At 35.5% G+C, this 72,089-nt stretch overlaps 3 protein-coding genes, 1 long non-coding RNA gene and 2 pseudogenes across 6 annotated transcripts; 4 read left to right on the top strand and 2 right to left on the bottom strand.

The window, feature by feature from the left end:
- Positions 1 to 12,876: 12,876 nt before the first annotated feature.
- LOC143554942 (uncharacterized) lies at positions 12,877 to 27,079 on the top strand (annotated as a pseudogene). The gene is made up of 7 exons (XR_013139111.1): positions 12,877 to 12,900; positions 21,447 to 21,599; positions 23,828 to 24,373; positions 25,189 to 25,329; positions 25,564 to 25,654; positions 25,731 to 25,799; positions 26,823 to 27,079. The product of XR_013139111.1 is annotated as an uncharacterized LOC143554942 (transcript).
- Positions 27,080 to 29,034: 1,955 nt separating this feature from the next.
- LOC143554941 (calmodulin-7) lies at positions 29,035 to 32,485 on the top strand. The gene is made up of 2 exons (XM_077044599.1): positions 29,035 to 29,140; positions 32,052 to 32,485. Exons 1-2 carry the CDS (start codon positions 29,065 to 29,067, stop codon positions 32,423 to 32,425), a joined length of 450 nt encoding a protein of 149 aa, XP_076900714.1. The 5' UTR covers positions 29,035 to 29,064; the 3' UTR covers positions 32,426 to 32,485.
- A 1,160-nt stretch (positions 32,486 to 33,645) lies between these two features.
- On the bottom strand, positions 33,646 to 39,625 carry LOC143554940 (transcription initiation factor IIB-2-like). The gene is made up of 7 exons (XM_077044598.1): positions 39,212 to 39,625; positions 37,512 to 37,536; positions 37,237 to 37,366; positions 36,212 to 36,342; positions 36,026 to 36,114; positions 35,018 to 35,094; positions 33,646 to 34,173 (listed from the first exon to the last, which is right to left on the bottom strand). Exons 1-7 carry the CDS (start codon positions 39,562 to 39,564, stop codon positions 34,040 to 34,042), a joined length of 939 nt encoding a protein of 312 aa, XP_076900713.1. The 5' UTR covers positions 39,565 to 39,625; the 3' UTR covers positions 33,646 to 34,039.
- Positions 39,626 to 41,803: 2,178 nt separating this feature from the next.
- LOC143554926 (uncharacterized) lies at positions 41,804 to 42,992 on the top strand. Its single transcript, XR_013139107.1, has 3 exons — positions 41,804 to 41,877; positions 42,227 to 42,309; positions 42,902 to 42,992. It is a non-coding gene; the product is annotated as an uncharacterized LOC143554926 (long non-coding RNA).
- A 2,292-nt stretch (positions 42,993 to 45,284) lies between these two features.
- Positions 45,285 to 47,313, top strand: LOC143554953 (tRNA-uridine aminocarboxypropyltransferase A pseudogene; annotated as a pseudogene). Its single transcript, XR_013139113.1, has 2 exons — positions 45,285 to 45,599; positions 46,862 to 47,313. The product of XR_013139113.1 is annotated as a tRNA-uridine aminocarboxypropyltransferase A pseudogene (transcript).
- Positions 47,314 to 47,791: 478 nt separating this feature from the next.
- Positions 47,792 to 51,053, bottom strand: LOC143554925 (protein N-terminal glutamine amidohydrolase-like). The gene is made up of 6 exons (XM_077044588.1): positions 50,951 to 51,053; positions 50,636 to 50,735; positions 49,649 to 49,726; positions 48,887 to 49,017; positions 48,692 to 48,816; positions 47,792 to 48,098 (listed from the first exon to the last, which is right to left on the bottom strand). The coding sequence occupies exons 1-6, from the start codon at positions 51,019 to 51,021 to the stop codon at positions 47,938 to 47,940; spliced, it is 666 nt and encodes a 221-aa protein (XP_076900703.1). The 5' UTR covers positions 51,022 to 51,053; the 3' UTR covers positions 47,792 to 47,937.
- Between the last annotated feature and the right edge of the window lie 21,036 nt (positions 51,054 to 72,089).

Raw genomic sequence — 72,089 nt, 5'->3', positions numbered from 1 at the left:
TAGCAATTAATTTTGGAGTAATTAATCACTTAATAACGTATAAAAAATTGTCATGTTCATATTGTGAAGTGTATTGATTATATGTGTGTATATATAACATACATCTCTTTAGCGTTACCATCAACAAATACATTTCTTCTAATCGTATTAGCTATGGCAAAGCTTAGTTTAGTTCACATCATCTTCATCCTTTTGAGCATCTCAGGTATGATCATTTAAGATATTAAATCACTTATTATTACATAAATCATTGTCCAAACTGGGTTCTATGTGCAACTAGACATCAAACCAAAGTTTTTCAGTTTCGTTTTTACCGATATAACTTATATTGTCGAATTGAAAATATAGGAGCGGTGATGGCAACTAAGGTGGAAGAAGCTGCTAGCGAAGCTCGTGTGCATCCATCCGGAACGTGTGCTAAGTCATTGGGGCTTTGTACAGATTGTTATACGACTTGTTGTAATGACAGATGCAAAAGGGAATATTATGGAGTAGGGACTTGTGTAGCTGACGGAGTACGCTATGCAATTTGTATATGTTCATATCCATGTTGATGGATGTTAAAGTTCTAATATAATATATTGTCCTCATTTTGTTTCAGATTATAATCCTTGATTAAAATGGATTGAAAAGTGACTATGTTGAGGTCTCAAGACCATTAATTTAATTAGTTAAGTAATCATTATGTTTGGTTCATGTGAATTTAAAGAGTGACCATGTCACGTGTTTAGTAACAAATGCTACATTAATAATGCGGGGACTTAAGAAATAGACTAATTTGACTTGATTTTTTTTAAAAAAGATCTATGTTTCTTAACTGATGAAGGATATGAGTATATTTAGAACTCGAAACAATGTTTTATGAAATGTTACCTACATTATATTTTATCATATTGTATCGTTTCCTATAGTATCAAACCATGTAGTTTCATATAATATACTAGTTTGAGGCCCGTGTATCACACATGTAATTGTTGAAAATTTTAAACTTTGATCATTAAGTGAAATACAGTCAACAAATTAATCATATATTGTTAATACAATTACAATTAAATTAAAATTACAGAAATTACATAACTAAGATTACACAAATTTGTTACAAATATGTTAAAACTTTCTTTTACACTATATTTGTGATTGTATTAGCAGGTATACATTGTTTATCAAAAATCAAATTTTTAGTCCATATCTACTTGTAACTCCAAATAAAGTAACATATAGACCTGCTTATAACTCTTGATATAGCTATATATAGTTGTCCGTTTGACAAAAAAGGTTCTCCAAGTACATACCAACTCTAGATAAATGATAATATATATCCATGATACTAATAAAAAATATTCATACATATAAAATATCATAGTTTTTAATCAATCTTACTAATCTATTAAAGCAAAACAATTTTGCCACATGTCCTTCTATTAGGGTGTCCTCCTAGGCCTTCATGTCATCTCATTTCCATTCTAAGACTCTCCAATATTGTGCCATGTGTCATCTCACACACTATTTAAACCTTAGAATTTTACACCATCATTTTAATCATTTTAATTTCTCTCTCTCTCTCTCTCTCTCAAAATAAACCACATACACCATTTACTATTTACCATGTCCTCTCTTATTCATTCCACTGCCGACTCCATCTTTGGTATCCCACATGTTGCTACCGGGGTCTTTATGGAAACCCTAGGTGGCGGTGGTCGTCCGGTTGTTTTTTCCAGCTAACCTACTGCTGTCGGGTTCTATTTGGTAACCGTAAGTGGCGATGGTGATCCAGTGGTGTTTTCCGGCGAGTGTACGCAACCGCCCTACAGTTTTCGGGTTCTATCTAGAAATCCTAGGTTGTGGTGGTTGTCTGGTTGTGTTTTCCGGCTAGCCTACTGTGCCGGGTTCTATTTGGAAACTCTGGGTGCCAGTGGTGGTCCGGCGGTGTTTTCCGGCGTTGTTTTTCGGCGGTGAAGAATAAACCAAATGTATGGTTACAATTTTGTTTTTTTAATTAATGATAAATCCAAGATTAAGAGTCCATCCACTGTTGTTCATTGTTGATGGTGTTTGGTTTGGCTTTGTTGTAGGTGAATATTGGGTTGTCCGGCAAGGTAATATCTTTTTTCGGTAAGGTTTTCCGATATGGTTTTATATTTATTTTAATTGTTATTTCTAAAACGATTACAATTTCGAATTTTAAATTCCAAATTTAAGTTAAATTCGAAATTTGTAAATGGTAAGTTAATATTCCAAAACGTCTAAACTTACCATTATTCACCTACTATTTTTTTAAAAACGATTTGATTTAAAAAGTTTAAATTTCCAAATTTAAATTAAAGTTGATTTTTTTTATTTAATTGCTGGTCAAACGTTTAAGTTGGTAAGTTAAACGATTTGATTTAAAAATTTTAAATTTCCAAACGATTTGATTTAAAAAGTTTAAATTTCCAAATTTAAATTAAAGTTGATTTTTTTATTTAATTGCTGGTCAAACGTTTAAGTTGGTAAGTTAAACGATTTAATTTAAAAAGTTTAAATTTCCAAACGATTTGATTTAAAAAGTTTAAATTTTCAAATTTAAATTAAAGTTGATTTTTTTATTTAATTGCTGGTCAAACGTTTAAGTTGGTAAGTTAAACGATTTGATTAAAAAGTTTAAATTTCCAAATATAATTTATTTCTTCCAAATATAATTTATTCTAAAATTTAATAAAAATATTAATGTACATAACTGATTCCATTATTAGTTGATCTTTTGACTATAATTCGAAATTCAAATTCAAATTATTATTTACTATATTTAAAGGTTTGACTTAATTAACTATAATTAAGAAAATAATTTATGATTTTATATAATATTAAATAAAATTATATAACAGTATATAATCATAAAGTTTCTAAATATTTATTAATAATTTGAATTATAAATTTAGTAAATTTACTAAATCATAATACTGATTTTTAAAATTAAACAAAAAGTATAATATTGATTTTCCAAATATAATTTATTCTAGAAGTTTCTAAAAATTTTAATCTACATTAATTTAATCCGTTGTTATTTCATAATTTTATAATTTAATAATAATAATAATACTTGACATTTTTGCTTAAATTTGAATTTTATTAGTTGACCTTTTAACTATAATTTGAAATTCAAGTTCAAATTATTACTTACTATATTAAAAGGTTTGACTAAATTAACTATAATTAGTTAATTTTCGGGTCAACCCGCGAGGTTTATATTTTTTGGTTAAGGGTTTGACAACCTAGGTTTAACGGCTCGGTTCTTGATTTAGCTTTGTTATTTATTGTGCTTTTTATTCATGATAATCATAAGTAGGGGTGTTGACGGTTCCGTTTCAAACCGTGAAACCACACAAAACGGGCTTCGGTTCGGTTTCGCGGTTGTTTTTTGTTTTTAACTTTCAGTAGGTTGATTTAAAAATTTTCAAACAGTAACAAACGGTTTGGTTCACGGTTTATACCAGAAACCGTTCGTATAAAATCGGATAGAACCGTAAGATTTGGCAATATATTCAAGTTTTTGTTATATATTTTATAATACAGATATTTAGTTATCTATATTTTATATTTGGTTCAATTAATATACATATGGGCCTGGTCTATTTTTAGCTTTAACAGTTTATAGTAGCAGCCCCATAAATCCACAATCTAAGTGGATTTTATTTGTTTAATTGAACTGTGATAGTTTTCAGCCAACTCATATGTCCCTAAATGATTTTGCTACTTGTCTTCAAAAGTTTCATGAAGCATTGCATTAACTTAAGATTATGTAGTTATATTATTAAGACTGGCGTTGTTTAATTTGTTTCATGAGACAGCTGTTTTCACATTTTATTTCTTGTATTTGAATAATGAGATACATGTAATTATAAACAGGTAATATGCTTATAGAACAAGGTTGTACAATGCATTTTAAAAATTGTTTTATTTTATCTTTTGTGGGTTCTAATAAATAAGTTCTTTAATTTTCATAAAAATCTATGAGAGAAATTTTGATGTGGTTCTCAGGTTCTTCTTTATTTGAAATATATATTAATTTGACATTCGTTTTTTTATGAAAATCAACGAACTTTGTTAATTTGATGTTCATGAGGAGGAGTTCGGAGATACATGGCAGCCATTGCACTAATATGTGATGAATCAAAGGTTCCGTGATTCTTGCCTCATCGAATATGGTTTTGTTAATTCATTGCCTTGTCATCTCTTTTAACGCGGTGTTTACGTTTCTAGGGCTACTAATTTGCAATTTGAGATGATATTTCGCGGCAAGGAAGCTGATGCCGCCACTGTTATGGTAAGTTTTTCCTGATTTTGTTTAGGTTTTTTTTATTTGATTGTTGACAAGTTTGTTTGCACATGTGTTGATGGATGTGAAGTAAATTTGGGCTCAGTTATGGTTACTGATTTTGATTATTACGAGTTTTTACTGATTTTCACATGTGTTGATGGATATGAAATAAATTAGTGCTCGGTTATGGTAATTGATTTCAATTATTGTGAGTTTTTGTTGAAGGCTTTTTAACTCGATTGTTGATAAGTTTGTTTATACGTGTGTTTATTGATGTGAAGTAAGTTAGTGCTCAGTTATGGCTACTGATCATAGGAAATGCAATATCTTCACATGATAGGAAATGCAATTTTTTAGTGTAGTTGTCTAATTCGAGTAATGATAAGCTTTTAAAAAAGTCTTTTTTTTTTGTGTGTGTAATGTGTTTCTATGATGCTATGATGGAAGAAATGTATTCTGGATTAATATTAGTATTTCTTCTTGCAAAAATATTGGATTTTTGTGATTTTCTATCTTCAACTGCTAAACAGGAAATATCACGCAACATATAGGTTGAAAGTGAAGGCTGCTAGAGAGTATATATGACATAACTGCAAGGTATTTTTACAAAAAGTTGTAATATGGAATTGATATGTGCTAGAAATATGGGTGGTTTGATGGTTTATATTTGTTTGCAGGTAGACGATTTCGGTTCATCAAGGCAGGTTTGTTATGCTGAATAATAATTTTATTTTTGGTTTCAGTTTTGTGAATACATGTACAATGGTTTTAACTTTTAAGGTTTATTCAAAAGTTTGTTGCGCGCTTCATGTACATGTGGGTCAAAATTGGTCTTATATAGGGTTTTGTATTATGTGATATCTAAAATCAATTCTAGCATGTTTACTAATTAGAGTTCAATTACTTAAAATGCACAATTAGGTTGAATTTTGACATGCAACAATTAGCTTCTACCAACCTCCGGCAAACGAGTCGCAAACAGGTATGTTGGTTAATGGGTCAAAAATAGTAAATAATATATGGATAATAGTTGTGCCGGAACCATTGAAGTGATTAATTTGGTTCACACACATTTTTTGTGTATTTTATTGTAATGGTCATGACTCATGCGTATGAGAAAAACTTTTGTTATGTTTAATTATATTGTTGCTCGCACTTAAGTTTTTCATTCTTATTTTAATTAAAAATGTAACATCCTAATTTCGGTTTTATTAATAGAATAAATATCGTCTATTTTATAGTGGGTCGTTATCGGTTTAGAGAAATAGAATACGAGTTGGGCTAGTGTTGGGTTAAATGGATATGGATTATGGACTTGAATTATGAAAGAAAGAGGAAAGGACCATGGGCCTAAGCCCATGATCCATAATTATATAAACCATTAATCCATTAGTTAATTCATTCTCACATATTCCATATACCATCCAAAACACACACTTAAGATTCTCTCTAGTTCTCTCCCTCTCTAAACCGATATCAAGAAGGAAACCGAGAACCGACCCGAGGTAATGATAGTATTTTATTGTATGAGCTTAACCCGTCAGATATAGTTGCGAAACGACGAGCCGACACCGTTTAACCGTTTAAATCACGGGATCCGGGTGGAATCGGGTATAAACCGAACCTATGATGAGCGTAGGGATCACCCTAGCTCAGTTCTGGATCGAACGGGGCGAAAAACGAGTTAAAACTCGTTTTTCGGTGAGTTCGCGTTTTTCCGGCGGCTTTCCGTCAATGGCGGCGCCGGAAAAGTTAATACGAGGTTACGGGTGTCAGGGAATGTTCTGACATCCCCTGACCTAACCCTAGTTCGCTAGGGAGTAATTGACGAATTAGAAGCGATTCGCTAGCTGATTCGTCTAAGGGAATATAACGAACTAGCTTTGATTCGTGTACTAATTCGTTAAGGAAAGACTGACGAACTAGCTTCAGTTCGTTAAGTCCGATTCGTATGTCGACCAGTTCGTTATAAGGTTTAATTCGTTATGAGGACTGGTTCGCTATGAGGGTCCAATTCGCTAAACAGGCCAATTCGTTATGAAGTAACGAATTAGCCAGTTCGTTATGAAGGACAGAAGTAACGAATGAACACCAATTCGCTAAAGAGCATCTTAACGAATCAGAACTTTGAAAGAATGACAGAGCAGTCCCTGGACTTAGAAGAGAATGATTTAATTACAATTAGGCCCTTGAACTTTTAAGTAGCAAATTAATTAACGATTCAAAATGTTAATGGAAAATGTGTTACGACAGTTAATGGAAATAAAAATTTTCCAAGCCAGGGGCTCTGCCCCTTGGACCCCGCTAGGGGCTGCCGCCCCTAGAACCCCGCTGCCAGTTTGGCTAACATTTCTGTTGCACGTATTGTCAACATTTAATTAACGTGTTATAGGTTAACTAAAATTCAACCAAAAAAAAAGTTTAATATGGGGTGGATCCCACCCACCATTTGATGGTGCCCCGTTGCATTAAACAACGCGGTGTTGATTACGTTAACAAGAGCAGTCCCTGGACTTAGAATAGAATGATTTAATTACAATTAGGCCCTTGAACTTTTAAGTAGCAAATTAATTAACGATTCAAAATGTTAATGGAAAATGTGTTACGACAGTTAATGGAAATAAAAATTTTCCAAGCCAGGGGCTCTGCCCCTTGGACCCCGCTAGGGGCTGCCGCCCCTAGAACCCCGCTGCCAGGGGCGCTGCCCCCGGACCCCCGTTCGTTGAGGGTAATGATTAAACTAGAAAGGCGATATGTGTAGTGATAGTTTACTGAAACGTATAATTATTATACAGTTAGTCGTGCACAGCTCAAGAAGGGGATAACCGTAAACGGTGAACGCAACCGCATTGAGGTGAGTTTCTAGCCCCACTTCCTTGTTATGTTTTCGGGGCTGTGTGCATACTCGATGTGATAGTTAATACACTTATCATAAGTGGTAAGTGTATGTCTTGTATGATGATTGTTTGACGGTGCGTGAACGATCTTCGGATATTGCATGTACCGTCAGGTGGTAGTTAAGATATGATTGATAAGTATGATGAAAGATAGGATGTATGTAGGAATATATGATGTATGAATAATGTATGTATGTTATGATTATGGTACATGAACGCTCTTCGGAGATTGCACGTGTTGTCAAAGAAAGTATGTATGGACAGGTACGGTACAGTTACACGAAACAAAGGGACCAGACCCTAATAATATCTGTGATGGTAGGGACCAGACCCTTATAATATCTGTGATGTTAGGGACCAGACCCTTATAATATCTGTGATGTTAGAGACCAGACCCTTATAATATCTGTGAGGTTATAGGGCGAAAGGCTCTTTAAAACGTATGATTATGTATGTAAAGGAAGTATGAAGGTAAGAATGAAAGTATATACATTTACGTGTATGTAAGAAAGTTAAGAGGTTAAGTATGAAATGTAAGAAGGTATTGTATGATTATGTGATTAACTAGAACTCATTCAGCGTAGCTGACTTTTAGTATACACGCAGGTGAGTAGGATGAAGCAGCTCGCTTGAGGAGACACGTGGCACTGAATAAGGGGCTGGCATCGGAAGACTCAAGACGTTTAAGTTTAATGTTTTGTTTATTTTGAAAGACGAGATGTTGTTTTAAGACAAGTGGTGTTTTGTTATGAAATATTTTATGAAAGCTTTTATATTCCGCGAATGTTTTAATTAACTATGATATTTAGAACTGCGTTTATGAGTAAATCCAACACGAAAGTAGGGCTACCGGTAACGGGGCATTACAAAAAAAAAATTATTTTAATTCAAAAAATTTTGAAGTTGAGGACTTAGGGCTTTGTCTTTTGGTTGAAGAGTAACTAAACGGAGGCTAAAGGAAATTGGAAAAACTTAGCAAATGGATGAGTGGCGGTTAGGAATTTCATGTAGAAAATCTGCTAAATGCTTTTTATTAGCAAACTCATGTATATGTAAATTATTTAAGTATATTAATTATTGTTTTGTAAAATGTTTTACAAATAACTTTTTCGACTTGCGTGTCACATGACGAAACTACTATATAATAAATAAAATGTTTCATATGTATTAAACATTGTACAATTTATAAAATGGATAAGCAACTTTTAACCTATATATCATTTTCATAAAGTCAAAATTTGTATATTTCAAGACTTTGCATTAAAGTGGTATCAAAGTCTCTATCCAAGAGACTTAACATTTTCTTCTCTTTTCAGTCTTGTAAAATAACTTCTTTGACTTTATATATAAAGGACAGAAGATATGTAAGAATCTCTCCTTTTTACTTTTTAAAATTTGAGATAATTATCAACTATTGAGACAAATACATATTTTCAAACTTTTTCATCAAACAACTATGCAACACTCTTACCAAGACAGATACTTTTTCATCAATGTACTGTTTCCCTTCATTCACATTAGATGCATAATAATTATTGATTAGTAATACTTATACTTTAAAAACATCAATATAAATAGGTTAATGGTGGAAGAGAGTGTCGTCCAATAGGAGCTTATGAGCTTGAAAAAGGTGATGAAGAATTAGGAGCTGAAGAATTAGGATTAAAAAGTTGCTATACTACTTCAAATTATTGAATATACTGTGGTCTTATCTTGATAGGGACTCTGATATTTCAAATATAATATCAAATTTTGTATAATGTAATAGGTTTTTTAAGTTTTTTTTATATCTTTTATCTTTTATGTCATATTTAGTTTACCAGGCTACATATTATTTATTTGATTTATTAAATTTCATTGATTATATTTATTAGTATGGTTTAGAAACAAAATTTTTAACATGTGTCACATGGGCATATATATATATAATAAATGAAAACGAGTTCTTATACGACACACGTGTCACCCCCACATTCATTTGGGACACGTGTCAGCCCCACATTTTGTTTGATATTGTGTTCATCCCACAGCCGGCCACGTCTCCCCTTACATTGTACCCGGTTTTTTCATTATTTTCCACCTTTAATCCTCCTAACCCTAACATCATTTCTCTTCTCCTCCTCTCTCCTTTTCTCTTTCTCCACCGTCGTTTCTCCCTTTCTCTCTTCTCCATAGTCGTTTAAATTTATATATTTTTAACACAATATATTTTTAATTGAACTTTATGGTTGGAAATTAGTAAATGAAAACTAGAACCTATATCTCTTAACACAATATATTTTTGTCACACCCCGACTTAGGGCCTAGGCGTGTGACCACAAGTTGAAACCTGTTTTGTAAATATATCAGAGTATTGGGTTGATTTTAGCGGAAGACTTTAGGTTTGAATATAATATTAATTTACATTGAAAAATTACTCGGGAATTAAATACCCGAGTATTAGTTTACAAAAGATAAGTTTCATATTACAAGGATTTAGTTTATCAAAACGGAGCCATCTTGTACGCGATACTATCTTCATAAGACTCCAATCCTTGCTATTGCTACTTATGCTTAATTACCTGCAATGGGTTGGAAAAATACGTCAGCTATATGCTGGTGAACACGTATGACTCAATAAAACATTTTGAATGACGATTACAATACAAACGTAGTTTTCTTGACAATATCAGCGGAAGCATTTCTACTTCCGGTATATGTACCACTGCCCTACACACACAACGGTATTCTCCGAGCCAAACGGCCCTGACTAGAGAACTGGTCATGACCGTTTAAGCTCGCGGCTTCATTGCATTTGATTGATAGATTGAGCTTTAACAGTTATGTTTGGATCGATACACATGCGTATTTGGTCTGAGTTGATTTTATTCTCTACTTTGTATTATAGCGTTTTAGAGATTTCATTATCTCATGTAGACATTGATTGACTCGTTAAGACAAACACTCGTTCGTCTTATTGAGTATAAACAAGTTTTGACTGATTGAAAAGGTTAACGTATTCACCTGTACCGTCGGTGTTGAAAACCTTGACTGATTGATTGATGATTGAGAATGATACTTAACCTATACACGAATAGGTTCATATGAATGCTTTGAATGATGTTAAGCTATGATTGTAAGCTTAACCTTGAAATCGTTTATCTTAGATTGTGAATGAAAATAGTTGTTTTTATGTGACGTTTGATACAGCATGCTTTGGCCTAATAGGTTCTATCACGTTGGTAAGTTTCTCCAGGTAAGTAAAAGGGTCCCTCGGTTGATTGGGATTTATGCGAATTACTTTTCCTTAGGCAAGAAACTTACTACTAGTGATATCCCTCTTCCAGTTACTACATGCCCGTCAAAATATATCTTTTGTTTAACATTACTTCATCATGAAGTAACGTTCATGAAAACATGATTGTGAATGATTTGTAAAATACGATCAAGGTTAAAGGCCATAGCCTCGATTGATAGTCCAAGCCATAATTCAAATAACTTAAACGTAATCCCTACCTTATCGTGGATACTTAGATTGATAATAAGAAAAAGGCAGGATCTTGATCTACTCGCTTATGTGATTGCTAGTTGATTATAACTTCGTTTCTTGCACGAACATCGAAAAAAAGCAGCACGTCGACTTGTTAGGGCAACGGGGCACGCTTTCCAATGCTATGTGTGTAAAGGAAGGTGCGTTTGGGATGAAATGAGCTCAAACCCGTCACCCCCCTTTTATAGCTGAAATTTGACCCCATCGCGATACACGGTGGGTCCCTTGTGGCCCGTCGCGTATCGCGACGCCGCCTTATGCGGTGGTGACACGTGGCCTGTCATATTGCGCCACGTGTCGACACGGTGTTCAACACGTGTCCACTGACTCAGCAACCCCATCGCGCTACACGATGGGTTACATGTTACCCCGTCGCGTACCGCGACGGGACAAGATTTTCAAAATTTACCTTTTGGTCCCTGAACTTTCTAAGTTAGTACATTTAAGCTCATATTAAAGAGGGTAAAAGATGCGGTGTTACAATTTTTAATTGAATTTTATGGTTATATGTGAAATTGATTTTTATAAATTTTACACATTTTATTATATATTGTTATTAATATGTTTACGAAAAGACATTTTCTCAACCCGTGTAGCACACGGCATATAAGCTAGTACATACGTATATATAGAATTTAGAGTTAGGAAACTATGTGAGCATATTTAGAGAACTGTGTAACCTAAATCATAGATCCTAGAAAACAATCTGGTATTTTGAAAACTACAATCTCAACCACTGATACCTAGATTCAAGGGCCTAAATTTATTCTTACTCTTTCTACTGTTCTAGAAAACTATTTATTTTACTATGACAACCCCCCCCCCCCCATCCATCCATCCATCCATCCATATGTGTGTTTTGGAAAAAATCCCCAAAATGTATCATTCAATATTAAGAAGATGTCCCACTGACTAAAAAGTTCCAAGAATGTCCATAAATTTTTCGTCAAGATGACTCTATTTGGTATAAGAAGGGGCGTTTCTGATTGTATATCACTATTTTGTTAAAAAAAGGCGTCCTACTCTGCTTGGTTTAGAAAAAGGGTGTTCCGACTTGATTAGTTAGAAAAAGGTTTGGTCCGACTGTATTACACCGCCTATCGACGAATCTTGGTTAAAAAGAGCGATACGACTAAGTCGGTAGCGCTAATCGAAATCATGTTTCAACTTAAAATCTGAATTCGATTTCATCAAATTTTAGCAATCATCTAATTTATTCCTTCAAACTTTTACATTTTGATATTGCAGGAAGTGTGGTTGGAGATTGAAACCGGAAGAGTGTGTGTTTCAATCTCTTACAAACACATTTTTGTAATACGTGTTTGTCAAACTCAAAATTTTGAAGTGAAATTTAGTTAGTTTATAGGATTTTTAGTTAGAGAAGGAGATGGACCGAAATGAATTCTTGAAGTGAAATTGTTTTTGGTGGATTTAATCATATATTATTTAGTTGTAGTTGGTGGATATGGTCGTTGATTGATGGATTAAGGGATGAATTACTATTATTATTAAAGGGCATAATGATAATTTCAGCTTATTGTTAAATGACATGATGGTAATTTTACAAAATTAACACACGATCAAAATGACAGAAGGGCGCAAAAAAACCATCTGAAAAGGTACAAGGGCATATATCAATCATAAAGAATATTGATGATATAGATATAGAATTCCAATATGTAAGGTCTATGAGTCATCTCAGAAAAAATCTGCGTAATAAAGCATCAATACGGATTCATCATTAAATGGATCTGCTCATCGAACAAAAAAGAAAGAGCTTCGAGCCAATAAAGACTAAGAATATTGACTCAAAAACTAATAGCTCCGTTGTAGAATTCAGACCTAACAATTAATTAAGAAGCAATGGGAACGATGGAACCTATGAATTCAAAGGATTTTAGTGAAAAAGAATTCGAATGATTCATTGATCGGGATGACGAAACCGGCCAGAGACCAATTCATGTCGGCCCATATAGCAAAGGGCACAAATCATAATTTTCTCATTAAAAACAAAATAATAATAAAAAAAGGGATCAATTTATGTAGCTTTATACGATATTAAGCTAGTAGACCAGAGAATAGGATCTACTTGGTCGAATAAATTCATTAGAAACAATACAATACAATATAATACAACCCTAACGTCACCCGTCCGACATCCTTCTTCATCACTTCCGGTAAACTATTCTTCTATTTCATTCCAATTCCTTCTCATCACTCACTAGTTGTATTTATACATAATAATACGCTACCAAAATTCACACTGTCTACATAGATAATAGATCTATTGAAAGCTTATTCGATGTTGACTCTCTCAATTTCACTTATTTAATTGCTTCATGAAGAAACACTAAGTGACCCCGACAGATTAAGGATAATCTTAGGGTTAAGTAGATGTTTCCCACGAGGGTTAGGTCCGGCAAAGATGGTTATTCTTCTCAACCTGCAAAACAGACACCGTGAGCTCGTCACTGAGAAGGGGGGAGGGTTCCTCCTTGTGACTACCCTCCGGCGTGAGAATCAGACTAGATTGCTCTGAATATAAGTGTATATTAAGAGAAATAGCTAGAGACGATAAGATAATATCAGATGATCTGTTGTCATACCGTTCCAAGGTGTTGGAGTATTTATAGCCGAAGGTAGGTTTCCAAGCAGGTACAGCCAGCTGTATAATATTCCTTTTCCACCAACTGTGGGCTACGTACGTGCCATGCTGGTGGTTGGTGGGTAGGCAGCGGCTGATAGTGACATGGCCGGCTGTGTACTATTCCTTTTCCACCAACTACAGGCTATGTACGTGCCACGATGAGGGTTGGTGGGTATGCAGCGGCTGATAGTGACATTTTGTACTGGAGCATGCTCCTCCTCGTACTATTGTCGGTGAGCTGTCACCCTGTGATTGGTTCATGGGCTGCTTTGGTCAGATCTTGTCTATTTTGTCCATACCTTGGCATGTATAGTACAAAAGATCTTCCAGAAGCATACGTACTGGCTCTTTTGGGCGGGAATATTCCCGCCTTGCTCATTCCTTCTTCAGGTGACATTGCTGAAGTATTAAGAGTTAGTGCCTTATGCGTGTAGCTTTACTGTTAGTGCGGGTAGCCTTCCTTCTCAGCTTGTACCCATAGCTGCGGGAACAGGCAGGGTACTGTACCAAGGGAGGCTTTCCTGCTGGAATAGCTGGCTTACTGCGTGTAAGGTCTTCATCTCTCTGAGCATGGTGGGTCTTGCGGAACCAGTTGGTCTTTGCGCAGACGTACCCCATCAAGGTGTGTCTTGCGGGTCCAACTGGGCTTTGCGGGGACCTACCTCTTCAAGTCCCCCCAGTCCATTGTTCTTCTCATGAATTAGTGAGGTGAACTTTTGGACTTTAAGCAAGGGGTTTTGAAAGAGGTTTTTGTTTTTTAAGGTTTTCCGTGGGGATTCTTCCCGCGGTTTTCCTAATGTCACTTGCAGAAATTCCTGACTTTTCTGCCTGATATTTGGTTATGATGCGGGTAGGTGTTTAACCTATCCACAAGTCGGGAGCGTTGAGTTTCACTTGTATAGGCTCTCCACGAGGTTTTGGTAGTTTTGGACATAGTGATCAGTTATGTTAAACCACCAATTCCGCCTTGAAGTTTCAAACAAGCTAGTTCTCAACGTTCCCGCTATGCGGAGGTGTTATTTCCCTTTCCGCAAGCACGGCCCATAAGATCCTTCCTGGCTTCAATTCCCTGCAAGTGCTAAGTATGTGAAGGGTTTCGCCTTGACACTGTACCCGCACTTGTCTTATGGTTTTTTACTTCCCAAGGTAAGGGGGTATATTCCCTCTTATTTTTGAGTCTTTTTGAATCTTTTTTGAAATTCGAAGAGTTGGTGAAAGGATAAGAACAGTCCAAACTGTTGAAGGGACGTTAGCGTCTTCCGACGGTTTCTTCTGACAGTTTCAGGACATGCAGGAAGTTATGGCGACGTGACATTATATGGTCATTCCAGACGCTTTTTCAGGCGCGTGGGCGCGAGTTTTCGGGCGCGTGGGCGCGAATTTTACGGCACGCGTCCTTACGGCACGCGTCCTGTCGACAGCTGTTGCCAGCTTGCTTTTCACGTGTCATCTTCTCATTGCTCCTGCGCTTTCCTCTCTCATCCGCATTAAATTCATCGCATTCATTGCGATGAGTATATAAAGGGAGGAGAGGATGCATCTCAACTCACGCTTTCACTTCCTTCATCTTCTAAGCGATTTCCGGCGAATACTCTAACTTTTGTCGAGCATTCTCCTGAAATCGTTCTTCTTTCCATCCCCAACATGTCTTCCCTTCACGATCCAGAAGTCACCGCCGAAGAGTCCGACGTGTATATCGAGAACCCAACGTCCACTTCTGACAATGACGATAAGAGTACTGCTGGCGAGTGCCAGTGTGCTCTTTCCGTCGACCTTTATCAGTACATCGTCAAGAAGTTCATGCTCGAGCCTTTCGAGCCTGAGTTTCCTGAGCCTCACCAGACGGTGTACGATGCCCCCAAAAGCAAGATAGGGGTGTATGCTGCATTCTTCATCTATGGGAATCTCAGGTTCCCATTGACGAAGTTTGTGTACCGTGTTTTGGAGAAACACGGTGTACACTTGACGGAGGTACACCCAATGGCGATCGCCAAGATCCGCCATTTTGAATGGGAGTGCCTCATTCTGGGTGTGGAGCCCCGCGTCGACCGCCTGATGACTTTCTACTCTTGGAGGTGCATCCAAGGCAGGTACACCTTGGTCACTCGGATCAAGGGTTTGAAGATCTGTGCTACCGAGCGCAGTCTTCGGTCTTGGAAGCGGGAGTTCTTCTATATCTCTGCCCGTGTCGTCCCTATTGCGATGACATTCAAGAACGGGAGAGCACTCCCCAACCTTCACGCCTCCAACTACCAGGAGGCGGAATGGTTTACCAAGATCTCCCGGATCCAGACTCCGGTTTACCGATTTGCGGAGTCTGGGATGGTGATGCTCGGTATGAGCCGGGTGTGGAAAGGTGCTGGGGCAGAGGCGCCACAGATTCCCATCGTCCTCGAATACGGTTTAAACTCTATCCCTTACGGTATGCTTCATATTATTTGCTAATTTAGGGTTTTTGCTCTAACCATTTCTTTCTTTTTATTTTCAGAGGGAAACAACTTGCAGTCGCTTCTGCAACCGCGTGAGAGCGGTGGTCCCGCTCGGCTAGATACTCGTGCTCTTGATGAGAACGAGTTGCCCATCCTGGAGCAAACGGCGGATCGGTTTGTGGAGGTCTACCCGCCAGGCCACGAGATTCTGAGCGCCACGCGGCCAGGTAAGGGTTTCTTTAACCCCCACCCTCCCCATGCTCAAACCTCTGCTGGAATTCCTCTAATTTTGTCATCTTCTGATGAGGAATCCGCAGATGGTCCTTTCTTCGTGATGAAGAAGGCTGCTGGCGCGAAGGGCAAGTCGAAGGTTGCCTCCACTGCCGATCAGGGGAACCAGTCTGACTCGGAGACCGAGAGCGAGGAGGCAGTGGGGAACCCTGGTGATGGTGAGACCACTGTTCCGGAGGTTGAGACAGCTGTCACCTCCGGGCAGCCCAGTACGACGACGGTGACCGGCATTAAGAGGCCGGCTCCATCGGGTTCGTCCCCGCCTGTCAGAACCTTCAAGCTCAAGAAAACTCGTAAGTATAAATTATATTCAGCTTAACTGCATATCTTTCCGCCATCATACTTATATATCTTGACTTCGTGCAGGCGTGGATGCAACCGCATTCCAGAGTGGAGCGGGAATGAGCATCTCTGGACCCATGACGGTAGGTTTGGTCAACCTACCCGAGGCGATGACCCAGGCGGCTGCGCCTGTTTGCAGCATTGGTTCAGTTGCTCATCCCGTTGAGGCAACTGTTCCAACTGTAACATCATCTCCGCCGGCTGTCAGTGCCATCTTCACGGAATCCTTCACTGAGCCGGCGGTGGTTTTTCCTGCGGGTTCTTCCGCAGCGACGGGGCCACGGTTGTGAGTTCACCTCCAGTGAGTTCACCTCCGTTGGTTTCTACCGCAGGGGCCTCTACAATGCCTCCTCCGGCGCCGGCGACTACGGCCGGTCCCTCAGGTACGTTCAGGGTTGGGGCTTCTAGCCCATCTTTGCCTCCTTCCCATCTCCTTGACCTTTTGGATGGATATCCTTTGGGTTCAGGTGATGGGTTTGGTGCCTATCGACCTGTTGTCGACCCTACAGGTGCGTGGGGATATTTTGGCCTTATCCATTTTATCATCCTTTTTTTTAACTGTTTTTTTTATTGCAGTTCGTGATTTCAACGAGGTGTACGCTCCTCGGTGGAGTATCCGCCGGGGAACGACCCTCCGGACTGATGCGGATTGTGTCGAATGGGCACGCCACGCCGCCCTAAGTGGTGCGTTGGGGGAAGCCATGTCCAGCTACCAGGAGGGTAGGCTGACGAATGAGCTTCGGATTCTCCTTGCCCGAATGCAGCCGCGCGTCGAGTTGCTTTGTCGTGAAAACGACAAGTTAAAGACGGCGCGTAGCCAGGAAGTGGCTCAGGCGCGGGCTATCCGGGAGGAGAACATGAGACTTGCCGCCATTGCTGCGGAGAAGGAAAAGGCCTTCAAGGCCCTCGAGGTTGAAGTTCAGGCTCGGCTCGAGGCCCGTTCCAAGGCTACCCAAGCTGTTAACGAACAGCTTAGGTTGGCTAAGGAGACTGCACGGAACGTAACCGAAAGGGCCACCAAGGCTGAAGCTGTTGCTGAGCCTCTACGCACTGAAGTTGAAGAACTTAAGGCCAGATTAGAGAAGCTCCAGCAGGCTCATGATGCCTTGGCCATGGAAGACGCCAAGAAGCTCCAAGAGATCTTGGACCAGAGGGGCATGCTTGACCACACTGAGCGTAAGCTGAAGGGCGTTGAAGAGGCTGCAGCTAAAGATGTGTTGCTTGCCAACCTTACTAAAAACGAAGCCGAACGCGCCCGTGATGAAGCTCAAGCTGCCCTCCAGGAGGCTCTGGTCACCAAGGAGTGGCTTCTACGAGAAGCGTTGTCGCAGGCATGCGTAGTTCCGTAGTTTCTTCACGCTTTTCTTTATACTTAGAAAAGTTTTTAATATATTTTTATTTTGTAGGTTGTGCATCGGGTTCTCACGAACACATCCTATGACGATGCTATGAGCGCAGCCCTCAACGCTTCTCATGAGGATGGGGAAAAGGCTGGGTTCCTGCTTGGTCTAGGGTTTGTTGAACAAGGCATCCCGCCTTCCAACTTCCCTCTTTATGACGTGGATACTGAAGCTGCTTATGACCAGGCAGTAAATCAGTATGCTGCCTTCCCGCATCCGGTGGTGGGGAAGGTGAACGAGATTGCTGCTGCTGATGATGGGCTAGCTATTCTCAAGGCTTTCCTTGAACTGCCACACTCAACTGATGGTGCGGGTTCAAGCGGGAGTGGTCCTGAAGCTTGATCATTTAGATCCCTTCCCACTGTTAGAATAGATTTATATTTTTGTATGCGGGTATATGCCCAGCAATTCTTGTAATATTTGAATTTTGATGGAATATAAATTATTTGTTAATGCCTTGCCTTGTAAACCTTATATGTTTTGTTTCACGCATATTTTAGTTTAACTTAGCAATTTCTTGAGTACTTTGGATAAGTTAACCTTTCAACGTGTCAGATAATAGGTTAAAGTTTTGCTTCCTCTTTCGTGATTGTGCGGGTAAGACCGTCACTTTCACTTAGTAGGATGGCTAAACTTTACCTATATCTGACCTGCGTGAAGGTTTTCCTCATCTTTTCCTTAGAAATTTTTACCGTTTTTATGCTTATGTGGGTTTTGCCGCCTTTCACACGCAACGACTTACTTCTTTTCACACTTATTTATGTGGTGAATACCGGCATATCAGTGTAGAAAGTTCATAAGTATAAAGGTAAGGCTATCAACACAATGTGATAAAGGAGAATCATTTCCATTAGAAGTGGCTCTAGGCCTTTTCTTTGCAAGTTTGGAATTGATCTACATGTAACATTTGCGTAATTGAGCTCCATTCCATGTTCTTGGGATGGGGGTGCCATCGAGCCTTTCGAGCCGGTATGCGCCCTTTTCCAAAACTTCTTTGATAATGTATGGTCCTTCCCAGACCGGGGCCAGCTTTCCTGGGCGCTCTTGGTTCGAAGCCTCGTTGTTACGCAATACGTAGTCTCCTATATTGAAGTTGCAGAGTTTTACTCGCGTGTTGTAGTATTTTTGCATTTGTCGCTTGTAATTCTCTTCATGCGCTGCGGCTAAGTCTCTGCGTTCTTCGGTTAGCATAAGGTCTAACCGGCTTTCTGCATCATTGTCTTCTGGCTGAGTCAAGACCCTTGGTGAGGGTAGACCAATTTCGACCGGACCATGACTTCAGTGCCATAAGTGAGGCTGAACGGGGTTTCTCCCGTACTTGCCTTTTTCAGCGTTCTGTTTGCCCAAAGGACGTGTGGAACTTCGTCCACCCAGCCGGATCTGTGTTCCAAGAGTCTTTTCTTTATGCCGTCGACGATGCTCTTATTTGCTCTTTCCACCTCACCATTACCCTGCGGGTGCGCCACCTCACCGTTACCCTGTCTAACGCAGTTGAGGATCGTCCACTGCTCTTCAGTATATTTCCTCTGTTGACTGAAGTGCTGGCTGAACTTGTGTTGGAAGTCCGCCCAATCATAGATGTGGTGGACCGGTAAACGATCAAACCACGCCCTGGCCGCTCCAACCAGCGTCATCTGGAACATATAACACCACGTGGGTTCCGTCCAGTTGTTGACGGTTGCCCCCGCTATGAATCTGTTCAAGTGATCGTCTGGGTCGGATATACCATCATAAGTGCCGATGTTGAACATCTGTTTGGCACTCTTCGGGGCGATTGCTTCCGCAATGTCCCTTGCAAACTTGGACGTTCCCGCATTTGCAACAGTTGGTCTAAAGGTTTTGGAGAAGTCACGTGGGTTCCCCCCCGCGTTCCTTGGTTTGAAGGTTTCTCCAAAATTCCTTCTCGGTTGGAAGTCCGTTTCCTTGCGCTTCCCTTTCGCTCTATGACGAGGGTTTGCGTCACTGTCGGACTCCTCCCAATCATCGTCCAAGTACTCGCACTCATTGCTCATGTTGAGCTGTTGTCGAGTGCTTCCGAATTCGTCAGCCTGTTGGAGTGAACGTAAGCGTTCATCCAACTCAGCTTGGAATTCCTTCTGACGTGCTTCCGCCCACGCTTTAACTTGATCAAGTGTTTGGCGGGGGAGCCTCGTCTGTTGTCTCTCCAACTGGGTATCGGTGAATCCCAGTGAAGGATTGTTTACTGCACTTGCCCCGGCTTGGGTAACCGGGGTAGTGTTCGTAAAAATTGTGTACTCGCCGGTGTTCCCCCCAGTAGCTGGGGTTGTGGTTACCGGAGTTTCTTGGTCACTCGTTGGCCTTGGCATCGGAGTAACCTTAACCATCTTTCCAGAGGTTTTGAAAAAACTGAAAAAGAATTAGTTCTAGCTTTTATGCACGGATGGCGCCAATGAAGAAACACTAAGTGACCCCGGCAGATTAAGGATAATTTTAGGGTTAAGTAGATGTTTCCCACGAGGGTTAGGTCCGGCAAAGATGGTTATTCTTCTCAACCTGCAAAACAGACACCGTGAGCTCGTCACTGAGAAGGGGGGAGGGTTCCTCCTTGTGACCACCCTCCGGCGTGAGAATCAGACTAGATTGCTCTGAATATAAGTGTATATTAAGAGAAATAGCTAGAGACGATAAGATAATATCAGATGATCTGTTGTCATACCGTTCCAAGGTGTTGGAGTATTTATAGCCGAAGGTAGGTTTCCAAGCAGGTACAGCCAGCTGTATAATATTCCTTTTCCACCAACTGTGGGCTTCGTACGTGCCATGCTGGTGGTTGGTGGGTAGGCAGCGGCTGATAGTGACATGGCCGGCTGTGTACTATTCCTTTTCCACCAACTACAGGCTATGTACGTGCCACGATGAGGGTTGGTGGGTAGGCAGCGGCTGATAGTGACATTTTGTACTGGAGCATGCTCCTCCTCGTACTATTGACGGTGAGCTGTCACCCTGTGATTGGTTCATGGGCTGCTTTGGTCAGATCTTGTCTATTTTGTCCATACCTTGGCAGGTATAGTACAAAAGATCTTCCAGAAGCATACGTACTGGCTCTTTTGGGCGGGAATATTCCCGCCTTGCTCATTCCTTCTTCAGGTGACATTGCTGAAGTATTAAGAGTTAGTGCCTTATGCGTGTAGCTTTACTGTTAGTGCGGGTAGCCTTCCTTCTCAGCTTGTACCCATAGCTGCGGGAACAGGCAGGGTACTGTACCAAGGGAGGCTTTCCTGCGGGAACAGCTGGCTTACTGCGTGTAAGGTCTTCATCTCTCTGAGCATGGCGGGTCTTGCGGAACCAGTTGGTCTTTGCGCAGATATACCCCATCAAGGTGTGTCTTGCGGGTCCAACTTGGCTTTGCGGGGACCTACCTCTTCACTTCACTATTTCAATTGTTTACTTTAATTTACGCTGTTGCTGATATGCTTATTCGTGTGTGAATAAATAAATAAATAAATACAGTTAGTTATATTGTTACGGAATTTAGCTACAAGGCTATTTTTTTTTAATTATTCGTACCTATTTTCTGATTCCACCATACATGCTTATGAAATTATGAAATCAAACTATGTGTTGTTATCTGATTTGGTGTTATGTGGTTTTAGATAATAATATGGATTCAGACTCGCGTCCTCCTTCAGATGCTGCTGCTGCTGCTGCTGCTGCTGGAGCTAAAGCGGCATTTCATAAGCCTTCAAATGGTCCCTCTAACAGGAAATATCGCCGTAGGTCGCCAGTAAGCGGTTCTTCATCTGATGGTTAGTTTTTTGACCTTTTCCTTTACCTGTTGTCGTGTTTTTTTTAATTAATTTGTAACAGGAGTGATCACATGGGCAAACTAAGTTTGAAGTAACGGTAGGATATGATGGTTTTATTATTTAGTAAGCAAACTGAAACCGAACAAGCCGTGTTTTATGTTATGTGGAGTGAGTGTTAGTGATAGAATCTAGAAATTGGATTCAAGCAAATAATTCGATGACTGAAACAAAAGACCCAATTCAAGAAGGGTTAGTCTCCGATTACAAAGATAACTGAGATAATTAAAATCATGAACATCTCAAACCTTAAACATCTAAGGTAGAAATAATGTAAACAAAGATAAATAACTGCTTCAGTAATTTAGCTCCACTAGTTTTTCCACTAAACTCGCCTGACTTTGATTTCTGAGAGTTCAGCTCTTGTTTTTGACTTCAACTAATTTAGCCCTTGATTTTCACCCCCTATATTCAGCCCGACCTGACTCACTGGATATTTATCAGTTAGGATTTATAGCAAGTAAGTTTATGATGTCATATGGTAATAGACTTAATGCAATTGATTAAGGGTTTTAAGTTTGAAGTATTCTCTGTTGGTTATTTATTGGTATCACATTCATCTACATAAGTAATATATCTGTAATTGGTTGGAGCCATGCCGAGCCCCCTCTTACTGGTTCATAAAATCCTCAAAATTCAATTGAAAAACTTCAGTACATTTCAATATAGTCTTGTGTTTTAAACCATTTTTACAAACGAAGTTGGTTTATTTAAGGCAAACAGTGGTTTTTGTTTGAGAATCAGTTTATATTCAAAACCCATAATAATAGCATCATGAAGTGACTATTAATTCCAAACAAAATTTGTTTAATACTAGAATAATCAACCTTATATGGATGGATCATTTTTAGTTGTCGACCATGAATTGCGTCTAATAGGTTGACTTGCAAACTACTTACAAAGACTATATCAGGTTATTTACCAAATGAGTTTTATCTTTTCGTTTATAGTTTCATAGTTCGAACTTATACTAGTAATATTAGGAGACTTAAGATCCCGTGATGTAAATTATCATCACTTGGAAGATACTCCTATATGCGGAGAAGAAAACAAGTGTTGATCTTTGTTATTGGTGTTAAGGGGAAATATGGTGAGTAATGTAGTTGGCAATGACCATGGTTTTGTTGAGTGTAAAATGTGAAAGTTGTTAAGTGTGCATGTAATGCAAGGAACTATAAATGAAGAAAAGAGGATTGTGGGGGTGCTTGAGGCCTGGGGTTCGATAAGATTTGAAACTGGACCGAGTAAAAACGTGTGCTGATGGCTTCCAATGAGGTAAATGGACGTGCGATAGCCGATAGGTTCACTGACTTCCAATGATGGTGATTCACATTTGATAGGTTCACTGGAGATGGAACAAATCCTAGGACCTAGATGAGTGAATTGAATGTTGAAGAGAAGTATTGAGACTGTTAAAACTGAGAGTAACATTGAAAACTTCTCGGGTTGACACGCAAAGGCCCTCTGGTGTAGGGTTAAGGACAAGTTCTAAAAGGATTAGTTGTTTCACTTTGTTGTTTGGTCTGGCTTGAGGTTGCACGATGCTAGATGTACACAACATGGGGCGCATGTGGTCGAGATAGTTGTATGGCTTAGAAAATCCAATCCAACATATTTAACTTCCTACTAATACATGCATATGCCATCACAGCAATCTCTGCCATAGATTTGAATAATTGATTGATGCAAAGTTTGCTACACTTTCTATCTTTTTACTATAACCCCTCTCTCTTCCGCTAGTTATGTGTGTTTGGGGGGGTATTGTTTCATTCGTACTCCTCGTGTTATCACTTTTTTGCTGTTTGTATTTTGTAAGAAGGATATGTTATAGGGTGCTTAATTGTTTTAGGCACATAGTAGATACCTGGGCGTAAGTTGGCTTCTGTACTTTCATTTGTTATCGTTTATATAAGGTAAGAAACTTTTAATATGTTGATGTTTTAAAATATTCTTAACATAACTAAATTACGAAGCTTGTCATTAGTAATAGTATCAGTGCTTCTTTAATATTATGATTAATTCGCGTATTGATAAATGCAACCTTTCTCTTCCCTGGCACCACTTGTTATTTTAGACCCGACCTTAACAATATCTGTTATTATTAACTTATTATCTATAAGTACATACTTTTTGTGTTGTTTTACCAGATAGTAACATAATCTGATCTGCAGGGGAGCCTGTTCGTGAGCGTAGCTCTACACCCACTCATAGGAAGGATGACAGGAGGGATATAGATAGGGATCATCACCGAACCCATTACAGCAGAGATAGTGGTTCAAACAGAAATAGTGACCGAAGATCTTATAACGATCGTAGGCATGATGATTATAAAAAACGTGATGATTATAAGTTATCTCCCCGTACAAGAGAGCATTCTAGAAGAGAATTTGAACAAAGCCGATCAAGAGATAATGTTGATAAGTACTCTCGAGATGGTTCTGGACATAGAAGTAGTCGTGATAAATATAAAAAGGACGAAGTCAGGGATGAAAAACGATCCAGTCATCATTATAAAGAGTCTTCTTGGAGGGATTCTAAGGATCTGGATGACCCGAAATACTCACGGTTTGAGAAAGGGAAGTCCTATGATCAGGAGAACCGGGGTATAAAGGATAGATATTTCAAGGAACCAAGACAGCCTGTTGATGATGAAAGTGTTGTAACTGTAAAGAAGTCCAAATTTAGCATGGGTAAAGATACCGAGTACGCCAATGACGGTAGTTCATATTATTTAGAGAATATATCATAATATTAACCAAGTTTTTGTGTTCCATAAAAGTCACTCAAACTTTAGTCTGACTACAAAAACCACTCAAGTTTCAGTGTTGTTCCATTGTTGTGAAATCTTTTTATAAATGTTAATTTTGAGTTACTAGGTAATTATTCGGCTTAAACATATATGAGTAGTTCGCAACAGTGGGACGGGTTTGAAACTCGAGTGATGTTTTTAGTTAGAAAAAAGTATATGAGTAGACGAGTAGTGAATTTATTGGAATAATTAGGGGTGTTTATTGTATCGAATTCGGTTTATTTGAGTTATTAGAATCAGGTCATTCGAATTTAAATTTTTAAAACTAAATTCGAATAAAGTTCGCACAACCTGGTTCGAATAAGCTAGTCGATTTATCTGTTCGAATAACCAAAATAGAAAAATATTAAAATAATCTAAAAATCAAAATTATCAAACATTAAAGTAAGATTAGCGAATTAGCGGTGAGGTTAAACATTAAAAAATAAACTAATCGGTGAATTGACTTAGGCTTTTAGTGGAGTTGTTTTTTTAGCCCATAAAAAACTTTACTGGTCATATAATTTTGAAAACCAATCGAAACCATAAGTATGCTAAACAAAAAAGAATAATAAATATTAAATTCGAATTTGCATTATTCGAATCGAATCGGTTTGAGATGCCTAGATTCACATTCATCGAATAAGGATTTGATTCGATTGATGAACACTCCTAGGAACAATATTGAAACTCTGTTATTACCTTTATTTTTGTTCCTTTTTTATATATGAATACTTGATCTAGCCTCAAAGCCTGTGACTGTAGTGAATGAAGTTCAGTCTTCAAGCTCCAAACAAGGTCAAGATTCTGGTGGTAAAGCAAACACAGAGCAAGGTTTTGTGCAAGATTCTGACATTGATGCTGCAATGAAGGCTGCAGAGTTAGGTATACATTTCAGTTTTGAAAATATAAGAATTGAAATAGTAAAGTTGATAATTAATGTTTATAGTTTATATTAGTTTGCATATTTAAATAACCTCATAACAGATATGAAAGAAAAAGACATGTTATTGAAATACACATAGTAATCGTATGTTTTATAGTTAACGTTTATCTTATTATAAATACGTGTGAATCAATTTCATACTTGTTTGATTCGTTTAATGATTTGTTGGACAGTGAATAGAAATCTGATTGGAACGGGTGTGATGTCAACTGATCAAAAGAAGAAGCTGCTATGGGGAATAAGAAGAGCACACCTACTGAAGAGGTTGGGACTATAATTGTATTTTGTTAAAAAGCATTTGTGGTTTTAACCACTTTCTAATTGTTGTTGGTTAATATAGGTTGCTCATAGGTGGGATACATCCATGTTTTCTGACCGTGAACGACAAGAGAAGTTTAACAAACTCATGGTAAGTCTTTCACCTGTTCTATGATATTTATAAATGGGTTGGTTTCAACCCATTTAATTATAAATGGGCTGAATTTGGGTTGTCTCTAACCCGTGTTGTAGGTAAAACCAAAAAATGAACAAAGACCGACCCAACTTCTTGTAAATATGGTTGGCAATTTTGACGACTTAAAACACCACACAATAATCAGTTTTTGGGTTGTCAAATTTAACTTTTTTTAATAAATGGGACGTGTTCTGGTTGATTAAGTGAGGCGTGTTTAGGTTGACCTGTTTAACTGTTTCTTACGACCCACGAACCCAGTCAACTCGTTTACAACTTGATTACTACCAGGGGTGTGCATGAAACCGTAAAAACCGAACCGAAATAACAAACACAATCATTAACTGATGTTTTGGTTTTATGTTTCTGTAAAAACTGATCTTTTGCCTTGGTTTTGGTTCTGCTTGTTGCCGAAACCAAAAACACCAAACCAAACAGAATTTCTGGATTTTTATTTTGACTTTAAGAATTTAATAAATAGTGTAACCTAAATATATTAGGCTAAATGTATAATAGTCAATTAATTATTAATTAGGCCTGAAGTTTTAGGTCTATTTTTCAGCCCACAACTTTCAAGCCCAAAAGGTAAAACGGAAAAACCAAACCCAAACCGCAATATGAAATCCGAAAAAAGCGTAACTGAACGATGTTAAAAAACTTTGAAGTTTTGGTTTGTTTTTTGTTCGGTTTGAGCCAAAAACCGACCCTAACCGACTCATGCGTACTTAATTACTACCCGTCAACTTGTTTCACATGTTTAGATAAATGAGTTAAACGATTTTAAGTATGCCGTATGCGCATGTTAGGTTTAATGTTTTAACACAAATAAAAAGGCGGGCCTTGCTTTGGTTGAACAATTTAACCTAACACGACACATAAAAAAGGTTAACCCGTTTTACCATCTTTTAAGTGTAAGATGTCTATTGATGATGATAAACTAACATATGTTTTAGAGTCTGAGGTTGGTATGGCCAATTGTAGGGTGTGAAGGCGGAGCCAAAACCGGAGACCCAAGACAGCAGTCTAGCCGAGAAGCAGAAAGAGCTCCAGATCGACTTAGAGAAGCAGTACACAGCGGGGCTTCGTCGAAGAGATGGCCGTACTGTCGGTTTAGGTCTTTGATTTTCAGTAGGTGTTGCTCTTTGTTGTACTCAACTTTCTTTCTTCTATCTTATGCTATTGGAAATGTTTTAACTTCTAAACTTATGATTTCTAATCATATTTCTGTGTTTATAAGCACTAAACCCTAAACCTTAAATTTTTAGTAGACTAGCAACATCCTCATGACATATGATGAATGGCGTGTAATTGGTTATTAGGTACCAGTGTTCGTACTGACGCCCACACTTAGGGATGAGATACTGGTACCCCTACCGATCTAGTCTATGGTATCTGGTAAAACGGTATCGGTAGTTTTAGGTATTAAGTACCAATTAGAATGCGTAGAATTTTTGTTGGTTATTAGGTACCGATGTCCGTACTGACACCCGCATTCCTGTTTGGAATTCACCTCAATGTTTTAATTGTGTTAAGTTTGGTTTCTGTCTTTGTGATTTGATTATTTTGACTAGTTTAATTCTTCATTGAGACATTCAACCCATTTAAGTTTTCAGTTTTTAACATTTTATGCTCCTTAGATTAACTCTCTCTCTTTTTTTTAAAGCCTAAAACCTAAATTGTTAGTAGAAATTAGAAATCAAAACTTTTAACTTGGTGCAAAAGGTCACTCTTTGAAAGAAGGATCATGGTCTCTCCAATGCATTGCCCAGGGAATAGTAGACTTCTTAATCCATAAAAAAGTGATCCTTCCAATCCTTGATGGAAGGCTAGGTGTGATAGATGCATTAAGGGCTAGCATACTTCAGCATCTCCATGGTTAACCATTCCGCATTAGGAGCTAACTGGAAAATTAGTGAAATCATTGGATAGAGGGAACTATTCCATAAGCCATAGACATCTCAAAGTGGGTAGTTTTGCTAACACTGGAAGGGGCAAGTTGGAATATATGAACTCTTTTGTTGGTAACCGTGTAGAAAATAGAGCCGACTGATGGAAAGTGGCAAGCGGTTGCGCATTAAAACCTAGGGTTAATAACGAAGAACACAAGATCGTGAATAAAGGAGTAGAGTCCAGTGTGGCAATGGAAAAGTCCAAAATCGCACAAGACTAATAATAACATGGTAAAGACGAGAAATATCATATCATTTGTAGCAACAATAGCTAATAGCTAAAGTTAGAAAAAACATGAATATGGTTGGTGAAACTATATCAAAGTTATTATCTTAATCACATATTATACAGACAACTGTTTGACTAATATTATTATTATTATTATTATTATTACTTTATTAGTTTTTTTGGTAACAGTATTTTTAAAAAGTAAAATCATATATATCTATAATATATATAAACGAAGATCCAAAAATCCTAGGTGTCGCGATGTGGCCGCTCCCCCTTTTTTTGGAGTCACCAGATTTGCTTGAATTTTAAATGGAGGCTTCTCATGCATTTGACCCGAATTCATGGGTATGGATCTTACCAAACCCATATATTCCTTAAACGGGTTATAACATCTCATTAAATAAAAAATTATTCTCACCAAATTATTGATGTAAAAATCCTATAAAATAGGATATACTAAAAATTAATATCTTATTTATTTTAAAATATATATATATATATATATTATTTAAATTAAAAAAACCAATTTTATAGTAAAAAAAATAAACAAGTCTTGGGTCTCATCAAACCATACGTATATTATTAACTTTCATAAATATTATTTATAATTAAAAAAACCAATTTTATAGTAGAAAAAATAAAACGGTCTTGGGTCTCATCAAAACCATATACCTTTTAAACCGGGTTATAACATCTCATTTATTTGTGAAACAATTTATCATCAAACCATAAGTATATTATTAACTTTGATACAATAAAAAAATATAAATTCAAAAAATAAAAAAAATATTAGAACAAACAATATAAATCAACCCCGTAATACGGGGGGATAAAAACTAGTTTAATTATAAAGGTAGTAGTAATAATTTTATAAAAATATAGAGGGAGGGTAAGGGAGAGCGGTGAAATCGGAGGCAACGAAATTGATAAACGGACCACGGAGTATAATATAATTGATGATAACCCTAAATAATTTATCATCATTTCTCTCTCTTTCATTTCCCCCAATTCCATTCCAATTGAATTGAATTGAATCCTATCAATGGCAGATCAGCTGACGGATGACCAGATCTCTGAGTTCAAGGAAGCCTTCAGCCTCTTCGATAAAGATGGCGACGGTATTTAATCATTTTCTTATACCAATTTCAACACGATCATCTTATTGGAATACACGTTTATTTTTGTGATATATAATATCATTCAGCAATGAATCGCCAGATGTAGCTAACGCTTTTCACCAGCCTAACGGAACGGAACCGAACCGAACCGAACGCAGGCGTGCTCATACTTGATTTGGTTTGGTTATGACTTGGTTTCGTACAAACTTTTCAATTTTAAGAGTCTAAAATGTCTCAACCTCAAAAGTTAACAAGAAAACGGTTAGGGTTTACAATTGAGCTTTCAAGCCAGGAGAATTAAAATACTTATAAAAAATCATAATCATATATATATATACCAAACCGAGCGAGGCTTTGCTAGTTTTCAAACCCAACCCAACCGGACCAATCGGCTCATTTCCAAACCGAGCCAAATCGAACTAACTATTTCCGAGTGAGCGGCGAGCAGTTTGTACAGCCCTAGATATAATTGATACATTTTGTTTGGTGTTTTTTCATCTTTTTAGTTTATAATTCTTAAAATTATAATTGAAATAAACTGTTGAAAGTTTAATATCAAATAAAGAGAATTGGATACTTGTATAACCCTCCCTGATCCTGCAACATTAGTTTGATTTTGTTTCAAGTTAGAAAACTAGGGTATTAAATAGGGTGTTTTGTGAACCTGATCATATGTGTTTACTTTTATTTACACTTTTATTCCATGGGTTATTGGATTTTATTAATCCCAGCTCAGGAAATGTTTACAAGCAGTGCCAGCTTTAAGCGTATTTTCAAAGTTACATGGAAAATATGTATGGGATTGCTGAAAAAAATGCATTCAAAGTTGGGATTAGTCCCGGCCAATAGGTGAAAATTGGGATTATTAAAATCCAATAACTCTTATTCTTATAATGTTTATTTATCAGTTCTATTGTGTCATAACCTTTCAATTGCTATGTGTTAATTTGGATTTTTGTATGAGTATGATTAGACATCATGAAAATCACTTACGTGGAGCACATTGTGTTACAAACGAAAAATCATTCGTGTTAATCGTTCTTAAAATTTTTCTGCATTTTGTTGCAAGTTTTAGACACATTATTAGAGTTAAAACCACATCATGGATTGGAACCCTTTTTTAGTTGTCAATTTTGTTATTCAGGAATGGCTTAGTTGGATAATATGTAATCTGTCATTTACTACTTCCTGTTTGTAATTTTGGTTTTTATGTGAAAATAATATTATTAGTGCTTTTTTGTCTTGCTGTTGTTTTGATTACCTTATTCACAGGTTAGGTTTTGGTTTAAACATTTTCTGCTCGAACCCGTCGGGTCAACCCGTTTAACCCATGTATCTTTTATATAATTTTTAAATGTGTTTTATACATTAAATTAGAGTTAAGTGCCATTTTAGTACCTGTGGTTTGGTCAACTACGCAACTTTAGTACTTTTTTTAAATATTTTCGCAACTGGCTACTCCATGTTTCAAAAACTGGTCATTTTAGTACTTTTTCGTAACCCCATTTAATTTGTCCGTTAAGTCAAGGGCATAATGGTAACTTTAGTTATTTTATTTATTTATTTTTTTTCTTTTAAGCTTCTTGAAAAGCCCTCAAATCTGAAAGCTTTTTGAGATGTTAACACCTACCCAATAAATCTTGAAGCACCCATTTGACAAAAACACCTTTTAAGCTTTCCAAATCATAATATTCATGGTGGAAGAAGGTACAACAGAGCATTCAACCTACAACAAGGTAGAGCTTGTTGAAGCACAAGAAGAAGATGAAAATAGAGGCTCAAACAGAGGTGGCCAAGACCCGACCCACAAACACTCTCCGTCTAAAACCTTCGAACACATTTATCCCCAATTCAATTTCAATTCACTTTCTTGATTCAAATCAAATCTTCAAGAACCCACTTCTAATTTCACCCAAATTCAAATACACATATCTCAATTTCACATGAAACCTTCGAATTGAACTCCAAAATGATCGTTGGAGCAGTAACAGCAATAATAATAATAATAATAATAACACCAGTCGGAGCAGTAACGAGTCTTTATCTCAAGAAAGCCCACAAGATTTGGATTTAGACATCGAACCCACTTTAAATTTCGCCTTAACATCCCAAGAATCAAACTCAATTAAAAACCCATACATTTTCGATTCATTCGATTCCGGCCCGTATAGTTTCGATTCTGACCTGGAATCTCGCAAATTACCTGTTTTGCCACCGAGATCGAAGAAACTTAAGCGGCTGAGAAATAATGAGATTAGGGTTTGAATGATATTAAAGGGGAAGGGAAGAAGCTTAAAAGAAAATAAAGAAAATAACTAAAGTTACCATTATGCCCTTGACTTAACGGACAAATTAAACGGGTTACGAAAAAGTACTAAAATGACCAGTTTTTGAAACATGGAGTAGCTAGTTGCGAAAAATTCAAAAAAAGTACTAAAGTTGCGTAGTTGATCAAACCACATGTACTAAAATGACACTTAACTCCATTAAATTATATTGGTTAGGCAGCTTATGCCTTATGCCAACATTTAAAGTTGAAAAGAGAATTTACATAAGATTTTATACTAATTGTATTATATAGTTATTTTTTGTTGTAAAATGTAAAATTGAATTATTAATATGTGAAAACAATAAAAACTTGAGATTTCAGGGTCAAAGTTGTCGTGTTCAAGTCAACCCACTCGTGAATATGCGTGTAGTGGTTGAATTTACGTGACTGACACAATTTTCGGGTTTATGTTGATTGGGCCCGCTAACCCTCAGCTGCTTTACTTTCCATGTAAAAATATTAAAACTAGTTTGGAGCCGGAAATCTACTCTCCTGAAACTCTATCAGTAACTTTTGCTATTAGTGAGATTGTCTATTATGTGAAAATATAATTGTTATTGCTAAACAGCGTATATAATATAGGTTGCATCACGACAAAGGAGCTTGGAACCGTGATGAGATCCCTCGGGCAAAATCCAACAGAGGCCGAACTCCAGGACATGATAAACGAGGTTGATGCAGATGGCAATGGGACAATCGATTTTCCTGAGTTTCTAAACCTAATGGCCCGAAAAATGAAGGATACCGACTCAGAGGAAGAACTTAAGGAAGCATTTCGGGTGTTCGACAAGGATCAAAACGGCTTCATATCTGCTGCCGAGCTTCGTCATGTGATGACAAATCTCGGGGAGAAACTTACGGATGAAGAAGTTGATGAGATGATCCGAGAGGCGGATGTCGATGGTGATGGCCAAATCAACTATGAGGAGTTTGTTAAGGTTATGATGGCTAAGTAATAATAAGTTTGTGGTTATTAATATTACTCCAGAGGATATTGGTTTGTGGGATCATGTTTAATTATCTATCTTATGACTGTTATAATCGATAAGGATTTGATACGCTTTCTAGGAATAAGAAATAGCCTTAATGTTCGTCCGTATATTTCATATTTGAGTCTTTTAACTTGTTTGAAACATACCTAGTTATAAAATTAAAAAATATATATACATAGTTATTAACATAAACCGGATAAATTTAAGTAAATGTCGTTAATTACAAGCGTGTAAAAAAGTTGTGAATAATTTTTATGCCTACACACATTTGCATCTGAATTGTCTAAAAATTGTTGGGGTGGTGTTTACATGTTCACAAATCTCGTAAGGTTATAATTCGAATGGATACAAACTCAAATATCTGATAATTCGAGGAGGATCACTTGTCCTAGAATGCCAGAACGGATACATTATCGAAAAACTCGAAGCAACTTTTTTAAGGACAGGGCGAGTAACGTATCTTGTTGCTTTAGGGGAGCTACTTCTTTGTCAGATTATTCGTCTTGTTGTGTCTTGTGTATGGTTTCTACCTCGAAATTTTCTCATCGTTCGTCATGTTGAGATTGACAATACGGTTGGTTGGAGTTGGAATTGTTCTTGTGAAATATGATCAAGTACCGATTAATTTTGTGCTTATTGTTGAAAGAATTTTGGGTTTAATTACGGTTTCTTCTGCCAGGGTCCAGGTTGATTGTTGCAAGAGTTTCTACTAGAACTCACTTTTAATTACGGTTTCTTCTGCCAGGGTCCAGGATAACTGAGAAAGCTTTCTTAGTGTAAAGATCGAGCAAATTTATACACATCATGACCAGACGGATAACTAAGAAACTCAATATGACTCTCCTAGGCTTTTATTTATGTCGACATATGATATAAACCAGTAAGACATCCAAGATAAAACCAAGTTCTCGACCCAACCCAGTTGTACCCGAGGCACGAGTACAGACCAAAATTCTGTTTCTCAGAAAGTTTCACCTCTACCCAATCAAAAGCAAGAACATGTTCCTGAAAAACCCTGATTTGTGCACCACATGGCTTTAAAAATAATGGTGTCAATAACATTACTAATGGTGTAAATCATACATCTAACTTATCATTTTATTCAAATTCTCTACGATAATGATATGGAAAGGAGTTTATTATTTCATTATCAAGTTGAGCATTATAATGTAAAAATTTGGATATATCAAATTTTTTGCATGCAATGAAATTAATAACTAAAAATGAACATAATACGTGTACCACCAATACTAGCGATACAAGATGTCAATGAATAATATAAAAAGGTAGCCAACGACCGGCGAAAAATACAGTTACAACACTCTTTTTTTCTCTTTTTTGTAAAGTCTCATTAAAAGAAAATTATAAAATATCAGTTTCGAAACCAGCTTCCACAAGTATATGAGTAATGAATCAATTTAACTTTTCAGGCATTTGAAGGAGAGGGGAGGGGGGGGTGAGGATGGTCATGTTGTCTTGTTCATCAACACCATCACAACACCAAAAAAAATCTTATATAGTTTGAATCCAATGTTGTCAACTTGAAGACCATAAATATGGTTTGTCTGTTTCTGTGTTTCAAGGGCTGCTAAGGTTTTTAATACCATCCTCTTGAGCATACCAAGTTGGTATTATTTTAGTCAAATGGGGATACAGATCCTTGTACGAGTTTCTTATTGTCCCTTCTGCAACTCCAGTTGCGAGTGCCACGTCTGCATCCACATTTAAAGTTCAAAACAAACAAAACTAAATGCTATAACTAACAGTCGGCGGGCGGGACTGTGAACAAGCCAACCCAAGCCAGGTTGGGCTCGGGCTCGAACTTTACATTGATATATAAAGAACAAAAAAAAATTAAAGTAGAGAATTTATGGCATCATATGTATTGTTTGTTTTTTTCAATTTTTTTAAGATCAAGAGGCATATTTTGTTTTTTATACAATATTTTAATGCTATTAAACAACTCAAATCAAGCAAGCCAATTAAGCCCCTTATCGAGCGAGCCACGAGCCAAGCCAACCCTGGCTCAGGCTCGGCTCAATTAGAAACCAAACCGACTCGGATAGGCTCGCTTACAAAAAAGCATTTTCCGAGCAAACCTCAAGCAAGCCCCGAGCTTTTACGAACAGCTCTAACTAGAGGTGGCAAAATTGGTCGGTTGTGCTGGTTCAGTTACGGGTCAAAAAGAGTAACTTTTGTGAAACTAGCCAAATTGAATTAATCAGAAACACGCTTGTGTTCAAACATTTCAAATGTTTCTATATATGATTAGTGTGTTAAATTTGTTTATAAAAGGTGTATTGTTAGAATAGTCACAACAGATAATTTTCCTTTTTATAGTACTCACAATCATAATTTATTTTATCGTTTAATATACAACTTTGATTGCACTCTGAAATTAGTAACTTTGATTGCACTCTCAATGTTTCTCTCCTTACATTTCAAACATTTACGTAATACTATTAACGACGCAACCACGTTCATTTTCATAAACGAACAATCACGAACGTGCCCCATTCGTATTTGTTTATAAAAATGTGATCAGATGTCTGTTACCTTTTAGGGGCTTCTTCTCATCAGAAAGTTGAGTGACTATGTAAATAATAGCTGCAGCAATAGATATCGGGCTTCTCCTGCAAAAAACAAAGTTGCATATACATTTAAACGAAAGCAGTTGAAATGGGTTATACTTGATTTACACTGAGTTAAATTAACAGATATGAGTAAAAAGGAAGCTGGTGAAATGGTTTCAAATTGTCTAAAGTGTATGTAAATGCATACAGTCTTATTTTTGGGATAATCTATAAGTTATTGGGATAAGCTATAAGTTAAGTTGCAATATCGTAACTTATCAACTTGAACCCCTAACAAAATAAGCAATCCCAAACACCTTTTTAACTTTTCAAAAAGTTATTATAAGTTGGCTAAAATAAGCAAATCTCAAACACCCCCTAAATTGCTTTGCAATGGCAAAACTAGATTATTATTGTAATAATTCAGTTTCTGTTATCATGTCTAACAAGTTAATTATTCATACAATAAAATTTTAAAAAAATAAATAAATAAATAAGTATTTGCAACTGTTCCACACGCATTGACATATGACATTACTGCTAAAGACAATAAATTGCAAATTTTCTCAAATGAAAGATTTGACAAAAAATATGCATTCTACTAATGTTAGCAAAAACATACTTTACATGAAAATATTGTTAAGAAAAATAACTAAACACATATTCTACCAATGTGGCTTAAGTTTTAGAGCGTTAAAAATCGAATACAAGTGTGAATCTTGATCTATCATATTAATTAAAAGATAAGTACTAATAGCACTTTATTTATGATATAATTATTTTTATCATTGTCGTTTATTATTCAAATGGGGCAAGTCTTCAGGATAAAGTTTACTTAGAGTGTAAGCTAGCATTTAAATGTTATATATCCTTATATTATAATTAATTGCCCTGCAGGTATCAAGATATATTTAAGGGTCACTAGAGTTGTACATTCTTTTATGCTTATTATGACATATTATAACTATTTATCGCGCATAAAAGGAAATACCTTATATCAAACTCTTCCGCCTTTTTCACAGATTCTTGGGCAGCTTTAACGGTTTGATTAGCCATACCAAGATTAGAACAAAACCGTCTCTGTTTATTTATTAGTCATGCAAATAAACATTTAAACATTAATTATAAGAAAATACTAAACATGATATATTTACTGAACATAACTGAACAAACTGACCATGAAATCACCAGCATGAATAGTCCCCATTTCAACCGACTGACCCATCTCAAGCTCAAGTTGTTTCACAATATATTCTTTCGCACGCCCAATTTCTTTCTTCGTAGCTCCATTCGCAACCGAACAAATTTCTATTTAAACAGAGGTTTTCAAAGAAATGAGATGAATATAGAAGACAGATCTACGCCTGTAGACGAACCGCACATTCAGTACGAACAAACATGAAGACGTGTCTTGTTCGTTCTTTTATTTAAGTTCGTTTAGGCTCATGCATGTTCGTTAGTTTACAGCTTGTTTAAGTTCAATCATTCATGATCTAATAATATAGTGAGACAGATCTAGACCTGTAAACAAACCAAACGTGCAGTGAACACCTTGTGAAACATTTGGAGAGAAGTTTGTTTACTTAATAAATGAATGAACAACAAACGAATTGTTCATTAAGTTAAACAAAGGAGTATGAACACATGCCAGCTCATTTATGCAACTTCGTTTATGGTTTTTCATTTACGTTCATTTATGTTGATTAGTTCTTGTTTGTTTAAGTTTGTCCGTTTAGGTTTGTTAATATATTAAAAATTGTTTAGCCCATTATAACTTAGTTTAGTTTCAATATTTTTTAAGCCAACACATTGTTTTTCCCATTACTTTTAAGTTTTAACTGGTTTTAGCTAAGTTATGTTCGTTAATCCATGTTCAGTTATGTTTGTTCATTTATGTCTGTGAACCATTCATTTTTGCTTTTAACGAAGGAACATGAGCATGCTCATTTTCTTAACAAATGAACACGAACAAAAAAGACATGTTCGTTTATTTGTTCGTGTTCAATTAAAGTTTAACGAACGTGCATGTTCATTTTTTAACGAATGAACATGAATAAGAAAACACTGTTTGTTTAATTCTTCATGCTCGGTCGTTTGTTCAGTTAATGTTAAACGAAAAAACAAGAGCATGCTCCTTTCCGTTCATTTATATGCCTAGACAGATCAGAGCCAACTCATATGTATAATTATTAATGTTCGTACCCTTTACGGTTCGTGGTTTATCTTCTTGTCTACAAGCAATGTAAAGGCAAGCAGCTAAAATGGCATCTTGATTTCTCCCTCTACTCGACTTCTGATCTTCTACCTTCTTGAATATCTCATTAGCACGATCCTATTTTGTAAATATATAAGAAAAAAAGGCAAAAAAAATATACAGTTGAGAAAAAGAACTCAATAACATGTTGGCTAGAATCCTAATAAATAAAACAATGTCACAAAGTTAAGCAAATGTGTCCCTCTATGCAGATAATGCATACCTTTATCGTTGCAACCAGGCCCAACCTGAATAATAAATTACACATATCAGAAACAAATAAAATGCAGTGAATTTAAAAACGCAGAAACAGTTATTAAATAGGTATTGCAGTTGCCATTTCTTCATTGGGAATTGAGGGTTTGAAAAGTGTCATTAAAATTTTTTCTTTAAAAACAAACATAAGCGCATAAGTGAAAAAAATTAGATAATGATTCTTGAAAATCTTATGAATGTCTCTCACTTCAACACCTACAACTCATCACTAACAATTTAATAATATACAAAACTGTTGAGAACCCACTCAACAGGAATTTTGCAACTAGTTCTAATAGGAACCTCTTATCAAATCAGTATAGACAACTATAATAAAACCAACTTACGATCACTTAGAAATTAGACAATGCATCAAGCTGACAAGGTCTTGTCTATTATAGAAATTAAACACCAAAAAAAATAATTACTTTAAAAAAATATTATGACCATCATTTATAGATTGTTTTGTGAAGTAAAAACTTACTAGCAGTAGTTACTACAGGTCAATGCTAATTGGATGGATCTTCAAACTTTAAAACCACACACCAGATTTAGATTCTTTACTTTTAATCTAACAAAGCACCACATTTACAGCCATAGTTGTACAACACACTCGTGAACTCATTTGTTCTAGGTTATGCCACAACATTTGCAGTGAATCATTCAAAAAATCATAGAAAATAGGACAACTAAGGTAAGAGCATATCACAATACAATTTATGCTTTTCAATCTCCATAATCAAATACTCATACTCTGTTTTTAAGGTCATGTGAAAAGAGTTCAAGTTTTGGGATTGACACATTAGTATGTGCATTCAATCCAATGTGTATTGCAGCATGTTTACCAGCAAATTCAGAATACTACTTTCTAATATTAAGTTATTAACAAATCAGTATAGGAAACTATAACAAAACCAAGCTATGATCATTGATCACTTGGGAAATAGGCAGTGCAGACAAGGTCTATCTACTATAAACACTAAAAAAATAATTACCTTAAAAAAATATTGACGGTCATTTGTACATTGTTTTATGATGTAAAACTTACTAGTAGTCATTGATACAGCTCATGTTCTATAAACTACAGTCGTTGATAAATGAATGGGTCTTCAAACTTTAAAACCACTCACCATATATACAGCCATAGTTTTAGAACACACTCGTAAGCTCAATGGTTATAGCACACTACTTGTAACAGGTCACTAACAAAATAAAATTAATAAGAACACCAAATAACGTAATAACATCTCACAATACAATTTATGCTTTCCAATCTCCATAATAAAAAAAAACCCATACTCTGTTTTCAAAGTCATGTGAAGCAAGTTCAAGTTTTGTTAAACCCTAGCAAGATGATACATTAGCATGTGCAATCAATCCAATGCAACTTGCAGTAGCTTTACCAGCAAATTCAGAATCCTACTTTCTACAAATCAACAATATCGTCTACAAACAAAATGAAACCCCAAATCATCATAATCTCCATACATCTACACACAAAAACCCTAATCACAATAATTTCCATTAACATACGAAAACTTTTCACCGATCAGACATACGATCACAATCAGTAAGTCACCAATTCACCATATACATCTATTCAACCAAAACCTAGCAACTCCAATAATTAAATCATCAACAATTGTCATACATACAAACACTTCTCACCGATCAGACATAGTGGCGATGGTCTTAAACGCCAGAATCAAAGACCGATCGGGATTAGATCCACGGTTCTGCCACCGGCCCAACGACGACGACAGGAAATCGCTGGTAACGCCGTTAGGTTTGGAAATCACGGTGGAGAGACCACCGTCGTTGAGGAGGATGTTCGTCGGACCTCCGACACGGACGGGATCGTTATCGCCGGACTCGTTGGCGAAGGTACGCCACTCGGAGGTTTCATCGATTGAGTGGGACTCGAGAACGAGTCCGCACTCGGAGCAGACGGTGTCGCCGGCGGAGTGGTCGAAGACGACCTCCGTGTTGCGCTTGCAGTCGTTGCAGTAGGCATCAGACATTGTTTGTTCTGTTAGGGTTTTGAGAGGTTGGATTGATTATTATGTGAGAGATGAGTTTTTAGGGTTGTTTGTGGATGCCGAATGAGTCGGGATTGGTTTGTTCACACACAAGTGAGCCAGGTAACTTTCTCACCGACTTCCAAATCATATTATACTATTTCTTTTCTAAAAACGGCCTTCTGATTCGGGAAAAACCCTCACGTAATGCCTACATCCGTGACACTCGCCTAAAGACGAAACAATAGGGTGAATTAAAACTCACCTAATCTCCCTACATTACCCGATGTCGTCAAAACTAAAGGGTATAAGCATGAATCAAACATGGGTCGTATGAAATACCAAGTTTTTTCCTTACTACTTCATCACTAACTCATTACCATATTATACTATTTTTAACAACAAAACAGATTGTCAAATTTTTATAAAGTAAATTGTTAAAATCATCACTTAGTGTGATTATTTTTGTCATTTTCATATAAATGGTTTTTCTTTTAAAGTTGGACCATTTATATTTCATATGGTTTTCTTTTGCAATTACCAATTGGGAAGTGGGGATTGAGGAATGATGTTGGTGTGGTAGCGGATGAATGGAGCTGGTTTTGGCGGTAGAGAATATGAACGCGAGATAATTTGGAGTTGGCACCGCTGTTGAGTTCTCTGATGAAGATGAACCGAAGCTACTTAAGTGGGAGATTCTCTTGTGGAAATCAAAATTGCACTCTTCATACACTTGTTGAGACTCGGATTCACCTCGTGTCTGGAATGGCTCAGGTCTTATCGTGGTGGGAAAGAATCATCTAGTTTAGATCCATTTGGGTCATAGTTATTCTAGTTGATTCCCTTTTGCATAAATGTATATGTATCTGGAGAGAATTTGTGTGTGTGTGAGAGAGAAAGAGAGAGAAGGGGGGGGGGGGTACACTAATGATAGTTAACATGGAATAAGTAAGAGATCTAACTTCTAAATATAGGTGAGTGAGTCAGAACCATTATAAGTTGACTCCATTTAAATTTTATCATAATTAGGTTCAACCAATTGGTTAATACCTATAAGTGGGTCTCTCTTCCAAGGTTTTAATGTCACATATCTAGTACTTAACTGTTCGTTTTGATGTGCCATTGGGCTAAGGTGTCGTTTTATCAGGCCTAGTTATAGGTTACCTCTTCAAGTTTCTCAGTCCATTGTGTTAGTAATTTATAATTGGGATACGCCACTTTAAACCCACAATAATAGCTGATGGGTTGACTCCACTTGGGTTTGTTAGAATTGAGCCTTACTTGTTAAAAAAGTTTATGGCAATATCATATATTCATATGTTTCATTCCAATTTTAAAGTTCAAGCATAACTAAGCCCTTCTTGACTTCAAAATGCGTTCCCTTAACTAAAGTCAAAATGTGTTCCCTTAACTAAAGTCAAAATGCGTCTTTACGCTTAACACTGCATTCTTGAGTTTTTTATTTAATGGATTGAAAAAGAAAAGATAAGAAAATTTTTCTTTTTTCATTCTTGTGTTTTTTCATTAAAAGAAAAGAAAGAGAATGGAAGGAAAAGTTAAGTCATTTTTTCTTCAAAACTTTCTTGCCAAATATGGTCGGATTGTGAATGAAAGTTTATATCCCATTACCAATTTACCCTATCTTAATTCTCTTTTCCATGTTGCAATGAGGACATAATTGTGAAGTTACAAATTTTTTCCTATATTTTCCTTCCAATCTAACTCAAGAATGTAATAAACAATTTCTTTTCTTTTCTTTTATTTTAACTCGAGAATGCCTTTAAGTATATAATTTTTTTTCCTATCTTTTTCTATCCAATCTTATCATTTCTTTTCTTTGTATTTTAAAACCGAGAATGCATTTGTAAGTGTTGTATTATTAGATCCCCTATATAATAAAACAAAATCTCCACAGCACCGTGTCCCTTTAATATTCAACAAGATTACGTGTCAATCATATAACTCATTTGCTGATGTGTCAAATTTACATTCAACCTCCCCCCCCCCCCAAAAAAAAACCCGGTTTACTATCATCTATCCAATTTTGAATAACCCTAAAACATATCAAACACATCCGTTCTTCCTCTTCTATGCATCTTCTTCTTTCTTCTCAACCAACCCTAAATCAGTTAGCCGTTCCCTACCACCTCCTCCCTGTAATCGTCGACGACACATCGGAAACTCAATTTCAGATTCAGGTCCTATTTCTGGCGTTCCTCTTGCTTCCCGTAATCTCCGACCGCACATCTCTATGCCTTCTCAATCGGCCAAAATCGGAAAGAGGTTCATTCCTTTTTCCACTCCGTCGTTCTTCGGGTGATTTGTGTTTAGATTTGTATGATTTGTTTTTGGTATCTAAGGGTTTTTAGTTTTTCTTTACTTGATTTTGATTTGTTATCGTGTTAGAATATTAAGACCGAAAGAAATGATAAAAGCAAAGCTTCTTTGGTTGATGTTAACCATGCTACTGCTGTACTTCTCTCTGTCAAATTAACCTAGCTTATTGAATAATCTACTATTGATTTACTTGACAAACCCCTAATTTTCAAGGTATAGTCTTTTGTTAAACTTTAGATCTGGTTACTTTGTTCAATTTTGTTGAAATACATTAGTATAGTTACTTTGATTTTTTTATAACTTCCATTGGTTTCCCCTTTTTTTATAGGTTTGACAACAACTAAACGCGATGCTCATCGAATCAATCGGTCAAACCTAACTAAGTGAACTTTATGAACCACTAATTTCAAGGTATGAGTATTTTGTCAAACTTTAGATCTGATTATTGATTGATGATGCTTCTAATTATGATATATGATGTGTATATGTATGTGTTTGTTGATACAGATTTTAATATTGAGAGTTTGCTGTTAGTTTTTTTTTTGTTATTCGCAGACGAATTAATTGATAATTGTTGACTTAATAAAAATCAGTTTTTTTGTTATACACAAACTGGAGTTGTTAATTTTGTTGAAAACAAGATATTGTTTGGTTGGTTTTGCCTACTTTTTGGAGGAAAACTTGTGAATCTTTACTTATAAGGCTTTTCTTAATTTAATACAATTGTGGATCTTGTGTTACGTTTTTAGGATTGGTTGTATATTGATCAGTTAAGTGTAGAGATCTTATAAAAAGTTGATTTTTAAAGTAATTTAGGAATTAGGATTCTTTGGTTTGTAAAAATTCGTTAGTTAACTAATTCAACCAAGTTATGGACTTATTACATTTTTCATCATATGCATTTTTATTTCTCATCTAATGTATTTATAATCTTAGGACTTGCTACTGAATGTGGTTTTGGTCACAAGGTTATGTTTCTCATGTTTATTTGTGAAATTTTCAGAATCCTAAAACTCAAAACCATATGGAAGCTGATGTTTGGAATCACCAAAAACTGTTATAGATGCGGATTATGCTGCTATTTTTGCTATAATTGACCACAAGGTATGTATCTGTCTATTTTCTTATTTGATTTTATATTGTTGTTTAAGTTTTAATTACATTTAGTATTTGAGGTTTCTACTTCTATAAATTTCATATGGTCAACTATTTATTTATATTGACACATCCATTTTTTAAACTTTTTCAAAACTTTACACCAAAAAAGTATAAAACTTTATACCCTAAACACTTAAACTTTCTTCATGTGTTCAGTCCTCTTTAAAATAGAAAAAAAAATTCCATCAAATTTACATTCTTTCTTAAAGTTAATTTTAAACACATATTTGAAAATTTTCATTTGCTCATTATATACAATTCATCTTATATAAGATTATCTTCAACATTAACATTAGTCTCAGTAGTTTACATAAATCTGAATTTGAATTGACCATACAAATAATATTAGCTTGAAATTTTCCTTACTTCTATAAATATTGGTCAACTATTTATGTTGACACATAACCATTTTTCAAACTTTTTCAAGAGTTTACACCATAAAAGTATAAACCTTTATACCCTAAACATTTAAACTTTCTTCTTGTGTTCAGTCCTCCTTAAATAAGCTTTACACTCTTTTTAGATTTAAAAACCAAAGTGGCAAAAAATTTCTATCAGATTTGCATTCTTTATTAAACTTACATTTAAACACATATTGAAAAATTTTCATTCGTTCATTATATACTATTCAACTTTAGCATTAGTCTCAAAATTTTACATAAATCTGAATCTGAATTGACCACACAAATAAGATTATCTTGAAATTTCATCTTATATAAGATTATCATTTGAAATTTTCCTTACTTTTCATATGGTCAACGATTCTCATATCCATCATTTTTCAAACTTTTTCAAGACTTTAAACCAAAAAAGTATAAAACCTTTTACCCTAAATGCTTAAACTTTCTTCATGTGTTCAGTCCTTCTTAAAATAGCTTTAAAATTCAGCCTTTCAAAATCTGCCTTTTCTTATGTTACACCGTATATTTTTTATTTGACCCTACATATTTTCATTGAGAACAAAGTTTTCAAATCTTTTCACCAAACAATTAACCAGCACGGTTACCAACACAGATTCAACTTTTTTTTTATTTTTGATACATACCTAAAATAGATTTTTTGCTTTACTCTTCAACATTATAAATGCCACCCATGGTCCATAAGATTTTCTCACACCATCTGAACCCTTCTTTGTGTTTATTGAGTTCTTACACTAACAAATACCACTCAACTAATGTAACTCAAGGACTATCTTCTCTTCATATTTTGTGTTTCTTTTTCATGTTTCATATCATCAACATAGTTCATACATTGTTAAACATTTATTGATTAACATTTATATTTTTTACAGCTTGCCTGCACTCGGTAACATCATGTACCTGAAGAATCTGGATTTGTCATGCCGTGATTATATGGTCAAGGTTCGTGTAATCCGGTTTTGGAAACAACCCGTGAACAACAATTCTCAAAAGTGGTACTCCATTGAAATGATCGTTGTTGACGAGCAGGTATATGTTTCTTCGTTACTCATATATTATCATTTACTTGATTCAATAAAACATGAAACCTTTTCATTTATCCTTACAGGGTACGACTATGCCAGCAAATATTCCTCGTCGATGGTATACATACAAAGAAGTATTCATAAATTTGTAATAAGTTTGTAATTACTTTAGCATATTTTATGTAATATTTAACTCATAACTTTGTAAATACTTTTTGATCATTTATGAATTATTTAATTTACTTGGTTACATATTTAGTTGATACTCAATGTTGCATATTTATTTGATATCCAATTATTCATATGTTATCTAAATGAACATGGTACAAAAATAATTTTAAACATAAATAACCAAAAACAACAATAATATTTCATGTTTTTCTTAATGTAGATCTTATCATTGTTATTTTTGTTTTTTTTTTAATGTATTTGCTTCAATGTTCACCTTCAAGTAAAACAAACAATTGCATTTTTAATAACAAAGGTAAAACGTAAACATAGCATTATTATACAACTTTGACGAATCTTCTTATTAGTGACTTCATTTATGATTTATTTTTTGTCTTAAGATAAACCCTTAGTAAAGGATAATATCAAATAAACCCTTAGTAAAGGATAATATCAAATTTAATGTATTCTATTATATTGTTTTTTTGCATTTTCCTTTTTTTACCCGTGGGGCATTTAGCCTAGTTGAAGTATAAACAGCAAGGTAGTACCTTTCACCTTGATTGTGCTGAGCGTGTAATTAAGTCAAACATTTTAAATGTCAAGGTTATTCTAAATGTCAAATCTCACAGACGACGACACTCAGCTCAGCCACCCAACCACACGCCGGAGAATCTGTAACGCCTGCGATCGGCCGGCCACCGTGTGCCTATGCGACTCAATTCCACCACCACCACACAAATCGTAATCCTCCAGCACCCACACGAGCAACGCCACCCACTAGCTACAGTTCCCGTGCTCAATAAATGCCTCAGAAACTGCCAAACCCTTATTGGCCGTCGATTGCGTCGTGGCGATTCGCCTCTTCTCGACTCTCTTCATGACCATCAAAACCCTAATCGTACTCTTCATGCCGCCTTTCTCTTTCCTGGTATTAATAATGTTTACTGGTTTAGGGTTTGTTTTTTTTATGCATTTTGATAATCGTCTTCTAGCTGATATGGTTATGTTGAAATTCAATCATGTAAGAACAATAAATTAATGTTTTTTAAAAAATAAAAAAATAAAAACCGGGTAGGGTCTCGCAGGTGTGGCATGTTTGCACCTATATGGGTGAGCATAAACCCGGTAAGACCCGCGTGACCTGAACTGGGTTACTTACAATAGGGCTGGTTCCCGGGTCATGAAAGTACCATTAAACGTGTCTGGGTCGGGTATTGCGGGTCTGCACGTAGGAAATTGCTCTGTGTTTACGTGATTACTAGTTAAAATACAGTTTAATATTTTAGAAACTGGAAGTACATGTTAAATGATGTATTTTGACATACTAATATACTATATGCTTGCGTGTTGAAAAACATGAAAATCAGTTGCTTAAGCTTAATGAGGCTGTTCGGCTGTTAAACCAGTTACCGGCAACATTAAGAAATTGACGTCAAAAGTACTGAATTTACAAGGCATATTACGAGACAGATAATTCTGAGTGTTTGTATGACTAAATGTGTGCATAATTTGTTGCATGATACATCAATTACTGTTTCAGCATAAAACTTAGACAATGTCGCCCGTTTGCTCACCCCTAGGTTCTAGTTACTGTTTTGACAACATGTGAAAAGATTTCTTCATAACAGTTCTTTCCATTTGTTGTACATGGGCAGATTTTGTGCTTATTTTAGGTTGTAAATATAGCTTTTTAGGTTGTATATAGAGGTTATTTTTATATTAAATTGTATATATAAGTTTTCACTGTTAGTATTTTGAGTCTTTGATGATGGAAACCTTTCAGAGATATTGTGGAATATAATTTGGCTATGTGTTCATTTGAAATACTATTAGTATTTAAAAGGGACGTTCATGGTTTGGTTTTGATGTTTGATGGTCACGGTTTTAATAGTTTTTTCCATTTTTGTCTTGCAAAATTGTTAGTATGTGTGCAAATTTTAAAATGATTAATATGGACATGGTTGATGAAGATAATATGCATACATGATTACATATTTCAAAATAACGAAAAGGAAATGATAAATAAATAGGTTAAACGGCTGGTTTCAAGTCTCGAACTGTCATCTAGACCGCGAAACCGAACCGTATAACCGTATAAGTATCAAACCGACCGTTTTGCCAAACTTTTTACAATTCGACTATCATATGACGATTTTAACGTATAAACTGTTGACCCGTTTGATTTTATAGGTACAGACGTGGCTCCTTCAATGGAGATCAACGAGTGGAAGTCTTCATTAGCAGATGATGATGTAAACAAATTTGTTCTTATCTTTTTTGACGGGACATGGAAACACGCAAAGGAAATGGTATTGGCCAGCCTTCCATTCGTGTCAAAGTTTGCCACTCGGGTAAGTTTGACCTATGACTTTCATGTTGAAGGGCAAACAAAATTCAACTCGGATTTAATACTTAGGAAGGAGCCTTTTGGTGGGAGTATGAGTACGATGGAGGCAGTTGCACGCTGTTTACGGGTTCTTGAACCAAATGGGGTAGAGATTGAGGCGCGGTTGGTTCAAGTTGTAAGAATGATGGTCGGATTTCAGGGTTTGTTTTTGAAACCAACGAATCGAAGACCTAATTTACTGAAAAGGAGTAAGGAGGATGAGAGAGAGATTAATTCGAGATCTTTTTGTACTTGATTTTTGGTTTAGTGCAATAGTTGGTTTTAGTTTTGGTTTTGAGCCTTGAGATAGAATGATAGATTCAATTCATGAAGTTGTGTGTTGTAAAAAGTTTATGAAATTAAGTTTAAATTAAGCATGCTAGCTTGAGTTATCTGAGCCGAGCTCAAGCTCAAATTTCAGCCTGTTAAGTAAAACGAGTCGAGCTGACATGTTAAACTTCTAACCTGAGTTTGAACTGATGTATGATATTGTAAAAAACTGCGTTGATAATATTAGTGATGTGAAATATCGATTGAAGATCGGTAAATAGAAAAAGATAATAATATCTTGTTCAACATTGAACTTAAAAATGGTTTCAAGTCTACTTCATTTGTGACCAACAAAAAAAACACAGAAACCATGCCCACATATGTCGAAAAAAACTTATGTTATGTTAAGTGATCCAAACTGTAAACTCCAATCTCGATCATCCAGTCCAGAGTCGGAATCTAAATTAAACTCCTGCCAATAAATCTCATTTCTGTCAACTTAGCAATGCCTTGCAATACAGGTAACTTGCTCACATGCATGTAACATAACATCTAAAAACCAGTTTACAATCTGCAACAACAAGAGGGTATTGAAGAATGAACATAACAGTTAACTTGCAATGCAAGAGAAGAACTGTTCCAGCTGGCTCTCACCCACCAGCACACCCAATTGTTCGGTCAAAACCGCGTTAACTGAGTCTTCCCCGACATCTTTTAAAACATCTTTCGTTGACATTTCAATGTACTGGTTTAGGTTGTGCACACTTCCATCTAACCAAAAACAGAAACAGTTGATATCTTATCAGATATAATTTAATGAAAATTACCCTTCGGAATTTTTATATAATCAGTACCTATTTAAATAAAATTTATATTTAATTAGTACAAGAAGCCGCATTTTTTTTATTAATCCCACAAGGAGTACCCGTCCCGGATATTTAGGTATTAGGTTTCCCAATCAGGTTCGGTTTTTTGCCGTCCTACCCAATACACATATAGTATATTTTTAACATATGGAGTAACACGTAGATCTCTTCTAAAAAAAGTACAAAAAATGTCCTCGAAGTTCATATGTTGTCACACTTTTCGTCTTTCTTGGTGCTAACCTTTTCTATTAGTGTATTTTTAATCAAAATGACCATATGGACCTTATAACTATAGGACAAAACACGCATTTTCACAAATTTTCTTTTAATCCTACACGGATACCCGTCCAGAAAGTTTCAGGCTGCGGGCTTTTCAATCGGGTTCAGGTTTTTCGGCCATCCTACATTGCTACCCAAAGCGTTTATACATATTTACATTATATTTTGTAATTAAAATATATTTTTAACATATTTGACAATCAAGATATTATTATTTACCTTCGGCGACTATGGATTTGTACTCGGGTGGAGGAGAGGTCCAATTTCCCTTAGAATCTTTCATATGTCGCCTATCGGAGGCAAAATAACGGAGAAATAATGGAGCATGCACAACACGAAAGACCCTGAGATTACATATCAATTCACCATTATTATCACCAATTAAACGACAAGTTTAATACCAAATTTTGTTACCTCTGAAATTCAGAAAATAGCTCAAATGATGGTCGGATGCTTTCGGATACATAGGATGCTAGGGTTGATGGAAGTGGGAGATTTGTATCCAAATCCCATACTAAATCCACCGACTTTCCTTCTTTTCTTCTCTGCTCACCAATTTTTAAACTTCAATAATACATGTATATATGATTTACATATTAACTTGTTTAAATTAAAAACGCCCTTTGGAACAAACATGACCCATAGGGCTGTAAACCAGCCTAACCAAGAAGCCGAGCCAAGTTGGGCTCGGGCTCGAGCTCAAACTTAAACGAGCTGAAGTCGAGCTCAACCTCGGCTCATAAAAAGCTTGAGCCAACTAGTGGTTCGACAAGCTGGCTAATTAACCTTTTTTCAAGAAAAACTTTTTTACACATATTTTGGTTTTTTGAAGTTTTTTAAAGATGAAGAGGCAAATTCAAAATGTTATATGTAACATTTCTGTTTTTTTACAATATTTTATATGTTATTATATTACTGTTAACATTATTGAATATTAAAAATTTGGAGATAAATTTAAAGAGCCAATCAAGCGAGCCAACGAACCACGAGCCAAGTCAACCCTGGCCAGGCTCAACTCGTTCATAAACCAAGCCAGCTTGATTCGACTCGTTTACAAACAAGCCTTTTTCAAGCCGGGTTTCCAAGCGAGCTGTGAGCTTGTTGAACAGCCCTACCATACTTAACATGGTGATTATGTGCATATAAACTAATGTAGTGAGAGTTTAAACCCGTTACCTGAATGCAAATAACATGGTAATCCCACAAAATTATACCATCCGCTCTATGGCTAGCTTTTTGATGCCACAATGGGATCTGCAAAAAGTCATACGTAAGTAGAAAGAAAAAAGGCGTTTTGTTACACAACCATGTTTATGTTTTAATGTGTGTTTGTCTTGAATGAAAAGGGGAAGTAAAAGGTTATTAAATTAAAATGTAAAAAAATTTATTTATCTCAGTGGTCAAACGTAAAACATGAAGAATCAATAGAAGGGCCCTTAGTGTTATAAAGCGTGAGGCGCAACTAGGGATGTAAATGTGCCTTATTTATTATATAATATATATATTTATATGATAATAACTATTATATATGAAATTATGATAAAAATAATTAAATAACATCATATATTACGTTATATATAAAAATTAAGAATTATAATTACAAAACATATAAAAACAATTAAAAATGAATATAAGTTATTAAAAAATAATAAACAAGCCAGGCTCAAGTATGAATAAACTACTCAAGAACCAAGCTCAAGCTTTAGAAAAAATATCGAAACAAGCCGAGTGTGAGCTCTCATAAGTCGTAAGTTAGACGGCCGAGCTCGGACTCCGCTCGGCTCATTCACACCCCTAGATGCACGTACCAAATAGACATGTACGCGAGGTACAAGGTAGTTGCATAATATTTTTATTTATCAGATAGATTTCTCATTTCATCATAACCTACCCAAAATTTGGATAAAAATAACCTAACCTCTATGCACAATCTAAAACTCTAGATAATTTGTCCATGTACAAGAGGTATTCCCAATTCGTGCACCTCATCGGTTATGCTGTTACATCACCGTTTTATGTATCCCAGTTAAAGCAACAAGTACATATGGGTCACAGTCCACTACCTAAAACTGATTCTATATCAAACAACCCTCTCATCATAATATAGTTACACAACATAAATCAATAATCAACATGAAACACACGAGTAAAGAATAAACATACATGCTTATGCTCATTGGAGATGAAGACAACAAAGAGATCAGAGACATCAGCTACTCCATCTGCACACAACTTCTTGCATAGCAAATACACATTCTCTTCACTACACCACACCAAAATTTAAACACAAAATCAGATTATTTACATTAACTTCGCAACAAATGTAACAAATTGTATATCAATTGCAATAATTCCCAATTTAAATTATAGCATTTGACCTAAATCGCGTAATTACAAGCAATCATGCTAATTAGGGCTTAACTGAAGGATCATTTAATCTGAAACTTGATTGATTGCAGGAAGATAATATAATATTACCAGTAAGAGGGTGTGTGCTGAAATTGGGAAACATCGGAAGAAGAATCTGCATCCACAACTACCGAAGCCATCGTCTCAATCCAAAACTACCACAACACTCACTAAAGCTAGGGTTTTGAGGGGTCATCAAGTAACATAAGCAAAATAGCAAATAGGGCTCGAGCTCGAAACTAATCGAGGTAACTTGGCTCGGTTTAAGCTTGAGCTTGAAGTTAAACGAGCCTAAGATCGAGTCAACGGGCCGAGTCATGACCCGAGCTCAGCTTGACTCGAGCTCGACTAGATTATAAAAACGAGCCAGCTCCGCTCATGTTTCTAATCAAGTTTCCGTTTAGCTAGTTTTATTTGAGCTTTATCGAACGAGCTACGAGCTATTTTCTTACTCCGGTGATGTTTTTTGCATTAAAGTTTCCGAATTTATTTGATTAGTAACTCAATTTACAGTATAGGCTACGTGAAATGCATTTTCATTAATTTTCTATGGGTTTATATATGATTGTATACCATTTTATGTCTTTTTCGGAATGATAAATTTCATTATTATAATAATTAGCAAGACGTTAGAAAAACAAACAACGAACCAATCAAAATTATAATGAGAAATTATACTAATATTTTCATACAATTACAACTATACATGGCTTTTCTAGGTGAGCAACTTTTTTCATCCAAAGGTATTCTAAAAATTTTTGTCTTTCACCATATTTGAGAAGCTGGTCGGTTTATTAGAGAAAATAATTCAACTCCATATTTTCTAAATGCACAAACACGTCGTGAAACTGAAAATGACCCAGACCATATAACATCTTGTTATTACTTTCACCAAGATTGCTAGTTTCATGAATTTTAAGTCTCGAACCAAGTACGTATAGATGGAAGGAATTTGACATCAATTGCTAACAAGTTGTCATATCAACAAGGCGAAGTAACATGAAGTTAAATTGATCACTAGTTTCTTCATAATAACCAAGCAACTTACATGTCACCGAAGTCCGAACCCACATCCACTTTTGTTAAGAACCACGAGGGTAGCTAGGCTATTTAAATATCTCCACTTTCAAACCAAAACAACTTTATTTTTGTGGGACCAAGCTATCCACTTCATAATGGAACAAAACCGTCACATTAGAAGCTAAAAACAAATTGATCTTCATAAAGACAACCGAAAACTTGTCCGAAGGATCATTGGTCCACAAGTATAGCCAAAATCGGGTAGAGTCCCCCATTCCGATCTCCCCTTTGATGAGAGTCATGAGTTTAAGATTTGAGGATGTGAGATAGTTCTCAGTGTTAACTATAGAATTTCTACCCATGAAGAATAAAGGTCGATGGCCATCAAGTTCACCCAATTTCACCCTAAATATGGAAATCTTAATGGGTAGGTTGACAGTTGACATAGTTTTATGATATTCGATTGAAAAAACTCAAGTTGAAGGAAAATATGAGCTTTAAAGGCCAAGAGTGTCAAAGAGGTGAGTTTTGGAAATAATGATGACAAACACCGGTCATCTAATGGGAACAGAACGTGGAATGGTCGAAAACTCTAGATGTTGAAAAATAAAAATGTCTTGCAATAAAAGTATTTAGATAGATGAAGAACAATTTAAGGGTTTTGAGTGAATTATAACATGAAAGGATAGTAAAATATAAAGAGTTAAGGATTGTAACTTAAATTATTGATTTCAGTATGTAATTTTTTCAATATGTTAGTAGTTGGTAACGATTGGAATATGTAGAGTTATTTTTGGGAATTACGTATCGCCACTCATACATTTATTTTTTGTGTTTCTATAGAGATTGATATGAGGTTTTGGACACTTTTTTATGCTTTGGTTTTTATATTATTGTTTCGTAATTATGAATATATCTCATATTTTTTTGTTAGTTAATTACACATGGTTACAAATAAATTTAATATGATCAATAGAGATTAGAAGGAAAACAACACAAAGAGGGTATCGTACTGATATACCGGTACCGAAGCAATAGATTTGGTATAGTGGTATAGATTTGGTATAGTGGTATAGATTTGGTATCTATTTTTGTTCAAATTAGGTATCAATATTTTCAGTACCGGTACGGGTATAATGTCATTCACATTTCTAAGTTTAATGTCAAATCACATTTCTAAGTTTAAGCTAATAGGCACAACTTTTAATGTTTTTATAAAAATTATTAACGAATCATAAAATAAAACTATGATTCCGTATCTTAATATTTATAGCCTGTAAATTTTTTATTTTCTAAACGTGATCGATCCCTTGTGTAAAAGGATAAAAGAGAGAGGAGAAAAGTCATTTATCGTATGATGACCAACTCCAAAGTAGAATCTTCACACCTTCATTTGAACTTTCCAACCACAAGTGGCACATTTATTATGTTGACTAATATCGTTTTCTCTATTGTGACAAGTTTGAGATGTCACCTAGTGGAACTAAATTAATATAAAAGAAATATTGATGATTATGTTTATTTATAGAAGCAAGGATGAAAGACAAACGGCTCAGGATTTCGTGGATAAACAGCTTTTCATGTGATTAAAGTATCATTAGAACTTTATTGATATAGTAAAAGAATGTGTGAAATAAAATTTAAAATTTTAATCTTTCGTTTATCCAAACGGTTTTCGCTTTTCGTTATTGGAACTCCCACATACACATTTGCTATACAAATTCAGTATTGTTTGGAGCTTAATTTATAGAGCAGTGTTTAAATCAATATACAAGGCAAACAAGCAACAAACTGCGTTGCTAACCATTTTTAATATCAAAACTAAGTCGTTTAAATTTACATCAATTACATTCATAGATCTTTATGTCATAACATTACTAATAAAATGAATTATTAGTACTATTGTTGTTATGTTTCTGTCTTTAATCTCATTTTTGGGTATTGGAAATCACATAATTTTACGGTTAAAAAAATTTATTTGTTTTGACTTAATTTTTGGTTCTGATTCATAAGTTCATAAGGCCATGTGTAGTGGAGGGGCTATAATTGGGGGCGAATTGTGACACGTGGCGCCCAGTCAGCATGGAGTGGAAATTCGTTTGTGGGGTGTAATGGTGTATGGGCTACAAGTTAGGCTCACAGTGTCTTTTTTTATTATTTTCTTTTTATAATTAAACTAATTAAATAAAAACCAATTTATTTAAATAATTAAATAAAAATGTATTACAATTAAAAAATAAATACAAAAAAATACATAAAACTAAAAAAAACACACAAACAATAAAAATAAATTATAATAAAAAACACACCACAACAAAATACATATAAGAATACAAATAAAAAAACTAATCTATTCGTCTTCATCTTCGTCTTCGTCTCCGTCCTCGTCTTCGTCCTCAACGGGACGATTATGCCACACGTGTTGAACCAAATCCGCCTTCAGTTGGTTATGTATATCACTTGATGTGAACTGGTGAATGTTATACGTTCGTTGGTCTTGAGTTGGTTCAGGGAACTGTTCTGGAACGCTTCCTGGTATATAGTGTTGACATATTGCATTTCCCTCGTCTTCTAAAATCATATTATGCAATATGATACACGTATACATGGCATCACTCATTTTTGCCAACGTCCATACACGACAAGGGTTTTTCACATAATGCCAACGTTTTTTTAGAACCCCGAAACACCTCTCGATATCCTTTCTCGCGGACTCTTGCTTCTTCTTAAAATAATCTATTTTTTCTTTGATAGGGTCTTGAAACGTCTTGACGATGATCGAGTACTCTGGATATATCTAATCTCCCAAATAGTATCTGTGACGATAGAAGGTATCGTTGGCATAAAACGGTAAGACCGGTATGCTACGGCTGATGTAATACTCTAACACGGGTGACGCGTTGAGAACGTTTATGTCGTTGTTGGACCCGACTGAGCCGAAGTAGGCTGACAAAATCCAGAGGTCGTGTAAACAAATGGCTTGAAGACTAACTGTTGGCACTCCATGGTCACCACGAGTGTATTGACCTCGCCATGCGGTTGGACAGTTGGCCCACTCCCAATGCATGCAATCTATAATCCCGATCATGCCTGGAAAAGAATGTTTGCTTTCGTGTACATCATATATGCGAGTCAGGTCGTTTGAAGTAGGAATCCTCATATAACGACGAGAGTATAATTGTATTATCCCTATACAAATAAATTATTAAACAATATTTATATTAAAAACAATAGTTAATACAAACAATTTAAATATTACCGATGCAAAAATTCTCCAACGCATCTCTGTTGTTTTCTCAGCCATCTTTAAATACTCGTCATTGATATCGTTCGTGTTGCCTTATGCGAGGATGCGTAGAGCCGAAGTACACTTTTGGATGGCGGAGAATCCTAAATATCCTTTTGTGTCGGGTTTCTATTGAAAATACTCATACTCCTGCTCCGTATCTCCAACGATGCGCAAAAATAAACGCTTGGACATCCGAAAACGACGTCGAAACATAGCGTCGTTAAATGTAGGTGTGTCGTCGAAGTAGTCCTTCATTAAATGAGCGTTCGCTTGCCTACGATCCCGAAGGATATATGACCGTCTACGTGGTGTCGTAGATGGAGCAGAGCCGGACACCATGTTATTGGCGACGACCGGAACCACGTTCGTGACCTCTAAATGCTCTTCCGTCACTTGTCGATGAATCTGATGAATTCTTTAACTCCCGTTGATTAATTGATCCCAAATCTCGGCAGGGTTCGTGGAATCCGGGGAATTCATTGAGTTTGAAGAAGTATGAAAATAATAAAAATGATTGGTATTTTTATATTTGGGTTTATGTATGATAGGGTGAAAATGGTTTAATTGATTTGGGTTTGTGTTTGATATTTATATTAAGTTTTTAAATTAAATTTTTTTTATATATTTAGCCGTTACCCCCAACGGTAACATTATTATTATTATTATTATTATTATTATTATTACTCAATCTCGCCGGCGACAAATACACCTCGCCCCCGCCCTAAATCGCCCAAATATAGCTCAGGAGACGTTGTTTGCGCTCTTAGTCGCCCAAAATCACCCCCAACCATCGCCCATTACACATAGCCTAAAAAGCCAAAAGTCCTTTTGTACATTCCAAAGGTTAAGATGAAAAAAATGAAACAAACAAATAAAATAAAAAAGTCAAAATGAAAATGAAGCAAACAAAGGGTAATATAAAAAGAGTGGGTCCCATAGACACCATATAAACCCCAACCCCAACGCTTTCAAAAAATCAAACCATATTAGAAATCACACAAACACCATTTCTCCTATCAATATCTGGTCTCATAAATGGGGAAATACGTTGAGATGTTGGATTAGGGGTCAGAATGGTGGCTAGATTTCACTCTCACTGCCCACAAACCGCTCGTATGTACTACCATCCTCCTTTCAACTCCATTCACGCACCACAATCAGTTGAAGAACCCGACAAGGTCAGGTGTTTACCGGCGAGCATGACGCTCAATAGTAGAGAGATTATTTTCTCTTCGGTGTTCTAAATTGGATGAAGCTATAACCATTCATTGGTTTGTTTAATGTATATATGTGTATAAGTAACATAATGGATTCTTTAGTTGTTCAAATATACGAATTGAATTTCATCACATGGGTTTGTTTTTATTTTGTTATAGTTTTATAAGAAAAGTTTCAAGCATTTACCATTTACCTTTTCATCCTTAAATTTGATCCATAAACTTTGATTCATTATACTTTTCTTATAAAAGTTCCACATATATATTTTTAGCACCTCAACTTTAGTTTCACATATAAAACATTTTGACCGATCAACTTTGATAATGAAACTTTTGCTATTTCAACTTACAGGTTACTTTTTGGCCCCTTAACATTGTTAATGAAACTTTGGCCATAAATCTTTTACCATAACCAATCAAGCAATTACTAACGGATTTCCCACCGTATTTTCGTTGCAACACATGGTAGCTTTTGAACATGTAATGCATTTCGTTCCACCACCGCGCATGGGTACACATACTGTTTCACACACACGGATTCATTTTAACTCAATCGACAAAAAAGTTAACGAAAATTTGGCTTAGACCCAAAATTTAATACTAACAACTTACAAAGTTTGGTTCTTTGTACCTTGATCACCATAGGTTTGTTCTTTGGATTTTTACCATCACAAGTTTGTCTTCAAATTTTTGTCATCAAAGTTTCACACTTTTATATTTTTAATACAAGACTTTTAGCCTTTCAACTTTGAAAGAAAAAAACTTCTAAATTTTACAAATTACATACGATTCATAGCTTTTCAATTTTGACCACAAAACTTTTGGACCTTTTCAAACTGGTCATAAAAACTTTTTCGCTTTTAACCCAAACTTTTTTTTTAACGACCAACTAAGTAACGCCGGGTACTCCGTACGCGGTCCCCATTGGCTAAAGGTAGTCCACGCCGGCCACTAGTCCGGACGGACGGAGCCCCTAGCGGTCCACCTATTGAGGGATTCACCGGATAAAACCCGACCCCCACGCCCGCCAAATGGCACGATAGCGAGGATCCGGTAAAACCGGGTGAGATCAAGACTCGAACCCTAGCGAGCCAGGGTCATCCCTCATATCTCCCATATAAATTGGTGATAGTGAGGTTTGAACTCTCTACCTCTCACTGGTAAAGTGAATGCTCTACCATTGAGCCACATCCAATTCATTAACTCAAACTTTTCACTTTCAACTTTAGTCACAAAATAAACCTTTTAACAGTACCATAACAAACTGAACCAATACCGACCGAGTTATCGTGCATCCTCGTCGCAACACGCCAGCCTAGAGCAACTAGCGTTTAGATCCCTTCAAGTTTCCAACAGGTAACCGATGAAGACGTTATGGTTCCTTCGCGAATCAACTAGGGTCTCCAACTTGTTAACTCTAAATTGTTAAATATATAAATATCTAAAGAAATATAAAAAAAGAGCAAGTCAAAGCATATGAAAAAAGAGGCAGAGGCAGAGGGGCCAAGTTACAGGTCAAAAAGTGGACACATAAAAAGAAAGGGTCAAAGAAAGAGGGCCGAAAGAGTCCAACTTCCGACTCAAATACCTTTATAAACCCACCTTAGCTTTCCAAACCCAATCATAAAACACATCACACCTTTCTCCGTTTCCGGTATCGTTTCTATTTTCGATCGCCGGTGTTAGCAATAATAATAATAATGAGCAAATACGTTGAGATGTTGGATTTAGGTGTCAGGATGGTGGCTCGATTTCACTCTCACTGCCCTCAAACTGCTCGTATGTACTACCATCCGCCTTCTAACTCCGTCGACAGTAGGTGTGACTCTCACGCGCCGGCGGCGGATGAAGATTCCGGCAAAGTCAGGCGGTTTCAGGCGAGCGTGAGCTTCAGTAGAGAGATTGTTTTTTCGTCGGCGATGTAAATTGGAGCAATTTTGTATGCACAATTGATTTTGTTGTTAATTTAGGGGTTTTCTGCAATATAAATTCGTTCATTTTTTGTTACAATTTTGAAGTTTTTTCTGTAAGGAGCGTTTGGATACAAGTTATGGTTGAAAATACAATTTGAAAATATATTAGTTGTTAATATTGTCCTAATATTTTTTTATTCGTCTATTTAAGTGAAGTAATTTACATGACAGTGTAACACAATTATTTTTCATTGAAATTGCCCACCACAGAGTTTATAAATTGTTGAAATTGACTGAATTTAAGTGACTGAATAAATTAAAATGAAACAAGTAAAATGTAAATCACTTCCAAGATTTTAATGGTTCATTCTACTAATTAAATGCCTAGGTTAATGGTCGTCACGTGAACCATTTGTTTTTATGAAAAATATAAGTTAAAACACAGCAATTAAGGTTTTCGAAAATAACAAACCGACCTGACAGGGTTGAGTGGGGTGGCTGCACCGCACGACACGTATTAACAGCTTGACGGTTTTCAACTAGTTTTTATTTAATTTTCAGAAAATTCTACTATGTATAAAAACACTAATATGAAAATATATTATGAATACAATAAGTATACATAGTTACATATTTAAAAAATATATAAATCAAAATGTCTAAACAATCGTTTCGCTTACACAACTGGTTTCTTGTACAATAACTTAATTTGATTTGAAAAACAGATTTATAATCTATATTTTCTTAAAACAAAAAACAACAAATTTTCTTTAGTTTATTTCAAAGATTGAGATGAAACCCAATAGGGGTGCGGGTCCATTGACAAAAGCAAAGTCAAAGCCTCGAAAACATCCGAGTTTGAGTGAGAGAGGTCTCACATACAACAATCATTAAATAATAAATTTGCCTGATTAAATAAGATGAAAACAAGAATAAACATAAACAAAAATATAATAAAGGGAGTCAAGATGCAATGAAAGCAAACAAAAGAAAGGCTGGTGGAAGCTGGAAAGTTTGACTAAAAAAACACGGGAAATTAATGGAAAGAGAAGCGAAAGGGTCAACCTTCCAAGTCAAATAGTGGGTGCAAGGCATGCATCAACATTCAACACCCTTCCTTATAAAGAAAGCCCTTCATACATTTTTCCAAATCACAAATCACACACAACAAACATCATCCTTTCTTTCTCCGATCAGCAATAATAATAACAATAATGAGCAAATACGTTGAGATGTTGGATTTAGGGGTCAGAATGGCGGCTAGATTTCACTCTCACTGCCCACAAACCGCTCGCATGTACTACCATCCTCCTTCCAACTCCGTCGACAGCATGTGTGAATCTCACGCGCTTCCGGCAGTCGAAGATTCTGGCAAAGTCAGGCGTTTTCAGGCGAGCATGAGCTTCAATACTAGAGAGATTGTTTTTTCGTCGGCTATGTAAATCGAAGAAGATTTATTATTTTATATCAACACTTGATTATTTTTGTAGGCATATGATGTATTCTAGTTCAATTTCATTTGTTTGATTTAACTTTTAACTAATTTTAAGTAGCCACCTGTGTAATTCTTTTTGGTCAATTTTGTGTGTTGCTATCATTCTCATTTTTAGACTACGTGTAGTGGGTGAGATTTCTCGGCGAATTTGGGCGAAAATTGGCGCCACCAGTGCCCCCCTAGCCGAATTGTTGGGCGAAAAGGTGAGTGGCGCGGGGTATTTGTCGCCGGCTTTGGTTTGTATATATATTAATATTATATATGTTTGTGATATATATATATATGGGCTACACCACTATTACACCCTAAAAACAAAAACATATCATTTGTTAACCGGACGTCACATGACGCAAAACGCCCCATTTTGTAGCCCTTCCACTACACATAGCCTTATGAACTTGTAACTGTTTCTTGATCTCTAGTATGCTGTTTGGTTGATTTTTTTTATGATTGAATTTATCGTCGTTGAACAAGTCACTGATATATGCATTGCTTAAGTTCATAGGTAACCAGATTTGGCTACGTCGAGTCTGTGGAAGGACGACTTTACAAATGTCATTCCGTGTGTGGTTTCGGTTAATTTCTAATAGAAGATCCTAAATTAAGAATCAAATCAGGAAAAAGAAAGTATATGTTGAAATAGGGCTCTTGGCTTGGCCAAAAGCATTTTAGTCTAGACGATAACCAATAATACGTTTAGGTGTCTTTTTACAAGTTGCTCTTAATAATAGCGTGGTTCTATTTGACTAACGCTTAAAAGTCAAAGCATTTAACAATATGGAATAAGGCTTGTAAAGGTAACACCCCAAATAGGCCATCTACAAACGTTATATCGTATTCGTGATTACAAGACAATGGAATGACATCTACCGGTTAGAGACAATATACGAATGTATAGATAGTTGGAACATCGTACATGGACCTTATTGTAAGTTTGTAACAATATGATATATATGAAATAACAAACTTTACACTAACATAGGTAAAGATAATTTAAATAAAGTATAATTTTATGACACCAAATTATTAAGATCTAGCTAATACAGTAATACTTATTTTGTTGAGTAGATTTAAGAGGATACAATTAAAAGTGATTACAAAAACTATAGATAACAGTTATAAAAATCGTTGGTGTGGAAAATAAACGTGGATGAATATTAAATAAAAATATGCTCTACGACTTTCTGTCCATAACATTTTTTATCTATAAATTTATAAAGTGAGGTGCCGGCCATGCATCAGTCACGACTTTTGTCAAGTTAAATGGTTCAACTTAAAACGTGATAGTCCATATTATTCTTTTATAACTTTATAAATGGAGTTTCACGTCATGCATCACTATCACTAGGGGTGGCAAAACAGCTCATCCTCATACATTTTATTCACGCCATCATAGAAAAATTGTAGGTATTCTCGCAAAGACCTTTTGGACATGCATAAATACTCGTGGCCTCGTTAGATATTGTGCTTCCACATCACCAACAATTTTTAAAAACAACCATTTCGATATACAAACCGGTAATGGAAAACATCATCATTGTATTTTGGTTCCTTCACAAAATAATCATTCATAAGAGCAATGGTAGAAGATTTGTATGAATAAAAATGATTAAAAGTTGGTGGTAAATGTTTGCCATGAAAAGAATTACACAACTAGCTACTTAAAATTAGTTAAGATAAATAAAACTAAATTTATCTAGTTTAAAATTTCAAGAACGCAAACAATGTTGGCTAGTCGAAGTTCGTCATTTTCTGTTCTGAGGAAAACCCGCCGTCCAAAGGCCCGAATTTAGTTAAATATAAAAAAATCAAATTAAAAAAGAAACTAAGGTCTAAAAAACCTATAATTATGAAGTAGGTTGTCATGGGGGAGGGTCGAACCGACCATCTTTTGAATTGCATCCGTTGTGTCTACCAGTGGGACAAAGTCCCAAAGTTGCAATAATCCACCTTACGGTTTTTTTTCTTTTTATTTTTTTTATGTGGAAAATGACCCAAGTAGCCATATTGACCACCCCAATCTCTAAAATAGTCATCTAAGCCATCGGATTTGACGGAACTATAATGGGTCCAACGGAATTCGTGGAAAACAAACACTATGGTTGTGTTCTCGAAAAACTAAGCGATTACCTGCTAACTTTTATAAAAAGAAGGGAGAGAGATTCATGCTTGTCTACTTCGGATCATAGGGAGAAGACCTATTCATAAAGTAATTTCATATATATCCATACAAACATCTTAAATATCATACACACACACACACACACACACACTAGCCAGTTGCCCGCGCGATGCAGCGGTGTACGTGCAAACGTAATTGGTGTTGGTATGTTTGTAACCTTGCAATGGTACGTACGTAACCCGACGGTGGTATGCATTTAACGTGGCATCGGACGTGTAGCCGGTGCCAGTAAGCGCGTCACATAACGTCTATACGTGAGCAACTCGGTATGTTATCCACATAACCGATGCTTAAACGCGCGTAACTGGTGGCGACAAGCAAAAAGCAAAGATGAAACGTATAGTAATTTCAAATAATCTATGTTTTAACCCAATCCGTATTGACGGACCAGTTCCGACCCGACTTCCGTTTTGACATGAACCTTTTCGATCTAAACTCATCCCAACACGAACTAAATTAACCCTTTTTGTATTAACATGTTCCAATCTAACCCGTTCCAACACCATTAACCGAACATGTCCGACCAGTTGTCGATAATAAATGGTAATCGCGTAACATGTTAGTTTTTTAAAAATTAATAAACTATAGCAATACCATACTCAAATTAAATAAAATGCTCGTTTTTATGATGTAGGTTTTTAGAAAAAATATTAAAGAGTTAAAAAGTTACAGTCGTTAAAGAGTCGTGTGGGAAGTTGGTTTAGAATTAGGGGGAAATGTGTAACTATTTAATAAATTAACAAAGCTTGATTGAAGTTTAAGACCATTATTGTAACTTGTTTTTTAATGAGCAAAGACTAATTTGTTCCTACATTTTTAAAATTTTATGCATCATTACTTGTATAACATGTAATAAGAGTGGTACCTCTTAAAATTTAAGAGGTCCATAACTCCTATATATATATATGTATGTATATATAGGGGAGGGTTATTTTGAGAACCATGGTGAGTTTTAAGAACTTTAAGAACTCAATTTTGAACCACACATTTAATTAAATGATTTGAAATATGTGTCTGTGATTAAATTTAGTTAAAAAATGAAGCATGAGAGAGAATAAGTATTTTTGATAATTACACAAGTTTAAACGTTAGTTACACATGTGTAAAAAGTCGATTCGGTGTGTAAAAAAATACCGTAATTTTTTGTACATCACTTACATTTACGTATTACACATGTGTAAAAAAAATTCGAAAAAAAAAATTGTTACGTTGAGTTCTTTCGAGTTCTTAAAACTCAAAGTAGTTCTCAAAAGAAATCAATCTTATATATATATATATATATATATATATATATATATATATATATATATATATCCAACTAAACTTCAAAAAGCATTATTTGAATGAATTCCTCCATAGTCTTCACAAATACAGTAAAGAGCAAAGGGAGTAAGCCTTTGACATTCTGTTTTGTTAATGTCTATCTTTTCGTTGGCATGACTAGTAGTCAAACTGTTGATCTACCCCTCTCTAAGGTGTAGAACAGCCGACAAAAATCTTTATTGATGTTTGCCTGCATCAAGCTGTTGCTAGCAAGTACCACTATTTTTGGTTTGGCTCATCTAAATCATTCTCGTAGAAGATTCGGAACCTTTTATATCCTTTGGTAAAAAGATTCATTCTCTTCATATTAAATAGGAAATATAACCAATAAAACCAATAAAAAGTTGTTTTCCATTCATACAAGGAGTTGAATACCTAATTCAAGAATTGTTTCAGAACCAATCTATAGGAATCAATAAAAAAGACAAATCTCTCATGTTACGTCAAATTCAACTATGTTATTTATATAGTGAATAAACAGAGGCGGCTCAACAAATTATTGAGGCCTAAAGCGAACTATGAAATTAAGGCCTTTTTTTATAATTTAGCTTATTTTAAAAAAAAAACAACCCTTATTCAAATGATATATCAAAACAAAAATATATGTTGTGTTAACATGTTATTATTATTTTTTTCATACTGTTTAATCCACTTTATTTCTTATTTATATTTTGATATATATTTTATCACAAATTGAGTTGTATTACGGATATATATAATTTTTAATTTCTATATACATTTGAAAGCAAAACTTCAAATATATTTAAAACAGCAACAGTAGATACAACTTAGTTTATAACTATTTTTTTAATATTAATAAACTCTAACTATTTGTTTGAATTCATAATCATAACAAAACATTATTTTTAAGTATAAAACAATAAAAATAGACAGGACAAAAGTATATTAACTTTTCTTTTTACCTTTTGGTACAACAGTTCATACGTGCTTGTCAAGGGTAAGAGGGTAAATAGAATCTCTTATGTCATCTTCTCTATCATCTTTCTTAACCAAGAAAAATAGAGCAACTTAAATTTTCTTCCCATCTGTCTTCTGAAACATATATTAACCCTCTAAATTTGGAGGCCTTTTATAAATAGAGGTCTAAAGCCCCTGCTTCACCTACTTCTATGGTAGAGCCGGCCCTGTGAATAAATCTGACATTTCTTGAAATCTTTTTGCTAATTCAAAATCGTGGTGTAACATGTAGCTTCACTTATTCATGTCATGAAATAGATGAAATAAATATAAAAAACATATTTTTGTTCAAGAATGAAATGCTGTTGGAACTATCCATATTCGATTCATATTTCTTATTTTCACTTAATTTCCAGCAATGATCATTTAACTTGATAGAGCGAACCTACACCTAATAAAGTTATAAAAGTAGTAAAATTTAAAATTATTCCCAAGTGAATAACGCATAACGCATGTCCCTATTTTCCTGTTTTTGTAAAAGACAAAACTGAAATTAGCGTTCCAACTGATGACAAAAATAAGAACAATAATATTTGTGGCTAAAAGCAGAGATAGAAAACTTGACTGGTTGCCTCTTTAATTAATTATATGTATGTATAATAACCGATACATATTTATTCATACTTATTAGATAACTGCCATTAAATATCAACATTAAAACGAAATAAATATAACAACAGTGTGGATATATATAGACTTAGCCAAACACTAAACTTGTCCATCAAGGTTGTTTTTCTTTTACATTCTTTAGAAATGCATAGCCGCCTCTTAACCTTTCTCATTTTATTCTCTTTGGGTGTTTCTGTAACTCATGCATGTTTCATTCGTAGAAGATGGAGGGTTTTTGTTACGAATAACATTGCTGACAATATTGTTGCACATATCTATTCCGGAGATGATGATTTTGGTAATAATACAATTCTGTTCAATGGAAACTATAGTTGGACCTTTTGTGAAGATTTTTTTGGCCGCACTGAATTCTATGGCTCCTTCTGGTGGGGTTCAAAATTCCAAACCATGGCATTGTTCGATGACAAGCTTCGAAACTTTTGTGCTCATGAATTACATAGAAAACGATATTGTTATTGGGTTGTACGACCAGACGGATTTTACGTATCCCCATATAATGTTAGTTTCAATGACCAATACTATACGTTTAAGAAACACTGGAATTGATAAAAGTTATTATACGTATTAAATGAATCATGATATAATCTATAGAATATAATAAAGATCGATGGATATTGCTACTTGTATTATATATGGGTTGCTAGTTTATCTATATATCAATGAAATAATTTACATCTTTGCGTCTACATTTAGTTCAAACTTAGTTATTTTTTTGTTTGGTTATGGACTGGTACATTTTATATACACTTTTTTATATACAAATTATAATATAAACGAATCAATTCTAGTTCTAGTATTAAATATATGTCAAATTAGAAATAAATAATCTCATCTTTTGTGTAATGACCGATAATAGTTTCACATTCATAAATCCATGCCAACGGTTCAACCTTTCAACTATTTTTCTCTCAACGGAAAAAAATGATATGAGTCAACTAATGTAAAACTTATTTCGAAACGATGATCCAAACGTCGAAGCAATGTTTTAATTCGGGTGTTTGAATTTACAATTAACAAAAATCAAGTCATTTGATCACCGTTTCAAGATAAGTTTTGCATCAGTCGACCCGTATCTTTTTTTCCTATCAAAAACCCTAAAACAACGGTGTGAAATTCCGAAAAACACAGTGTTTTTTAACGGGGTCTATTGAAGAAAAATAGTCGAAAGATTGGAACTTTGGCAAAGATTTTGAAAGGTGGGATTATTATCGGCCGATACACGAATGTGGGATTTATTTATTTCCAGTTTGCCTAAATATACTAATTTAACGTTTTTTTTGTAGAATGACGATGGCAATCCAGACTCAGTGGCACGCCTTTTCATAGCCGAGGTGTGTCCATATCTTAGACGGATTTCAACCATCCACCGTTAGTTTGACCAAGAATGACACCAACCACTATTAATGGCAGCAATATTTTTTGCAAATTTGGAATTCGAACTTGTGACCAAAAGGGTCACACTTTTACAGTGTCTTATCCACCCCAACTGGTCATAGTGGACCAATTGGACAAACGACACCGACTATTAATTTAATTTGTTTTTGTGTTTTATGGGTTTTGAGATTTTATGGATGTAAATGATATATTTAAATAAAAATACAAGATTGGTCTACTAATAAAGGGGTATGATCTTCAACCAAAAGATTGTGGATTTATAATATAATCAAACGATGTTGGTTAGAAAATAATCATAACGTTTGTGGAAAAATGTGTGTGTTTTTTAACCAAAAGGTTGCAAATTTAGAAAATAATCAAACAATTGTGGGTTTAGAAAATAATCAAAACGCTTGTGACAATGCCTTTTCAGCCAAAAGGTTTAAAAATAAACAACCAGAAACTAAATTGATTAAAATAAATAGGAATTAAATGTACATGTTATTTCATTAATCCGAGTTGGTTAACTGACAAGAGAAAAAAAAACGTAAACTTAAAAAGAGTTAAAACAAGGAAAAAGTCAAAATTATGTTTTCAAATTAAATAACGCATATACTACCGCCTTAATTATATACGACAAACAAACCTTAATCCTCAAGTTTAACTATAAACTCACCTCAATCAACATGACCCGTTGTACATATAGAGGTGAGTTAGTGTACAAAAATTGCTTATTATACAAAAGATATGCAACCACCTAAATCTTCATGGTCTAATTCATCAATTACAAATCAATTAAATCATCAAGTGTAATAAAAACATCTGCTAACTAATTCAACAAAAAATTGACCTGCAAATTGTTACGCTTAGATCGATGTAACAATTGAAATTTTGCTCAGATTTTTAAATAACAAAGAAATCGTAAAACTCCATCGTATGCTCACATGGTTTAATATATATGTTTTGAAAAATATCAATTTTTGAATTAAAGTTCAACAGTTTTATTCTAGCTTTTAAATCCAATCACGTTCTACCATTTGTGTTTGATAAAAAACTTAAGCATTGAATTACGCTTAAAAGTCAAACTCAGCAATGGTGTTGGTGTAGGTGACGGTGGCGGAGCTGTAGTGGACAAACGCTCAATTTGAATTACGCTCAATATTCAGAGCTTCGAAATTACGCTCAAAATTCAGAGCTTTGAAAGTACGCTAAATTTGCAAGGCTTTCAAAAATTTGAATTTGAAAACATGAGAAGCACGCAATCGAATTGAACTCCGGGAACGAGAGCGGGGATAGAGAACACAAACCAATACATTCGATTTTCAGTTTGAATTTACTTTTGTTTCTTATTTCCGTTGGTAATTTTGGAGTCGATGTCTGATTTTGGTCACAAGGTAATTAGGACGAAAACGGAATTGACAGAATTTACAATTTTCTCACCGTGTGTTTTTTTTCTATTGGAATTGAAATTAAAAGTGCATTTGCGTCGCGTGCGTAACGTATAATAACCTATTAGTGTATTATATCTTAAATTTTTCAACGTGTTTTTAAAGTTTATAGAAAATAAGTATATATTTATTACTTTTTAGATGGCAATCACAAAAAAAAAAACAAATGTAATGTTCATAAAAATAATACCATTAGGTATGGGTCATTTGTGGTTAGTGGGACGCCAATGTGGTGCCAATGACACCATTGGAACACCACGCCCCTTGGTCACTAGTGATGTGTGAGGGATGACCACCATCGATCACGCTGGTCATTGGAGGAAGAAGCAATCATATTTTTTGCATTTTTATTCTTTACCTTTTCATTTCTATTTGTTATTAAATAATTTAAATAAAAAGAGTGATAAAAAATGATGAAGAATGAGATGTAACATAAGTTAAGTACCGAAGTTGAATGATTAAGGTATATGTGAGGCCCCGAACCCGGTGGCCCTACTTTCGTGTCGGATTTACTCATAAACACAGTTCTTCAAATCAGAGTTTATTAAAACTTTTCGCGGAATATAAAACATCAATCATTTGTTACAAAACATTAAATCTTTTCTTTGATACCATAACACAAAACTTTATATTTAAAACATCTTTACTTCTTTCTTCAGATGCCAGCCGTTCAATCCATGCCATGTGTCATCCTCATGCTAACTCTATAATCAGCTCACCTGCGTGCATACTAAAAGTCAGCTATGCTGAGTGAGTTCTAGTTAATCAGGCAACATACAATTTTATTCTCATATATTTCTTAACGTATCCGAAGACACATATTTCTACCTTAACCTCGTATAAATGTCCATAGGAGGATCATCACGTAATATCTATTAAAAGAACCTTTGCCATTACCATACTATATAGAATTTCCATAGGAGGAACACTCTGTATACTTTCCATAGAAGGAACACTTTACTATCCATAGAAGGAACCCTATACTTTCCATAGAAGGAACCCTATACTTTTCATAGAAGGAACACTATACTTTCCATTGAAGGAACACTATACTTTCCATTGAAGGAACCCTATACTTTCCATTGAAGGAACACTATACTTTCCATTGAAGGAACACTATCTATAAGTTGTTATTTATTATCCATGTAAGGAGCTAATCACTTCCCTCGACGATACGTGCAATATCCGAAGATCGTTCACGTACCGTCAAGCAATCAATCGTATCTATCACATATACCATACACGACATACACATAAAATTATATCCTTTCGTTCGTACTTTCTTACTTTCTTTTGTATTAACTTACTTTCATATCTTATGTTATAAAGAGCATTACGCCCTACATTCCTCGAGTATTATTAGGGCTCGGTACCCTCTTTCCTCGAGTATTATTAGGGCTCGGTACCCTCTTTCCTCGAGTATTATTAGGGCTCGGTACCCTCTTTCCGCGAGTATTATTAGGGCTCGGTACCCTCTTTCCTCGAGTATTATTAGGGCTCGGTACCCTCTTTCCTCGAGTATTATTAGGGCTCGGTACCCTCCTTCCTCGAATATTAGTAGGGTTCGGTTCCCTAGTTCTCGAATATAGTAGGGTTCGATTCCCTCTTCGTTACCATACAACCATACATTATCATTTCTTTCTTCTATTATTTCTATCATGTTCATACACATAAACATACATAACATACTTACCTTATACATAGCGTTACAACCTTACAGTACGTGCAATATCCGAAGATCGTTCACGTACCATCAAGCAATCATTCATACATTTCACATTATCCACATAAGGCATACACTTATCTCTTAGGATAAGTGTATTAACAAACATGTTGAGTATGCACACATCCCCGAAAACATAACACATAAATGGGGCTAGAAACTCACCTGAACACGGTTACGTTCACCGTTAATCGTAATCCCTTTCTTCAGTTGTGCACGGCTGACTGTATAACAAGTATACTTATCAATTAACTATCACTTCTCATAATGTATTTCTATCTTTATATGACCCACAACGAACGGGGGTCCGGGGGCAGCGCCCCTGGCAGCGGGGTCTAGGGGCGGCAGCCCCTAGCAGGGTCCAAGGGGCAGAGCCCCTGGCTGGGGTCGAGCTGCCAGGTCAGCTTGGAAAAATTTTATTTCCATTAACTGTCTTAACACATTTTCCATTAGGTTTTTAATTTATTTTCTAAACGAACTTCACTTTAGGCGAAGCTAAACCTCGGGCGAACTTGGCTTCAGGCGAAGTTAAACCTTAGGCGAACTTGGCTTCAGGCGAAGTTAAACCTTAGGCGAACTTGGCTTCAGGCGAAGTTATCCTTAGGCGAACTTGGCTTCAGGCGAAGTTATCCTTAGGCGAACTTGGCTTCAGGCGAAGTTATCCTTAGGCGAACTTGGCCGTAGGCGAAGTTATCCTTAGGCGAAGTTAAGCTTGAAGGCGAAGTTACGCTTGAAGGCGAAGTTCATCAGGCGAACTTAATCTTGCAGGCGAAGTTATCGCGCTGCAGATCTGTTTGCCCATAAATCCTTTGTTTCTTAGCCAAATAACTCGATTTTGGTACCCACGGAATCGTATGATCGGCGCCTACAAATCCCAACCATCAAATCGGCCTAAAATCGACGTTTTAGGGGTCCGATTTGGGCAGTTTGGGTTTCGGGTCCGGTTAACCCATCCAATCCTAACCATTTTCAGTAATATTAGCTTTGTTGGATTTGTTCTTACCTTACCAACTCAGATCTATCAACAAAATCTCGGGTCTCGGCTTCGAATCTTGATCGGTTAGAATGTGTGTGTTTTGAGTGTGTGAAGAAATAGATGTAAATGAAGATATTTTGGGATTTTGGGGGTATTTATATCCCTGAAATCCCATTCTCATTTAACCCATCTCAATTAATCCAAATCCATAACCAACGTCCATTACCCGACACTAGCCCGACCCATACCAACTCCTATTCTTTTATTTATTTTCCTGATAACCCGAGTAAACTTTCCCTCTATTATTAAGTAATATAATTAATATTATCTTGAAATTTCGGGATGTTACAGTATAATTGAGATGGCACATACTTAACTAATAATGAAAAATGAATGGAGTGACCATAACAGATTGCTTGATCACAACACATCAAATAATATGATAGGGTAAGATATATATATATATATTGATTTTGATAATATCAGTAATTATATCTAGCATCAATTTTAAGAATAACTAGGTAAGCAAACCTGTAGCGTTGCGGTGAAGAAGCTACACGAATTCAGTTGGTATCACTTAAATTTATTATGACACCGACACTAACTGTAAAAACAAAAACAAATATGTAAATCCCAAAACCGTATCGGTATACACATAACTTATGATTAAAGCAACACGAATTTGGGTGGTGTTGGTTAGGTTCATTATGGTACTGACATTGAATCCAAAATAAATAAAATAGTAAACACCCAAAATAGTAGCAACACTTGTATAGCTGATTATATAAAAAAAATATTTAAAACAACATTTATTTAGTTAGTAAAGCTAGGCGTTATAGCAACACTCATAGGCTAAGTGTAGTGGGCGAGAACTTGGGGCGAGGAGGGGTGAAATTGGGCTAGAATACCGCCCCCAGGCGATAAATGGGGCGAGAAGAGAGGGAGGGGGGGGGGGGAGGAATATTTTTCGCCGACCATGGTTTGAAGAATATTATTATTATATTCTTTTGTATGTATGGTATATATATATATATATATAATATATATAAACGAAGATCCAAAAATCATAGGTGTCGCGATGTGGTTGCTCCCCCTTTTTTAGAGTCACCAGATTTGCTTAATTTATAAATGGAGGCTTCTCATGTATTTGACCCGAATTCATGGGTATGGATCTTACCAAACGCAGATATTCCTTAAACGGGTTATAACATCTCATTAAAAAAAATTATTCTCACCAAATTATTGATGTAAAAATCTTATAAAATAGGATATACTAAAAATTAATATCTTAATTATTTTAAAAAAAGATATATATATATATATATATATATATATTATTTAAATTAAAAACCAATTTTATTGGTAAAAAAAATAAACGGGTCTTGGGTCTCATCAAACCATAAGTATATTATTAACTTTCATTAATATTATTTATAATTAAAAAACTAATTTTATAGTAAAAAAATAAACGGGTCTTGGGTCTCATCGAAACATATAGCTTTTAAACCGGGTTATTAACATCTCATTTATTTGTGAAACAATTTATCACCAAACCATAAGTATATTATTAACTTTGATTCAATAAGAAAAATATAAATTCAAAAAATAAATAAATATTAGAACAAACAATATAAAACAAC

The sequence above is a fragment of the Bidens hawaiensis genome, unplaced genomic scaffold (assembly GCF_021521415.1).
Source record: "Bidens hawaiensis isolate Kalapana, Puna unplaced genomic scaffold, B.hawaiensis_p1.1 tig00017886_1, whole genome shotgun sequence".
Taxonomy (NCBI): Eukaryota; Viridiplantae; Streptophyta; class Magnoliopsida; order Asterales; family Asteraceae; genus Bidens; species Bidens hawaiensis.
The sequence above is the reverse complement of the archived record's forward strand: the minus strand, read 5'-3'. Positions and strand labels throughout refer to the sequence as shown.

Bases quoted from the DNA above. Each gene is read 5' to 3' on its own strand.
- LOC143554941 (XM_077044599.1), top strand. From the start codon at position 29,065: ATGGCAGATCAGCTGACGGATGACCAGATCTCTGAGTTCAAGGAAGCC. The intron at 29,141-32,051 runs GTATTTAATCAT...TATATAATATAG, and splicing joins CTTCGATAAAGATGGCGACG to GTTGCATCACGACAAAGGAG.
- LOC143554940 (XM_077044598.1), bottom strand. From the start codon at position 39,564: ATGTCTGATGCCTACTGCAACGACTGCAAGCGCAACACGGAGGTCGTC. The intron at 37,367-37,511 runs GTATGCATTATC...TTTACAAAATAG, and splicing joins GCCTGGTTGCAACGATAAAG to GATCGTGCTAATGAGATATT. The intron at 36,343-37,236 runs GTACGAACATTA...CTGTTTAAATAG, and splicing joins TAAACCACGAACCGTAAAGG to AAATTTGTTCGGTTGCGAAT.
- LOC143554925 (XM_077044588.1), bottom strand. From the start codon at position 51,021: ATGGCTTCGGTAGTTGTGGATGCAGATTCTTCTTCCGATGTTTCCCAA. The intron at 49,018-49,648 runs GTAACGGGTTTA...ATTGGTGAGCAG, and splicing joins ACCATGTTATTTGCATTCAG to AGAAGAAAAGAAGGAAAGTC. The intron at 48,817-48,886 runs GTAACAAAATTT...ATGTAATCTCAG, and splicing joins CTATTTTCTGAATTTCAGAG to GGTCTTTCGTGTTGTGCATG.